At 43.3% G+C, this 71,719-nt stretch overlaps 2 protein-coding genes across 2 annotated transcripts; both read left to right on the forward strand.

Annotated features, from left to right (window-relative positions):
* Nucleotides 1-826: 826 nt before the first annotated feature.
* Nucleotides 827-30,983, forward strand: LOC120029988 (exportin-5-like). Its single transcript, XM_038975305.1, has 33 exons — nt 827-1,002; nt 1,652-1,773; nt 2,084-2,156; nt 2,386-2,523; nt 2,743-2,925; nt 3,033-3,059; nt 3,244-3,429; nt 5,453-5,529; nt 5,623-5,667; nt 5,835-5,919; nt 6,037-6,120; nt 6,728-6,853; nt 7,096-7,186; nt 7,338-7,466; nt 8,006-8,121; nt 8,412-8,567; nt 8,653-8,694; nt 9,019-9,108; nt 9,300-9,499; nt 9,995-10,091; nt 10,272-10,453; nt 19,192-19,292; nt 19,559-19,655; nt 20,133-20,269; nt 20,562-20,659; nt 20,974-21,020; nt 23,257-23,363; nt 25,262-25,321; nt 25,449-25,549; nt 25,912-26,019; nt 28,118-28,255; nt 28,342-28,509; nt 28,791-30,983. Exons 1-33 carry the CDS (start codon nt 901-903, stop codon nt 28,941-28,943), a joined length of 3,666 nt encoding a protein of 1,221 aa, XP_038831233.1. The 5' UTR covers nt 827-900; the 3' UTR covers nt 28,944-30,983.
* Nucleotides 30,984-31,263: 280 nt separating this feature from the next.
* LOC120030057 (tripartite motif-containing protein 35-like) lies at nt 31,264-34,088 on the forward strand. The gene is given in 8 exon segments (XM_038975376.1): nt 31,264-31,362; nt 31,476-31,906; nt 32,562-32,657; nt 32,777-33,007; nt 33,103-33,125; nt 33,211-33,329; nt 33,471-33,915; nt 33,917-34,088. Coding segments are annotated over 7 exon segments (1,422 nt in total). The 5' UTR covers nt 31,264-31,362; nt 31,476-31,501; the 3' UTR covers nt 34,020-34,088.
* The last annotated feature ends 37,631 nt before the right edge of the window (nt 34,089-71,719 follow it).

Consider the following 71,719-nt stretch of genomic DNA (forward strand, 5'->3'; position numbering starts at 1 on the left):
AGCAATGATGATATTTTTTACACAGATGATCACACGCAATTATTGCCTGAGGACCTTTCGGATGCGTTTTGGTCACTTCAAACCACACTTCTTTCAGATTGAAATACTTTGAAAGTACTGTCAGACTGATTTGTAATAGACTGTCAGGAACCCAAATAAAAACTAAACATTGGCTGTTTTTTTACATGGTGGGGTTGTGAAACATTTTGGGGTCATGTATCAAAAAAGTTTGAGAACCCCTGGTTTAAATATAATACACATAGGCCTACTAAGAGCAGTTGTACATGGCGGTTTAAAACAATTGAATGGCTTAGGCCTATATAGCTTGACGTGGTGTGGAAGACCAAATCAAATGAAACAGTCAATTACTTTTTTAAACTTTTTTTTAAAAACTGTAGTTTATTTAGTAAATATTTTCTTAATTCTAGTTCTTGAACTGCATTGTTGGTTAAGAGCTTGTAAGTAAGCATTTCACGGTAAGGTTATATTCGGCACATGTGACAAATAAAATGTGATTTGATTTGATACCTGTGCCTCGGCCAGATAAAGGAAGGCTGGAGGGAATTGAGGCTGGCCTAAAAGTCACATTTCAAAAGACCAAATTAAGGCATTTTCTTTGTGCTGACACAATCATTTCATTGAAATTAAGTATTTGCATGTGTATTTTTTATCACAGACCGTGACATTTGTCACTTTGCTCTGGAATCCCACCTTCAGCCAAGAAAACTACAAGTCCCAAAGTTCCACACCTATTTTGTGGAACGTTCATGCGCAGCACGTTGTGCATGTGTACATGCTGTGAATTATCGAAGCGCGTGCAGTTTACCCATTCTGCAGGTGTTTTGCAAAGTGAAGTACCGTTAGCATTCATCTCACTTCCTGAAGACGCTACTCAAAGTCATGGGTGAACCAGTGTCTGAAATGTGTGATCACCTCATCAAAGCTGTTAACGTGATGATGGACGCGGAATCTAGCCAAATATATCGTCTGGAGGCCCTAAAGGTACCTTGATGGCTAGATGCTAGTTAGCTAACGTTAGCTGGTAAGGCGCCAGCTAGCTAGCTAGCTTTCCCAGTTGCGATGTGGTTACTTGACTGAGAATGGGCTGTGTTATACAAATGCATAGCTAGCTAGTTATAACTTAGCATTATAGACGTCGATCGTGGCATTTTACTATGTCTATTGCATGGATTAATCAATGGGCATAGCTTGCTAGCCATTTAGCTAACTAGCTAGCTAACGTCAGATGGCTAACATGCCATTCCCATCACGTTGCCAGCTGCAGATTTCATTCATTGCACACCGGTAGCAACCTAGATATCTGTGCAGAACCATTACCGATGCCTGATGCACTCAAACTGAATGCAAGATCACTTATGCCAAGAATTTAGCCTAGACATATTGATTGCTTTGAATAAACTTGAGTTATTCAGTGTTTTGAGAGCGTCTTGCTAGATTGCCAGCAGCTACTTACTAGCTACAGTAGCAATCTTTGACTTCTCCTAAGTCACTTCTTTGTAAATCTAAATTATATTGGTAACTATGACTGATATCATTGCAAGTTCCCTGTTTTGATGTTTCAAACGTCAAGGTAGCTAATTGAGTGAGTGCATATTATTAACTTGTCCATCGTGTCTCTTTTTCTCTTCAGTTTTGTGAAGAATTCAAAGAGAAGTGTCCATTCTGTGTTCCATGTGGGCTACAGTTAGCAGATAAAGCCCAAACACCAGTGGTGAGGCACTTTGGTCTACAGATACTGGAGCACGTCATCAAGTGAGTTCATGAGTATATTTGGCTTTATGATTCAGTTCTGTACATTTACATTTTAGTCATTTAGCAGACACTCTTATCCAGAGCGACTTGCTTAAGTTAAGTGCCTTGCTCAAGGGCACATAAACATATTTTTTTCTAGTTGGCTCAGGGATTCGAACCAGTGCCCTTTCGGTTACTGGCCCAATGCCCTTAACCGCTAGATTACCTGCCGCTCCATCATTGTCATCAAGATATTTCCCTACACATGTGGACTGGACGCGTGCTGCCAATGTGTTCCCCAAAACCTTGTTTTTCTTCATGTTGAGAATAGGTTCAGATGGAACAACATGCCACAGCAGGAGAAAGTCCAGCTGAAGAACTGTGCCATGGGGCTGTTGTCAACTGTAAGTCTGTCTGGGTGATAAACACCCTGTTTCTCTATTTTTCTAGAAAAGGTATGTGGCAGACAAGATGATGAAGGGAATTAATGGTCGTCTGTCCACCGAATAGCAAATATAGTAAAAAGTAGAAATAAACCAACAAATTCCGCATTGTTGCGTGATCTGTTAGGTGTATATTAATTAATATGCTGACACTAGTCCGTTCCCTGACTGGCACACTTCCTCTCTGCAGGGCACCTATCCGATCCTGGAGGAGGAGAGTCACATCAAGGACGTTCTCGCACGGATCATAGTGGAGATGATCAAGAGAGAATGGCCTCAGCACTGGCCTGACATGCTCAAGGAGATGGAGGCACTCACCAGCATAGGGGTGAGTCAGCACTTTCCATTTCAGTGTTTCCCCTAGGTTGTTATGTTGGCGGATGTCAACTGCCAAGGCCCCCCCCCCCCCCCCCCGGAGCATCTTTCAGGGCTCAAAACATCAATTGATTCAATTGGAGAGTACATTACAGTATACAAATAAAGTTGTTGCGATCAGATTGTCAACTCCCTCCTCCCTCTCCCTCCCTCATTCCCTCCCCGCCCCCAGGAGGCCCAGACAGAGCTGGTGATGATGATCCTGCTGCGGCTGGCGGAGGACGTGATCACCTTCCAGACCCTGCCCGCCCAGCGCCGCAGGGACATCCAGCAGACCCTCACCCAGAACATGGATAGCATCTTTAGCTTCCTGCTCACCATCCTGCAGCTCCACGTCGACGAGTACCGCAAACTGGTAAACAGACAATGGTTACACTTGTCTGTCTCATGGTGAATATTTTTTTGCGGCAGTATTTTTCACCTCTTTTATTGATATGCGCTACCTTTTTGTATCTCTTCCAGAAAAAAATACCAGGCCAAGAATTGCAGGTAGGAAGGAGTGTTTTAGATGTACTACAATATATATTCTAATGTATTATATTTACATTTAGACACCCAGCTAAAGAGACTTCTCTGTTCTGCCCCTACCCCCTTTTTCCCATCTCTCCCCTCCCTACTCCTTCCTTCCTCCTCTTCCCTCCCTCTGTTTCCTGGCCCCTCTCCCCCCGGTTAGGCCAAGGCCCACTGTCGTGTAGGTGTGGCTGCTCTGAACACCCTGGCAGGTTACATAGACTGGGTGGCCCTGGCCCACCTCACCAATGACAACTGTCGCCTGCTGGAGATGCTGTGTCTGCTGCTCAGTGAGACAGAGCTGCAGCTGGAGGCTGCCGAGTGCCTGCTCATCGCCATCAGCCGCAAGGTTAGTGCACAGTACTAGACACTCCCCTTACTGCAGACAGGCTCTGTAGGACCTGACAGGACCCTTTATGTCCAGACACTCCCCTTACTGCAGACAGGCTCTGTAGGACCTGACAGGCCCCTTTATGTCCAGTCACTCCCCTTACTGGAGACAGGCTCTGTAGGACCTGACAGGCCCCTTTATGTCCAGTCACTCCCCTTACTGCAGGCTCACCCCTTTCTAGGACAGGACGAGATATTTGTTTACGGCTCCCGAGTCTAAGACACTGCATCTCAGTGCTAGAGGCATCACTACAGTCCCTGGTTCAATTCCAGGCTGTATCACATCCGGCTGTGATTGGGAGTCCCATAGGGCGGGTCACAATTGGCCCAGCGTCGTCCGGGTTTAGCCGGGGTAGGCCGTCATTGTAAATAAGAATTTGTTCTTTAAATTTAAATTACTTGCCTAGTTAAATAAAGAAAAAATATATTTGTTGAAATGTGAAATGGAGGTCTACAGCTACTGAATGGCCAGTACTAGTCAGGTACGTCACAGGGCTGTGAAAACAGCTGTGTCACCTTAACGTCTTAAAGACAGTACTGTGCAGCTGTCTTCATCGACCTGGCCAAGGCTTTTGACTCTGTCAATCACCGCATTCTTATCGGCAGACTCAACAGCCTTGGTTTCTCAAATGACTGCCTCGCTTGGTTCACCAACTACTTTTCAGACAGACTTTAGTGTGTCAAATTGTAGGGCCTATTGTCCGGACCTGTGGCAGTCTCTATGGGGTTACCACAGGGTTCAATTCTCGGGCCAACTCTTTTCTCTGTATATATTAATGATGTCGCTCTAGTTGCGGGTGATTCCCTGATCCACCTCTACACAGACGACACCATTCTGTATACCTCTGGCCCTTCTTTGGACACTGTGTTAACTAATCTCCAGACGAGCTTCAATGCCATACAACACTCCTTCCGTGGCCTCCAACTGCTCGTAAATGCTAGTAAAACCAAATGCATGCTTTTCAACCGTTCGCTTCCCGCCCGACCAGCATCACTACTCTGGACAGTTCTGACTTAGAATATGTGGACAACTACAAATACCTAGGTGTCTGGCTGGAATGTAAACTCTCCTTCCAAATTCATATTAAACAATATTAAATCTAGAATCGGCTTCCTATTTCACAACAAAGCCTCCTTCACTCATGCTGCCAAACATACCCTCGTAAAACTGACTATCCTACCGATCCTCGACTTCGGTGATGTCATTTACAAAATAGCCTCCAACACTACTCAGCAAATTGGATGTAGTCTATCACAGTGCCATCCGTTTTGTCACCAAAGCCCCATACACCACCCACCACTGCGACCTGTATGCTCTCGTTGGCCCTCGCTTCATACTCATCGCCAGACCCACTGGCTCCAAGTCATCTATAAGTCTATGCTAGGTAAAGCTCCGCCTTATCTCAGCTCACTGGTCACCATAACAACACCCACCCGTAGCACGCGCTCCAGCAGGTATATCTCACTGATCATCCCCAAAGCCAACACCTCCTTTTGCCGCCTTTCCTTCCAGTTCTCTGCTGCCAATGACTGGAACGAATTACAAAAATCACTGAAGCTGGAGACTTATATTTCCCTCACTAACTTTAAACATCAGCTATCAGAGCAGCTAACCGATCGCTGCAGCTGTACATAGTCCATCTAATCTACCTACCTCATCCCCGTATTGTTTTTATTTACTTTTCTGCTCTTTTGCACACCAGTATTTATACTCGCACATCATCATCTGCTCATCTATCACTCCAGTGTTAATCTGCTAAATTGTAATTACTTCGCTACTATGGCCTATTTATTGCCTTACCTCCTCACGCCATTTGCACACACTGTATATGCTCTTTTTTTCCTATTGTGTTACTCTGTTGTGTTTGTGTCGCACTGCCTTGCTTTATCTTGTAATTGAGAATTTGTTCTCAACTGGCCTACCTGGTAAAATAAATGTGAAATATCTATACATTTTTAAAATGTGCCTGGTGTCTCCACAGGGGAAGCTGGAGGACAGGAAACCGCTGATGGTGCTGTTTGATGACGTCGCCATGCACTACATCTTGTCCGCAGCACAGTGAGTACCATTCCCCTCGTCACCCATAAGGCTTTACACAGAAGCATTTCTAGCTCGTTCTGGCTTCTCATTCTCATTGGTTTGTGGCTACAGGTCTGCAGATGGAGCAGCAACATGCAACAAATCCTCTCCGACACAGTGAGTAGCCTACACATGTTGGTGTTCAACGTCAGTGCCTGCCTAGCAGTCTTGTGTTGTTTTGCTCCAGAACAGGGTTAATATTCAGCATTAGCATTGGAGCTCATATGGCCTGTGTGCTGTGTTTAAATCAAGTTTGATTTGACCCCCCCCCCCCCCCCCCCCAGGCCAGTGGTGGAGAGACACTACATCTTCCTGAAGAGGCTTTGTCAGGTCCTGTGTTCCCTTGGCAGCCAACTCTGCTTCTTAGTGGTGAGTCTGTCTGCACTGTCTTTGATTACGATCATCTATTTACTATATTGTTTTATGTATGTATTTATTTATAGTACTTGATGATTCTGTCCTTTGTCTTATGTGTTTCTAATGCAGGGTTCAGATGTGGAGGTAGATGTACCTGCAAACCTCAGCAAGTACACAGAAGCATTCCTAGCCTTCACCACTCACCCAAGCCAGGTGAGTTACCAACTGTTACAGTAACGTACCAGCCAGGTGAGTTACCAACTGTTACAGTAACGTACCAGCCAGGTGAGTTACCAACTGTTACAGTAAAGTACCAGCCAGGTGAGTTACCAACTGTTACAGTAACGTACCAGCCAGGTGAGTTACCAACTGTTACAGTAACGTACCAGCCAGGTGAGTTACCAACTGTTACAGTAACGTACCAGCCAGGTGAGTTACCAACTGTTACAGTAACGTACCAGCCAGGTGAGTTACCAACTGTTACAGTAACGTACCAGCCAGGTGAGTTACCAACTGTTACAGTAACGTACCAGCCAGGTGAGTTACCAACTGTTACAGTAACGTACCAGCCAGGTGAGTTACCAACTGTTACAGTAACGTACCAGCCAGGTGAGTTACCAACTGTTACAGTAAAGTACCAGCCACAGGCTCATGATTCAAATCCCATACAGCTAGCTAACACTACTGTTTCTCCATATCTCCCTTTGTCAATTCTGGGTTTCGAGCACTGAACGTTGACAGGTTTATTCTTTCATTTTTTGATCTGTTCTGATAATCTATTCTACTCTGAACTGAAGTATTTATTTTCTTTCCCCACCAGTTCCTAAGATCTTCCACCCAGATCACATGGGGAACCCTATTCAGACATGAGATTCTCTCCAAGGATCCTGTCATCATCCAGATGATGATCAAGTACTTCAGAGCCACCATGACCAACCTAGTCAAGGTGAGACGGGCTACAACGTACGTGCATCCAAGACCTTGTGCAGGTGCACATTAAAGTATCAAAATGTTCATTCGAAAAATGAGCAAGTAAAGGACTCATTGAGTTACACACAAACTATGATAAATAATGACAACTACACCAAAAGGTTGAGCTTCTCCACTATTTATATTGTTTCTCTACATGCTTTGGGAAGGTGGGTTCTTTAATTCTATGACTTTGTGTTCTCGTGCTCCTCCTGTTAGACTGGTTTCCCTTCCAGGAACGACAGTCCCAGCTGTGAGTACTCCCGTCATGACTTCGACAGTGATGAAGACTTCAACTCCTTCTTCAACTGTAAGCAATGTGACTCCTATTTTATTTGAATAACTTGGATTTATGCAATCTTAATATGTAATATTATTTATTTATTTGCTATCAAAGAATGTTCTCTCCAGTTTGTTCCTACGGATCACGACCCTGATGCTTGTGTTCCGGTGTGTTCCAGCGTTCCGAGCGCAGCAGGGGGAGGCGGTCCGGAACGCGTGTCGTGTCGTCCCCTTGGAGGGCTTCCAGATTGCAGCAGAGTGGCTGCAGTATCAGATCAGTACACCCATTGACATCGGGACCACTGGGTGTACGTCCTGCTTCTTGACTGTGGCTCACTGAAGATCTGGGAAGGGGGGGGTCTTGTGTGTGATGATAAATGTGTCAGTATAAAACAGTGTCTTGGAGTCCCTGTGGGATTAACACGCTGTCAGCCACAGCAGTCAGACTACCACAAGAGTAGGTGGAGGGTTCATTACTGGAGAGGCTGTGGACTAGAGCCATTAGTACGTTTCTAGGTCATCTGAGCTGACTGCTCAAATCAAGAGTTAACCCGTATCAAGAGGAAGTAGAGAGTTGAGGTTCTTATAAAGGAAATGCTTCTTTATATGGATGATATGAATTCTCACTCTAGGTCACGCGTAACACACAAATTTAGATGAATTCTCGTAACAACTCTCTGAAAGGGATTGATACTGGTGGTGCCTGTTAATAATGCTAATTATCTAATTAGTTAACTATAGACTTTGTCTCTGTCTTCTCTCTCTCTTCCTCCTCCCTTCCTCCTCCTCCCTCCTGTCTCTCTCCCTTCCTCCTCCCTCCTGTCTTCTCTCTCTTCCTCGTTTCCAGCTAAGATGGCTGAGGGGCTGTGCTCTATCCTGTCTCCGTCAGCGGTCCAGTGGGATGCTATGACCTTCTTCACAGAGAGTGTTGTGGGACAGATCTTCAAGAACGTAGAGGTTGAGGTATGAGGAAGCAAAACAGAATGCTTTTGGATACACACAGCCGAGAGTTAGAGGGGTAGAGAGGGTGATACGCTATCCAAAGACGGTCAAAGTGTGAAAGCCACCAGTCGGGTTCCCTAGATGGCAACAATGCAACAGCTACTACTTGTAGGTATTGTTGAAAGACAAAACCATTGATTTACACTTTCTTCCCCATGGCTCAAGAACATAAACAAGTGTTATGAATGTAATGAAAGGAAATGATGATGACGAACCCCTAACTCTGTGGTGTTTCTCTGCCCTTTCTGTAGAAGTTGCCAGTAGATCAGGGCATTGAGCTGCTACAGGCAGTGTTGAACTACAACACCCAAGACCCTCTCATCCTGTCCTGTGTCCTCACCAACCTCTCCTCCCTCTTCCCCTTCGTTACACACCGACCTCACTTCCTGCCTCAGGTCCTCTACAAGGTGAACACCCAAACGTGTACACACCAATCTATAATCTCTCCGTCTTCATGTGGATGGTGTTAAACTGTTGTTTTTTCTTTCCCAGCTGTTTGCCTCCATCACATTTGAGGTGGTAGAGGAGAGCAAGGTGAGCCGTCTTAAATATTCTTAGGAGGGATGACAGATGTGTGTTCTTTGGGATTGTATAAAAATAATAGGTATCCGAGGCCAAGTATTCGGTCCAATCTGTTAAGTTCATGTTTTAAGTATCCCAATATTTCTGTTATTACGGGGCTATCACTCTGTCAAGAGTGCGTCTGCGCGGGAAGTCTTGTTGTTGATGGACCTAGCCTTGAGTGGAATGGCTACCTTGTAGTGTGTTCATACAGTAAACTTTGTTAAACTGTATCCTTGTCGTTGTGTCATTTCGAGTTAACACAATCATCAATCTGATCTGTGATGTCATTTTCAGGCGCCACGGACGCGTGCGGTGAAGAACGTCAGAAGACACGCCTGCTCCTCCATCATCAAGATGTCTCGAGATTACCCATGGTTCATTCTGGTATGTGTCCGCGGTCACGTTTCTCCCAGTCCTAGAGGACTGCTCATCCAGCACTGTGCAGCAGAAAGGAACCAATGCTTTAAACAGTCAACTGCGTTTCATCACTATCACTTAAATCTATTGCATCTTACAAGTGTGTATGGGGGGGATGTCTGTGTGTTTTCATCATGTACATCTCTCTCTCTCTGCAGCCATGTTTTGACATACTGTATAATCAGGTGAAGAAGCTGTTCTCCAACGAGGCCCTGTTGACTCAGATGGAGAAGTGTGCTCTGATAGAGGCTCTGGTCCTCATCAGTAACCAGTTCAAAGACTACACCAAGCAGAAGGCCTTCCTGGAGGAGCTCATGGCCACCGTGGCCGCTCGCTGGACCTCCGACGAGATGAGGCAGTATGTACACACACTATACACACTGAACTGTGTATACACACACTCACTGCAGGCACACTTTTATTTATTTTTATTTAACCATTGTTTAACTAGGGAAGTCAGTTAAGAACAAATTCTTATTTACAACAGCCTAGGAACAGAGGTAGAACGACAGATTTTTACCTTGTCAGCTTGTGGATTCGATCTAACAACCTTTCGGTGACTGGCCCACGCTCTAACCACTAGGCTACCTATCTCCCACATGCGTGTGTACTAGAGTTAAGAACGTAAGCTCACTCCAAAGCTGGCTTGAAATGTCACGGATGGAGTCATCCAATTGGTAACCTTTGGAACGTTGTCAAGGAGTGTTGTCACGTGTGTTAGGAAGTGGTTTTCAATAAGCAAGCAACTTGATTTTCGTAACACGCGCAAACAACATGTGTACATACACATACACACGCTATACACGCACACACAATGTATAATATAAATGGTTGTCCTCTCTGTGTGTGTCAGGGTACTGTTGGAACCTGCTCTGTTCCTGGCTTTCGTTGGTGCTGATCAGCTGATGGCTGAAGGCACAGACCACACAACAGGCATCAACAGGTCACGGGTAGGTAGGTGTGTGTGTGTGTGTGTTCGCGTGTGTGTTCGCGTGCGTGTGTTCATGGCTAAGTGCTAAAACTTTCTATGTGATGTCAGGCTTGCCAGTCCTGCCAAAACATCAACTACTGTATATTGAAAGTGTCCTATTCCCTGTTTCTCTCCCCCACCCTGCCCTCTTTCCCTCCAGTTGAGTTTCTGTGTATACACCATCCTGGGGGTGGTGAAGAGGGCCCGCTGGCCGGCTGACCTGGAGGAGGCTAAGGCGGGGGGCTTCGTGGCGGGCTACACCCCTTCTGGAGCCCCAATCTACAGAAACCCCTGCACCCCCCAGGTCCTGGCCCTGCTGCCCAACCTGCTCGCCCTCATCAGGTAAGGGGATGTGTAGAGGGGGTGGGGGTGTTGGAGATAAAGACAGCGTGTGCATGTGTTTGGAATGATGATAATGTTTGATGATAGTTTTTGTGATGGTAATCAATCAACTGTAATTATAAAGCCCCTTTTACATTAGCAATGTCACAATGTGCTTATACAGAAACCCAGCCTAAAACACCAAACAGCAAGCAATGTAGATGTAGAAGCACAGTGGCTAGGAAAAACTCCCTAGAAACGCACGAATTTAGGAAGAAACCTATAGAGGAATCAGGCTCTGAGGGGTGGCCATTCCTTTTCTGGCTCTGTCGGTTGGCGATTTAAGGCCAGATTGTTCTTCAAGATGTTCAAACGTTCATAGATGACCAGCAGGGTCAAACAATAATCAGTGGTTGTAGAGGGTTAGCTTTTTATAGCAGAGCATTGAGGTTGAGACAGCAAGTGGGATGGAGGGAGCGCGAGAGGATGGAAAACAGTAAGTCTGGGACAAGGTAACATGTCCAGTGAAAATGCAGAGCTCCAAATTCAAATAAATTACTATAAAAATTAAACTTTCATGAAATCACACATGCAATACACCAAATTAAAGCCAAATTAAAGCTGTTGTGAATCCAGCCAATGTGTCAGATTTCAAAAAGGCTTTACGACGAAAGCACCCCAAACGATTATGTTAGGTCAGTACATAGCCACAGAAAAACACAGCCATTTTTCCAGCCAAAGAGAGGAGTCACAAAAAGCATAAATAGAGATAAGAATAATCACTAACCTTTGATCTTCATCAGATGACACTCATAGGATTTCATGTTATACAATACATGTATGTTTTGTTCGATAAAGTTCATATTTATATCCAAAAATCTCAGTTTACATTGGTGCGTTACTTTCAGTAATGTTTTGCTTCCAAAACATCCGGTGATTTTGCAGAGAGCCACATCAATTTACAGAAATACTCATTATAAATGTTGATGCAAATACATGTGTTATGCATGGAACTTTAGATAAACTTCTCCTTAATGCAACCGCTGTGTCAGATTTCAAAAAAGCTTTACCGGTAAAATCACAATAATCTGAGTACAGCGCTCAGAGCCCAGCAAGCCAAAGAGATATCCGCCATGTTGTGGAGTCAACAAAGTCAGAAATAGCATTATAAATATTCACTTACCTTTGATGATCTTCATCAGAATGCACTACCAGGTATCCCAGTTCCACAATAAATGTTTGATTTGTTCGATAAAGTCCATCATTTATGTCCAAACACCTCCTTTTGTTTGTGCGTCCAAACTGACGACGTGCTGGCAGGTCCAGGCGAAAGTTCAGACGAAAAGTCATATTACAGTTCGTAAAAACATGTCAAACTAAGTATAGAATCAATCTTTAGGATGTTTTTATCATAAATCTTCAATAATGTTCCAACCGGAGAATTCCTTTGTCTTCAGAAATGCAATGGAACGCAATCTACCTCATGTAAATGCGCGTGACCAGCCCGTGGCACTCTGCCAGACCTCTGACTCAATCCCCTCTCATTCCCCCCTCCTTTATAGTAGAAGCATCAAACAAGGTTCTAAAGACTGTTGACATCTAGTGGAAGCCTTTTGAAGTGCAATATGACCCCATTTCCACTGTATCTTGGATAGGCAAAGAGTTGAAACACTACAAACCTCAGATTTCCCACTTCCTGGTTGGATTTTTTCTCAGGTTTTTGCCTGCCATATGAGTTCTGTTATACTCACAGACATCATTCAAACAGTTTTAGAAACTTCAGAGTGTTTTCTATCCAAATCTACTAATTACATGCGTATTCTAGCTTTTAGGACAGAGTAGCAGGCAGTTTACTCTGGGCACCTTTTTATCCAAGCTACTCAATACTGCCACCCTGTCCCAAAGAAGTTAAGTCACACAGGACACCAGATAAGACAGGAGAATTTCACCAGATAGGACAGACTGATCCTAGCCCGCCGGCACGTAGACTGTTGCAGCATACAGTTGTCGGAGGTTTACATACACCTTAGCCAAATACATTTAAACTCAATTTTCCACAATTCCTGACATTTAATCCTAGTAAAAAATGCTGTCTTAGGTCAAGTAGGATCACCACTTCATTTTAGAATGTGAAATGTCAGAATAATAGTAGAGAGAATTATTTATTTCAGCTTTTATTTCTTTCATCACATTCCTAGTGGGTCAGAAGTTTACATACACTCAATTAGTATTTGGTAGCATTGTCTTTCAATTGCTTAACTTGGGTCAACTGTTTTTGGTAGCCTTCTGCAAGCTTCCCACAATAAGTTGGGTGAATTTTGGCCTGTTCCTCCTGACAGAGCTGGTGTAACTGAGTCAGGTTTGTAGGCCTCCTTGCTCGCACATGCTTTTTCAGTTCTGCCCACAAATTTTCTAATGGATTGAGGTTATGGCTTTGTGATGGCCACTCCAATACCTTGACTTTGTTGTCCTTAAGCCATTTTGCCCCAACTTTGGAAGTATGCTTGGGATCATTGTCCGTTTGGAAGACCAATTTGCGACCAAGCTTTAACTTCCTGACTGATGTCTTGAAATGTTGCTACAATATATCCGCATAATTTTCCTACCTCATGATGCCAACTATTTTGTGAAGTGCACCAGTCCCTCCTGCAGCAAAAGACCCAACAACATGATGCTGCCACCCCTGTGCTTAACGGTTGGGATGGTGTTCTTCGGCTTGCAAGCATCCCCCTTTTTCCTCCAAAGATAACGATGGTCATTATGGCCAAACAGTTCTATTTTTGTTTCATCAGACCAGAGGACATTTTTTCAAAAAGTACGATCTTTTGTCCCCATGTGCAGTTGCAAACCGTAGTCCGGCTTTTTTATGGTGACTTTGGAGCTGTGGTTTCTTCCTTGCTGAGCGGCCTTTCAGGCTATGTCGATATAGGACTTGTTTTACTGTGGATATAGATACTTTTGTACCCGTTTCCTCCAGCATCTTCACAAGGTCCTTTTCTGTTGTTCTGGGATTGATTAGCACTTTTCGCACCAAAGTACGTTCATCTCTAGGAGACAGGAGCAAGGAACTTAAACGTTAGCTTTTTTACATGGCACATATTGCACTTTTACTTTCTTCAACACTGTGGTTTTTGCATTACTTAAACCAAATTGAACATATTTCATTATTTATTTGAGACTAAATAGATTTTATTTATGTATTATATAAAGTTAAAATAAGTGTTCATTGTTCATTCAGTATTGTTATAAAAATGGTCCGATTAATCGGCATCGGCTTTTTCTGGTCCTTCAATAATCGGTATCGGCGTTGAAAAATCATAATCGGCTGACCTCTAATACCAGGGAGCTAACTTGTGAAAAAAAAAATGTTTTTAGAGGTGCAACTGCATCTAGGGTATTACGCAAAGTTAAATTTAGGTCCTCCGTCTGGTGGTTAACCTGATGAGGACAGAGGGCGCTGTTTTCACTTTGGGGGAAAATCGTACCCAATTTAAACGGCCTCGTACTCAATTCTTGCTCGTACAATATGCATATTATTATTACTATTGGATAGAAAACACTCTCTAGTTTCTAAAACCGTTTGAATTTTGTCTGTGGGTAAAACAGAACTCATTTGGCAGCACACTTTCTGACCAGGAAGTGGAAAGTCTGAAATCGATGCTGTGTTCAAGGGCCTGCCTATAAATGGGCATGATACGTATGACTATACGTGCACGTCATACACCTTCCCCTAGATTTATTTTTTTATTTTTTTTTATTTCACCTTTATTTAACCAGGTAGGCTAGTTGAGAACAAGTTCTCATTTGCAACTGCGACCTGGCCAAGATAAAGCATAGCAGTGTGAACAGACAACACAGAGTTACACATGGAGTAAACAATAAACAAGTCAATAACATGGTAGAAAAAAAAGAGAATCTATATACAATGTGTGCAAAAGGCATGAGGTAGGCAATAAATCGAATAATTACAATTTAGCAGATTAACACTGGAGTGATAAATCATCAGATGATCATGTGCAAGAAGAGATACTGGTGTGCAAAAGAGCAGAAAAGTAAATAAATAAAAGCAGTATGGGGGGTGAGGTAGGTAAATTGGGTGGGTAGTTTACAGATGGACTATGTACAGCTGCAGCGATCGGTTAGCTGCTCGGATAGCAGATTTTTAAAGTTGTTGAGGGAGATAAAAGTCTCCAACTTCAGAGATTTTTGCAATTCGTTCCAGTCGCAGGCAGCAGAGAACTGGAAGGAAAGGCGTCCAAATGAGGTTTTGGCTTTAGGGATGATCAGTGAGATACACCTGCTGGAGCGCGTGCTGCGGGTGGGTGTAGCCATCGTGACCAGTGAACTGAGATAAGGCGGCACTTTACCTAGCATAGCCTTGTAGATGACCTGGAGCCAGTGGGTCTGACGACGAACATGTAGCGAGGGCCAGCCGACTAGGGCATACAGGTCGCAGTGGTGGGTCGTATAAGGTGCTTTAGTAACAAAACGAATGGCACTGTGATAAACTGCATCCAGTTTGCTGAGTAGAGTATTGGAAGCTATTTTGTAGATGACATCGCCGAAGTCGAGGATCGGTAGGATAGTCAGTTTTACTAGGGTAAGTTTGGCGGCGTGAGTGAAGGAGGCTTTGTTGCGGAATAGAAAGCCGATTCTTGATTTGATTTTGGATTGGAGATGTTTGATATGAGTCTGGAAGGAGAGTTTGCAGTCTAGCCAGACACCTAGGTACTTATAGATGTCCACATATTCTAGGTCGGAACCGTCCAGGGTGGTGATGCTAGTCGGGCGTGCGGGTGCAGGCAGCGAACGGTTGAAAAGCATGCATTTGGTTTTACTAGCGTTTAAGAGCAGTTGGAGGCCACGGAAGGAGTGTTGTATGGCATTGAAGCTCGTTTGGAGGTTAGATAGCACAGTGTCCAAGGAAGGGCCGGAAGTATATAGAATGGTGTCGTCTGCGTAGAGGTGGATCAGGGAATCGCCCGCAGCAAGAGCAACATCATTGATGTATACAGAGAAAAGAGTCGGCCCGAGAATTGAACCCTGTGGTACCCCCATAGAGACTGCCAGAGGACCGGACAACATGCCCTCCGATTTGACACACTGAACTCTGTCTGCAAAGTAGTTGGTGAACCAGGCAAGGCAGTCATTAGAAAAACCGAGGCTACTGAGTCTGCCGATAAGAATATGGTGATTGACAGAGTCGAAAGCCTTGGCCAGGTCGATGAAGACGGCTGCACAGTAATGTCTTTTATCGATGGCGGTTATGATATCGTTTAGTACCTTGAGCGTGGCTGAGGTGCACCCGTGACCGGCTCGGAAACCGGATTGCACAGCGGAGAAGGTACGGTGGGATTCGAGATGGTCAGTGATCTGTTTGTTGACTTGGCTTTCGAAGACCTTAGATAGGCAGGGCAGGATGGATATAGGTCTGTAACAGTTTGGGTCCAGGGTGTCTCCCCCTTTGAAGAGGGGGATGACCGCGGCAGCTTTCCAATCCTTGGGGATCTCAGATGATACGAAGGAGAGGTTGAACAGGCTGGTAATAGGGGGTGCGACAATGGCGGCGGATGTCAAGAGGAAGTGAGAGAAGAGTTGATTATCTCGGTCTGAGGTGGAATAAACCCTCTTGGAACGACGTGTACGCCATTTCCTGTTTTCTGGAGGGACCTGTTATTGCCTACTGGAAAGCTGTCGTTATAGGCGAATACTATCTCCGGCTTTGATTTTATTTGATACATGTCACAATATCATCGTAAAGTATGTTTTTTCAATATAGTTTTATTAGATTATTGAAATTTTTTCGGGACGTTAGGCGTGTTGCGTTGTCTGCGTTTGTTCACGAAGGAGAGCTTAGCACCACTTGGCCAGTGTGCTTGCTAATTCAAGAGGGAAAAAGAACGTTCTAATACCAAACAAAGACGGTTCTGGACAAAGGACCCCTTGTACAACATTCTGATGGAAGATCAGCAAAAGTAGGAACCATTTTGTGATGCTATTACATATATCTGTCGAACTGTGTACTAGTAGCTTTGCGCTCAGGTTTTGGTTATTCCCTTACCATAACTAAGTCTTATGTCGTAATGAAGATATTTTTAGAATTTTAACACTGCGATTGCATTAAGAACTAATGGATCTATCGTTTCCTATACAACATGTATTTTTTTGTAATGTTTATGAATAGCTATTTGGTCAGAATAGGTGAGAGTCTAATAGAAATATCCGCACATTCTGGGAAAAATATGCTACGTTACCACATTGTATAACCACGGATTTCAGCTCTAAATATGCACATTTTCGAACAAAACATAAGTGTATGTATAACCTGATGTTATAGGACTGTCATCTGAGGAAGGTTTATGAAGATTAGTGAAATTTAATATCTTTTGCTGGTTTATTCGCTAACGTGCCTATTGCTATCGCTAATGTGCCTTGATGAATGAATGCGGTAGTGTGGTAGGCTATTGTAGTAAGCTAATATAATGCTATATTGTGTTTTCGCTGTAAAACACTTAAAAAATCGGAAATATTGGCTGGATTCACAAGATGTTTGTCTTTAATTTGCTGTACACCATCGATTTTTCAGAAAAGTTTTATGATGAGTATTTAGGTAATTCACGTTGGTCTCTATAATTACTCTGGCTGCTTCAGAGCTATTTTTGACGGTAGCTGTGATGGTAGCTGCAATGTAAAACTGATTTATACCTCAAATATGCAAATTTTTCGAACAAAACATCGATTTATTGTGTAACATGTTATAGGACTGTCATCTGATGAAGTTGTTTCTAGGTTAGTTCGGTTGGATCTTGGTTAGTTATGTTGGTTTTGTGCATGCTACCTGTGCTGTGAAAAATGTCTGTCTTTTTTTGTATTTGGTGGTGAGCTAACATAAATATACGTGGTGTTTTCGCTGTAAAACATTTAAAAAATCGGACATGTTGGCTGGATTCACAAGATGTGTATCTTTCATTTGCTGTATTGGACTTGTTAATGTGTGAAAGTTTAATATTTCTAAAAAATATTTTTTGAATTTCGCGCTCTGCCTTTTCAGTGGAATGTGGGCGGAGTTCCGCTAGCGGAACGCTGGGGCCAGACAGGTTAACTTTTTTGGGCTGCAATCCCGCAATCCCGAATTTGGCAGGGCGCCAAATTCAAAACAACAGAAATCTCATAATTAAAATTCCTTAGACATACATGTGTTTTATACCATTTTAAAGGTAATCTTGTTGTTAATCCCACCGTGTCCAATTTCAAATATGCTTTTCAGCGAAAGCACCACAAACGATTGTTAGGTCACACCAAACCACAATAAGCACAGCCATTTTTCCAGCCAAAGATAGGAGTCACAAAAAGCACAAAGAGATAAAATGAATCACTAACCTTTGATGATCTACATCAGATGACACTCATAGGACTTCATGTTACACAATACATGTATGTTTTGTTTGATAAAGTTCATATTTATATAAAAAAATCTGAGTTTACATTGGCGCATTACATTCACTAGTTCCAAAAACATCCAGTGATTTTGCATAGCCACATCGATTCAACAGAAATACTCATCATAAATGTAGATGATAATACAAGTTATACACATGGAATTATAGATATACCTCTCCTTAATGCAACCGCTGTGTTGCATTAAGTTTACGGAAAAAGCAAACAATGCAATAATCTGAGACGGCTCTCAGAACAATAGTCAAATTAGCCGCCATGTTGGAGTCAACAGAAATTACATGATAAATGTTCTCTTTGATGATCTTCATCAGAATTCACTCCCAGGAATCCCAGGTCCACAATAAATGTTTGTGTTGTTCGATAATGTCCGTTATTTATGTCCAAATACCTCCTTTTGTTAGGCGTTTGGTATACATATCCAAACGCTCGTTCTGGTTGAGCGTTACTTCGGACAAAAAAGTTATTACAGGTCGAAGAAACATTTCAAACTAAGTACAGAATCAATCATTAGGATGTTTTTATCAAACATCTTCAATTAAGTTCCAACCTGAGAATTCCTTTGTGTCTTGAGGAGGAACGGAACGCAAGTGGATATCATGTGGAATGCGCATGACCAGAAAATGGCTGACTGCCAGACACCTGTTCATTCTGTTCTTATTCAGTCCCACAACACAGTAGACGCCTCATTCAAATTTCTATAGACGGTTGACATCTAGTGGAAGCACTAGGAAGTGCAACTTCATTCATATCTCAAAGGGATTTCAACGGGAACTGTGTTGAAAACCTACCAACCTCAGATTTCTCACTTCCTGTTTGGATTTCTCCTCAGGTTTTTGCCTGCCATATGAGTTCTGTTATACTCACAGACATCATTCAAACAGTTTTAGAAACTTCAGAGTGTTTTCTATCCAATACTACTAATAATATGCATATATTAGTAACTGGGACTGAGGTGCAGGCCGTTTACTCTGGGCACCTTTCATCCAAGCTACTCAATACTGCCCCTGCAGCCATAAGAAGTTAACTGATTTTTGTATTCCGACGTCCTTGGGTAGATGGAGTCTGGAAGGGCATCTAGGAATCTTTGGGTTGTCTGAGAATTTATAGCACGGCTTTTGATCATCTTTGTTTGGGGTCTAAACAGATTATTTGTTGCGATTTCAAACCTAATAACATTTAGATGCACAATATTTATTCCACGTGAGAACTAGATCCAGGGTATGACTGGCAATGCGTAGGTCCAGAGACATGATGATTGTGTGTGTGATGATGATTAAGAGGATGATAATGTCTCTTTGTAGAACCCACAACAATCTGTTCCTGCCGGAGAACATGTGTCGTCTGAGTGAGACGTTCTCCAGGGCCTACGAGGTGATCGAGGTGGAGAGGAAGGTGGTTCTAGGTAAGAGGAACCACACTGATTCACTGGTTCTGCACAGTACTGGTTTAGAAACTCTATACCACAAGGTGTTAACCTGATATAATTTCACCCCTGAGGGATATACTACATAGCAGGATCAATGAGTTAGCCAGCTAACTTGCCTGAATGTTCGAATTAAAAATAAATAAATATATATATTAGCTTGAGATGGGCATTGCTAACTCATTGATTCTGCTTTTAGTATACACTGATAAACCTCCATGATTATTGTGTGTCTTGACCTGTAGGCCTTACACAGCCAGTCCTGGACATCTATGACTCTCCAGTGTATAAGACTCATCTAGAGCGCATGCAGGGTTTCTTCTGTACCCTCTATGACAACTGGTGAGTTCCTCACTGTGGATAGTCTTCTGCTTCCTCTCCTTCTCCACACATGCACACTACTCCTACACAATCTCGCTGTCTCTTGCTTACCAACCCTCTCTCTCTTTCTCAGTTTTGACCAGATGGTTTACAGCTTATGTCGAAATTGAATTTTCGTATCAGGTTAGGAGAATTAACGTATCGGGTTAGGAAAAGGGTTAGGATTAGCTAAAATGTCCCCAAAAAATCTACTTTTAACGTCAAATTTGCCATAAGCTGTATGCTCTCTAGACATGACCCCAGAGACGGAAGAGGAAGTGATACATCCCACTTTTTTCTGGTTCAATGGAAGTCAATGAACTAAGCTGCTATTGTATTGGTGTCTATGGGAGAGCCACCCCGTTAAGCAGACCGGAACTGATTATTTTTTCAATGGTAATCAACCTAAGTGAACCATCTTCATTTATCCACCATCTTCGATAACCCTCCTCTCTCTAGTTACCATATCCTGGGGAATGCAGGCCTATCATTGCATCAAGACTTCTACACCATCGATGGATTGGCTGAACAGATCGTTGGTTCCGCCTTAATCTCCCTCGACAACGTGCCTGACCACAGACTCCGCCCCATGCTCCATATCCTTCTGTACTATTGGCCCATCAGGGCTACCAATCACATAGAAGCTCTTGACTAATCCAATCTAAATTTTCTTCAGCCAAAAAAATAATCTGTCATTGTGAACCAAGTATCCCTCTTGCAGGTTTTTTGGGTGATCAATTACAACCACATTTTCCCCCTATTGAACATAGAGAATGGAGTAAAACAAATGAAATCAAGCACACACTGCAGCATAGTCATGGCCACTGATATTACATGTCCACTATCTATTCAATCAATCTGTGCTCCTTAATGTGTGTGTGTGTGTACGGGTGTTCCTGAAGCAGCTGGTGCTGTCGTGTCCTCAGGAGTACTACGACAGTCTGCTCTGCCCCCTACTGGGCCCCCTGTTCGCCTACATGCTTCAGGTCAGAGCTAACACTTCTCTCCTTGCTCCTGTGAAGCAATACACCAAAAAGGAAAGCTTCTTTGCGTATATAAAAATTTAAATAATCAAGTAAAGTACTCGCGTAACATTAAAGGTTAGCTGTGGTACAACTTCCAAATAAATAAACCGATCTCTGAGGCTGATCAAGAACTCAGAGCATGCTTATTTTGGATTATCAGTCTTTTTGATCACTGCTGTCATAGTCACGAGAAAACAGTTACCATTGAGATGATGATAATAATAAGTAATAACAGGACGTATCACATGACATTGTCTCTTTGTTTATTTGTACAGAGACTCAACCTCAGGTGGCAGATCATCAACCAGCGGAGTACTGTCAGGTAAGATGCGTCCGTCTGTGCGTTAGAGCCCTGCACAGCCATTAATTATAAGCCTGAGTCTTAGCCATTCCCGTGACGTTCAGGCCTTAACCTACCCAAGCCCTTTTGCTTCTGCAAAATTAAAGGCCCTTCCTTCGTTGGTATCCATTAGCTGCTGGTGTCTGTTTTAATGACGCCAACCTAAGTGTATGTAAACTTCCGACTTCAACTATACGTACGGTCACTGTGGGGACGACGTCATCGATGAACTTATTGATGAAGTCAATGACTGATGTGGTGTACTCCTCAATGCCATCGGAGGAATCCCAGAACATATTCCAGTCTGTGCTAGCAAAACAGTCCTGTAGTTTAGCATCTGCTTCATCTGACCACTTTTTTATTGATCTAGTCACTGGTGCTTCCTGCTTTAATTTTTGCTTGTAAGCCGGAATCAGGAGAATAGAATTATGGTCAAATTTGCCAAATGGAGGGCGAGGGAGAGCATTGTATGCATCTCTGTGTGTGGAGTAAAGGTGGTCCAGAGTTTTTCTTTCCCCCTCTGGTTCCAAATTTAACATGCTGATAGAAATTTTGTAAAACGGATTTGTTTCCCTGCGTTAAAGTCCCCAGCTACTAGGAGCGCCGCCTCTGGGTGAGCGTTTTCTTGTTTGCAAATGGCGGAATACAGCTCATTCAATGCTGTCTTTGCGCCAGCCTCTGACTGTGTTGGTATGTAAACAGCTACGAAAAATACAGAAACTCTCTTGGTAGATAGTGTGGTCTAGGGCTTATCATTAGACACTCTACCTCAGGCGAGAAATAGCTCAAGACTTCCTTAGATATCGTGCCCCAGCTGTTATTTACAAAATTACGTAGTCCGCCGCCCCTTGTCTTACCAGACGCCGCTGTTCTATCCTGCCGGTACATCGTATAACCAGCCAGCTGTATGTTGATAGTGTCGTCGTTCAGCCACGACTCTGTGAAGCATAAGATATTATAGTTTTTAATGTCCCGTTGGTAGTTTAATCTTCCACGTAGCTCGTCGATTTTATTCTCCAAAGATTGCACGTTTGCTAGCAGAATGGAAGGAAGTGGGGGTTTATTCAATCGCCTACAAACTCTCATAAGGCAGCCCGCCCTTTGGCACCTTTTTCTCCGCCTCCTCTTCACGCAAATCGCGGAGATCTGGGCCGGTTCCCAAGAAAGCAGTATATCCTTCGCGTCGGACTCGTCAGAGTCGTGAAAGGAAAAAAAGGATTCTGCTAGTCCGTGGTGAGTAATCACAGTCCTGATGTCTAGAAGTTATTTTTGGTCATAAGAGACGGTAGCGGCAACATTATGTACAAAATAAGTAAAACAATAAGTTGCAAATTAAACAAACCAAAAAACACAATCGAATGGGGACACGTAAAACGTCTGCCTTCCTCTCCGGCTCCATCTTACATCTTATATTCATGGTCCACACACATCAACACAGTCCCGAAGAGGGCACGACAATGCCTCTTCCCCCTCAAAAACTTCAACAGCTGCACCGTTGAGAGCATCTTGACTGGCTGCATCACCGCTTGGTATGGCAACTGCTTGTCATCCGACCGCAATGCGCTACAGAGGGTAGTGCGTATGGCCCAGTACATCACTGGAACCGAGCTCCCTGCCATCCAGGACCTCTATACCAGGTAGTGTCATAGGATGGCCCTAAACATTTTCAATGACTCCAGCCACCCAAGTCGTAGACTGTTCTCTCTGCTACCGCACGGCAAGTGGTACCGATGCATCAAGTCTGGAACCAACAGGACCTGAACAGCTTCTACCCCCAAGCCATAAGACTACTAAATAGTTAGTCCGGGTAGCTATTGGATAACTATTTAACTATCTGCCTCATCACATACACTGCTGTTACTGTTTATTATGTATCCCGTTGCCTAGTCACTTTGTCCCTAACTATATGTACATATCTACCTCAATTACCTCGTACCTCTGCACACCAACTTAGTACTTGTACCTCGTGTATATAGCCAAGTTATCTTTACTCATTGTGTATTTATTCCTTGTTATTATTTTTCTATAATTTTTCTTTCTCTGCATTGCTGAGAATAGCCTGTAAGTAAGCATTTCACTTCGTAAACAACACCTGGTTTTTACAAAGCATGTGACTAATAAAGTTACATTTGATGTGCTCACTTTGAATGCATGGGTTTTCTATTTCTGTGCTGGTGGCATGTTGACAATCTCCCTCCCTCTCCCTCTGTTTGTGTAGTATGGAGGATGAGGAGGACGAGGCGTGTGAGGAGAACCAAGTGACCCAGGAGATGCTGGAGGAACAGCTGGTTCGTCTGGTCACCAGAGAGGTTCTGGACCTGCTCAGTAAGTCCAGACTCTGGGAGAAATGACAGGTTAATGGGATGTAGGGAGCGACTAAGTAGCACTTTATATGGAGTTTCTATATTGAGCATGTTTTTTTGACCAGAAGAAACAATCTGGTCCCTTGAAACTGTTCATAGGAATTTAGTTCTGCTGCACATCCAGATTTAATAGGTTTGGGGTATTTGTGGTGGATTAGGTTTGAGGTATGTGGGGTGGATTAGGTTTGGGGTATTTGGGGTGGGTTGGGGTATTTGTGGTGGATTAGGTTTGAGGTCTGTGTGGGGTGGATTAGGTTTGGGGTATGTGGGGTGGATTAGGTTTGATGTATGTGGGGTGGATTAGGTTTGATGTATGTGGGGTGGATTAGGTTTGATGTATGTGGGGTGGATTAGGTTTGATGTATGTGGGGTGGATTAGGTTTGATGTATGTGGGGTGGATTAGGTTTGTGGTATGTGGGGTGGATTAGGTTTGAGGTATGTGGGGTGGATTAGGTTTGGGGTATGTGGGGTGGATTAGGTTTGGGGTATGTGGGGTGGATTAGGTTTGGGGTATGTGGTGTGGATTAGGTTTGGGGTATGTGGGGTGGATTAGGTTTGGGGTATGTGGGGTGGATTAGGTTTGGGGTATGTGGGGTGGATTAGGTTTGGGGTATGTGGGGTGGATTAGGTTTGGGGTATGTGGGGTGGATTAGGTTTGATGTATGTGGGGTGGATTAGGTTTGATGTATGTGGGGTGGATTAGGTTTGATGTATGTGGGGTGGATTAGGTTTGATGTATGTGGGGTGGATTAGGTTTGTGGTATGTGGGGTGGATTAGGTTTGAGGTATGTGGGGTGGATTAGGTTTGGGGTATGTGGGGTGGATTAGGTTTGGGGTATGTGGGGTGGATTAGGTTTGGGGTATGTGGTGTGGATTAGGTTTGGGGTATGTGGGGTGGATTAGGTTTGGGGTATGTGGGGTGGATTAGGTTTGGGGTATGTGGGGTGGATTAGGTTTGGGGTATGTGGGGTGGATTAGGTTTGGGGTATGTGGGGTGGATTAGGTTTGATGTATGTGGGGTGGATTAGGTTTGATGTATGTGGGGTGGATTAGGTTTGATGTATGTGGGGTGGATTAGGTTTGATGTATGTGGGGTGGATTAGGTTTGATGTATGTGGGGTGGATTAGGTTTGATGTATGTGGGGTGGATTAGGTTTGTGGTATGTGGGGTGGATTAGGTTTGTGGTATGTGGGGTGGATTAGGTTTGTGGTATGTGGGGTGGATTAGGTTTGGGGTATGTGGGGTGGATTAGGTTTGGGGTATGTGGGGTGGATTAGGTTTGGGGTATGTGGGGTGGATTAGGTTTGGGGTATGTGGGGTGGATTAGGTTTGGGGTATGTGGGGTGGATTAGGTTTGGGGTATGTGGGGTGGATTAGGTTTGGGGTATGTTAGGTTTGGGGTATGCGGGGTGGATTAGGTTTGGGGTATGCGGGGTGGATTAGGTTTGGGGTATGCGGGGTGGATTAGGTTTGAGGTATGCGGGGTGGATTAGGTTTGAGGTATGCGGGGTGGATTAGGTTTGAGGTATGCGGGGTGGATTAGGTTTGGGGTATGCGGGGTGGATTAGGTTTGGGGTATGCGGGGTGGATTAGGTTTGGGGTATGCGGGGTGGATTAGGTTTGGGGTATGCGGGGTGGATTAGGTTTGGGGTATGCGGGGTGGATTAGGTTTGGGGTATGCGGGGTGGATTAGGTTTGGGGTATGCGGGGTGGATTAGGTTTGGGGTATGCGGGGTGGATTAGGTTTGCGGTATGCGGGGTGGATTAGGTTTGCGGTATGCGGGGTGGATTAGGTTTGCGGTATGCGGGGTGGATTTCAGTGTGGCCATATTTCCTAACATTGATCCTTTCCCCTCAGCTCACGCCTGCATACTGAAAAAAGTTCCTGAGCCAGCAGGGAATAAGGAGGATGTGGATGGTAAGTGTTCCCTGATCCCTACTTGTTCCCTATTCCCTACTTATCTCCATGTTTTCAAGGGAAGAAAAAGCATCACTCAGGGTCCACCCCCTCATTCGTTCTACCTTTTGTGTCCTATTGTTTGTAGAGGATGAGATGATGTCCACTGAGTCCCAGGCAGTCACAGCCTCTCCAGCCCAGCCAACAGGCGAGATGACTGAGCTGGGGAAGTGTCTACTCAAACACGAGGTCGGCACCACACACACACACACACACACACACACACACACACACACACACACACACACACACACACACACACACACACACACACACACACACACACACACACCTCTACCTACCTATAGCAGGGGTGTTCAACTAATTCCATGTAGGACCTAGTTTCTGCTGGTTTTCGCTCCTCCCTTGTACTTGATGAATGAGTAAAGGTCACTAATTAGTAAGGAACTACCTTCACATGTTTGTCTAGGTCTTAACTGAAATGAAAATCCAAAAACCCACAGACACTAGGCCCTGTGTGGAATGCGTTTGACACCCCTGATCTACAGCATCGACCCCTGGCAGTGTGACAGAACTCTCTTCCTCTGCAGGACATCTATATGACCTTGTTGACAATCTCGTTCACCTCTCTGTCCTGGAAGGACACAAGCAACTGTCACCGCACCGCCTCCATGGTGTGCTGGACCCTGCTGCGACAGGTAGGCTGTTACCCTGCTGCGACAGGTAGGCTGTTACCCTGCTGCGACAGGTAGGCTGTTACCCTGCTGCGGCAGGTAGGCTGTTACCCGGCTGAGGCAGGTAGGCTGTTACCCGGCTGAGGCAGGTAGGCTGTTACCCGGCTGAGGCAGGTAGGCTGTTACCCGGCTGAGGCAGGTAGGCTGTTACCCGGCTGAGGCAGGTAGGCTGTTACCCGGCTGAGGCAGGTAGGCTGTTACCCCGGCTGAGGCAGGTAGGCTGTTACCCGGCTGAGGCAGGTAGGCTGTTACCCGGCTGAGGCAGGTAGGCTGTTACCCGGCTGAGGCAGGTAGGCTGTTACCCGGCTGAGGCAGGTAGGCTGTTACCCGGCTGAGGCAGGTAGGCTGTTACCCGGCTGAGGCAGGTAGGCTGTTACCCGGCTGAGGCAGGTAGGCTGTTACCCGGCTGAGGCAGGTAGGCTGTTACCCGGCTGAGGCAGGTAGGCTGTTACCCGGCTGAGGCAGGTAGGCTGTTACCCGGCTGAGGCAGGTAGGCTGTTACCCGGCTGAGGCAGGTAGGCTGTTACCCGGCTGAGGCAGGTAGGCTGTTACCCGGCTGAGGCAGGTAGGCTGTTACCCGGCTGAGGCAGGTAGGCTGTTACCCGGCTGAGGCAGGTAGGCTGTTACCCGGCTGAGGCAGGTAGGCTGTTACCCGGCTGAGGCAGGTAGGCTGTTACCCGGCTGAGGCAGGTAGGCTGTTACCCGGCTGAGGCAGGTAGGCTGTTACCCGGCTGAGGCAGGTAGGCTGTTACCCGGCTGAGGCAGGTAGGCTGTTACCCGGCTGAGGCAGGTAGGCTGTTACCCGGCTGAGGCAGGTAGGCTGTTACCCGGCTGAGGCAGGTAGGCTGTTACCCGGCTGAGGCAGGTAGGCTGTTACCCGGCTGAGGCAGGTAGGCTGTTACCCGGCTGAGGCAGGTAGGCTGTTACCCGGCTGAGGCAGGTAGGCTGTTACCCGGCTGAGGCAGGTAGGCTGTTACCCGGCTGAGGCAGGTAGGCTGTTACCCGGCTGAGGCAGGTAGGCTGTTACCCGGCTGAGGCAGGTAGGCTGTTACCCGGCTGAGGCAGGTAGGCTGTTACCCGGCTGAGGCAGGTAGGCTGTTACCCGGCTGAGGCAGGTAGGCTGTTACCCGGCTGAGGCAGGTAGGCTGTTACCCGGCTGAGGCAGGTAGGCTGTTACCCGGCTGAGGCAGGTAGGCTGTTACCCGGCTGAGGCAGGTAGGCTGTTACCCGGCTGAGGCAGGTAGGCTGTTACCCGGCTGAGGCAGGTAGGCTGTTACCCGGCTGAGGCAGGTAGGTGAGACAGGTAGGCTGTTACCCGGCTGAGGCAGGTAGGCTGTTACCCGGCTGAGGCAGGTAGGCTGTTACCCGGCTGAGGCAGGTAGGTGAGACAGGTAGGCTGTTACCCGGCTGAGGCAGGTAGGTGAGACAGGTAGGCTGTTACCCGGCTGAGACAGGTAGGCTGTTACCCGGCTGAGACAGGTAGGCTGTTACCCGGCTGAGACAGGTAGGCTGTTACCCGGCTGAGACAGGTAGGCTGTTACCCGGCTGAGACAGGTAGGCTGTTACCCGGCTGAGACAGGTAGGCTGTTACCCGGCTGAGACAGGTAGGCTGTTACCCTGCTGAGACAGGTAGGCTGTTACCCGGCTGAGACAGGTAGGCTGTTACCCGGCTGAGACAGGTAGGCTGTTACCCTGCTGAGACAGGTAGGCTGTTACCCTGCTGAGACAGGTAGGCTGTTACCCGGCTGAGACAGGTAGGCTGTTACCCGGCTGAGACAGGTAGGCTGTTACCCTGCTGAGACAGGTAGGCTGTTACCCTGCTGAGACAGGTAGGCTGTTACCCTGCTGCGGCAGTTAGGCTGTTACCCTGCTGCGGCAGGTAGGCTGTTACCCTGCTGCGGCAGGTAGGCTGTTACCCTGCTGCGGCAGGTAGGCTGTTACCCTGCTGCGGCAGGTAGGCTGTTACCCTGCTGAGACAGGTAGGCTGTTACCCGGCTGAGACAGGTAGGCTGTTACCCTGCTGCGACATCCCCTCTCTCTCTGACTCTGTTCTTCTGTTTAGGTCGTAGGGGGGAACCTTCTGCCAGAGGCGGTCACATGGTTCTATGCCAGTGTTCTGAAGGGACTGCAGATGCACGGACAGCACGAGGTCTGTAACTCAGCCCTCACACAACTGGCCCTGATTATATATGACAACCTGGTGAGTAACACACTCACTCGCTCACACTCCCTCCCTTCATCTTTCTTCTTCCTCCTAACTCTACCTTTCCTCCCTCTCTGGGTCAGCGGCCACGGTACATTGAGCTAAGGAGTGTGATGACTCAGATCCCCAGCATCAATCTGGAGGCTCTGGACCAGTACGACCAGCGGCTGCTGGAGCCCAGCTCCACCCAGAAGGTGGGAGAGAAGAAGAGGAAGGACCAGTTCAAGAAGCTCATTGCCGGCACCGTGGGGGTAATACCACCTCCCACAGCTAGATGGGGGTGTTACTCCTCTTTTATGTTTTTCTGCTGAGAAGACCTAGAATTATTTAAAAACAAAATAATGTCCGAAATGCGTCCATTGTGGCTGTTGAAATGGATATAATTTATAGGAAATAAGTTATACTTTGTTGGAGAGTGCTGGCAGTATTTTTCATATAAGTTTAATTAAATAGGTCCTGTACACTCTGATATAATAAGACAACCATTCAATCCAGACAGATTGTAACTGTATTTGATCTGTCCTCCCCACAGAAAGCTCTGGGCCAGCAGTTTAAAAAGGAGGTACATATCAGAAATCTCCCATCTCTCTTTAAGAAGCCCAAGCTGGAGAAAAGGGACATTGTGGAGCCCAGTGAGACTGGATCTCTAGCAGCTCTCTTCTCCCCAACACAGAACGACATCTAGGAGAACATAACAGCACAGAGAGGCTCTCAGACTGGACTAACACACACACACACACTTTCTACCCTCCCCAGTGGAATTTTACTCCTGAAGGATTGGCTCATCAAGGGTACGACGTCTCTATCCTATTGGTCAACAGTAGGATGAATGGACTCTACAATCTGTGGACAAAGAGAATCAGAATATTCTGTCATGGACTGAACTCTGCTAACTGGTCATACATATGTATCCAAATAATGTGTCTGTCTGCCTTGATCAGGAATATGGAACAATATGTATGAAGATGATGATGGTTATTGTCCTTCAAGAGGACATGGCTGTTGCCATAAACCCTGCAGGTTGTAAATGGTAACAACACATTGCATTTATACAGCTCATATCCTCACTAGCACAACACATTTAGCTTACATTGTGTTTTGTTATTTCCGCTAACATGGACCATCCACCTGGCTGCTAAACATAGAGATAGATAGAGGACTCATCTTTATATCTGTGTCATTATAGCGTCTGACAGCATGGGCAGCACCATTGAGGCTACAACCCATAGTCAAGCAGTCAACTGGGTGGGGATTCCTATTTTAAAATGGTGGATGATGGCAATGCCCAAGCTAAAATGGGTTATACCCATGATGAGGCCTCTATCTATCTCTATGGTGCTAAATGACAGCAGCCATTTTGTGCCAGAAGAACCTGAATGGGATCCAGTGAGGTTCTGAGGTGGGAGACTTCAGAGTATTCTGCTGTATAAGGAGAACTGTCATCAAGCCAAGGTTTTGTACAGGATCATTCCTCTGTTGATGGGTGAGGTTGTCAAGTAGAACCATCATTGGTGACTTTATGTTTTGCGCTGGTGTTTCTCCCAGCTATGAACGAATGAGAAACCAGCACTACATTCCTCTTAGGTTAAAGGGATAGTTTGCGGCATCAAGTTTTTGTCAGGCGTTATTGTTTGTAAAAACTGACTAGTGGATAGCTCATATTTTATTGGTCTGTTTTGTAGGCAACATTGGATACATTTGGAAAATATCTACAGGAAAGGAAAGGGGGGATACCTAGTCAGTTGTACATCTGAATGCATTCAACCGAAATGTGTCTTCCACATTTAACCCCTCTGAATCAGACCTCAATCCCAGAGGAATGAGAATAGAAACTAGGCACCAACTACTGTAACTCAAGTTTATATGGTGTCTGTCAGTTTCCCATTCATTTGGTATTGAGGCCTACAGAATGATTTACACTAAAGACGCCATAATATGGACTCCTCTGTAATATAGACTCCTCTATAATATAGACTATAATATAGACTATAATATGGACTCCTCTATAATATGGACTATAGTATAGACTCCTCTGTAATATAGACTCCTCTGTAATATGGACTCCTCTATAATATAGACTATAATATGGACTCCTCTATAATATGGACTCCTCTATAATATAGACTCCTCTGTAATATGGACTCCTCTATAATATAGACTATAATATGGACTCCTCTATAATATAGACTCCTCTGTAATATAGACTCCTCTATAATATGGACTATAATATGGACTCCTCTATAATATAGACTATAATATGGACTCCTCTATAATATGGACTCCTCTATAGTATAGACTCCTCTATAATATGGACTCCTCTATAATATGGACTCCTCTGTAATATGGACTCCTCTATAGTATAGACTCCTCTATAGTATAGACTCCTCTGTAATATGGACTCCTCTATAGTATAGACTCCTCTATAATATGGACTCCTCTATAGTATAGACTCCTCTATAATATGGACTCCTCTATAGTATAGACTCCTCTATAATATAGACGACTCTGTTACATCAGTGATCAGTTCTGACAAACATTGATTGTTGTTGTGAACTACCCTTATAAATCTCCTCACCCTGTCAATTATTGTTTTGTTCACACGTGTCCTTTTTTCCTACTCAACACTAAGGACACAATGATCTGTACTTGTACAGGGGACAGAATATAAAACATTTTAGTGCTGTTTACTTTTTTCTGTTTTTAAATAAAATAGACTTTAAAGTCATTTTAAATGTTTGATGTTATCAATTTCTATGTTATGCCATGGTCTACAAATATAAATATAGTTTTGCAGCTTGTAAAGCTGTGCTGTACTGGTCAATAATAATGGTTTACAGAGAGAATAAAACATACAGGCCAAAAGTGTTCAGTGTGTAAATCCACTGTCATTGGCCCTGTTTGAATACATGGGTGCATGTTAACTATTCTAACAGGACCAGAGACTATTGAAACTCCTCCCCCGAGTCACATGATGACTAAAGTTCACCTCAGTGCTGTAACTTTAATATCTCTCCAGGACTCATGTCTGTCTGACACACAACACAACACTGGGATTTTATTTAGATTGTTCTGCAGTATCAGGCTGTTAAACCAACCAATACAAGGTCATATCATCAAAACTGTGAACTTCATGTGCAGCTTTACTTGTTTTGAATAATGTGTCCCTTTAAGAGAGAAAGTTGTTAAAAGTGAAAGTAACTTTCAGATCTCATTCCAGGACAGGGAGTGACACCGTGTGAGAAAATGGCTTCTAGTTCGTCTCTCCCAGAGGAGGATTTCTCCTGTTCGGTGTGCCTTGACATCTTTAAGGATCCTGTCATCTTATCATGCAGCCACAGCTTCTGCCAAGCCTGTCTAAAGGAATGCTGGAAAGACAAGGAATCTCGGGAATGTCCAGTTTGCAGGAGAAGATCCTCAATGGAGAATCCCCTTACAAACCTGTCTCTAAAGAACCTGTGTGAGGCCTTACGGGAAAGGAGACAGACAGATCCAACCACAGGGTCCAAGGTGCTCTGCAGTCTACACAGTGAGAAACTCAGTCTGTTCTGTCTGGAGGATGAAGAGCCCATCTGTTTGGTGTGTCAGGTCTCAAGGAAACATAAAGATCATGACTGTATCCCTGTAGATGAGGCTGTACAGGATCACAAGGTAGGAGAAAGATTCTGATAGAAAATATGTGATACATCAATACTCAAACTATGGAACATGAAGTCATCAATGTTTTATTAATGAGTCAGACTCATTTACATAATAGATAGATGTTCTACACATTGTGTTGACTGAATAATTGTGAATTTCAGATTCTGATACATTATAAATCACTGTTTGGTATGAAATTGAAGTGTTTGAGATCCTGAGTGAAAACATATAGTGTATCTCTGACCCTGAAACTGAAAACAAATGTCTCTGCAGTGATAGAGAAGTAGTGTACAGTTACAGGTTTACTTTTATTGTCAGGAATGAAAGATTCATCTTTCCCTGGAGGCAGAACTGAGTGATTTCCACTAGATGGGCCAGCTGCAATGGCAAAATTGGCAATGTTTAAAAAATGTATTAAAACAAACATTTGCTTTTTGGTCTTAGTTTGAGGTTAAGGTTAGTCATTATAGTTAGCAGTGTGGTTAGGGTTAGGTTTAAAATCAGATTTTATGACGTTTTGGCTGTGCCAGCTAGTGACCACTCTGCAGATCTGCCTCCAGAACAAGATTCATGACAAAAAATGTTAAGTTGCTGTGAAGTCATGTTCTCTGCTATAAAGAAAGTCCAGAGGTTGTCTCCTCAGTGAGGTTCTGTCTCATTCCAGGAAGAACTCCAGACTGACCTGAAGCCTTTACAGGAGAAGCTGAAGGTCTTTAATAAAGTTAAACAAACCTGTGATCAAACAGCAGTGCACATTAAGGTTAGTATAAATTATGCAAAGTTACAATAGTACAGCATGTATTGTTTCAATTGTACCCTACATGTCGGATTTATTCTGATAATAATTGTAGAATGATATATTCTTCTCACTGTCTCCAGAGCCAGGCCCAACACACGGAGAAGCAGATTAAGGAGGAGTTTGAGAAGCTTCACCAGTTTCTACGAGAGGAAGAGGAGGCCAGGATAGCTGCTCTGAAAGAGGAAGAGAAGCAGAAGAGTCAGAAGATGAAGGAGAAGATAGAGCAGATGAACAGAGAGATATCATCACTTTCAGACACAATCGGAGCCATAGAGAGGGAGCTGAAAGATGAAGACATATCATTCCTGCAGGTAAGAACTGCTCTCTCTCAGACATACATTATAAATTAACTCAAAGATGTATAGATTAATCAATGATATTGATGACTATATACTCTACTTTCCAGAACTTCAGGACCATGAAGGAAAGGTAAGTGATCTGCTTCTCATCTCTCTCTTCTCTGTGGTTGTGAACCCAACCCCACAGAAGTTCTGACTCCTGAATGTTATTCCAGAGCCCAGTGCACAATGCCAGATCCACAGCTGGTGTCAGGGGGGCTGATAGACGTGGCCAAACACCTGGGCAACCTGAAGTTCAGAGTCTGGGAGAAGATGCAGGGGATCATCAAACACAGTGAGTACTGGATAGGAGAGGATATGACGGAGAATAATGTAAGATAGATTTGAATTAAGTAGTCTATTTTAAGTTGTATTCTTAGTGTATATGAAAAGAGACTACATGGTATAACGTGTGGAATATCTCTTTGTTCTGAAGCTCCTGTGATTCTGGACCCCAACACTGCATCCTCATGTCTCTCTCTGTCTGATGATCTGACCAGTGTGAGTCGGACTGGCCCAGAGCAGCAGCTCCCTGACAACCCTGAGAGATTCATGAAGTATCCAATTATTCTGGGCTCTAAGGGGTTCAACTCAGGTAAACACAGCTGGAAGGTGGAGGTGGGGGACCATCCTCTCTGGAACCTGGGCGTGGCTAAAGAGTCAACTGACAGGAAGGGGGAGCGGTATGCATCACCAAAGTCTGGAGTCTGGGCTATACGGCTGGTTAGTGGTAAGTATGGTAATGGAATGGGAAAGACCCTCCTCCTGAAGAAGATACCCCAGAGGATCAGAGTGCAGCTGGACTACGACCAGGGGGAGGTGTCCTTCTACGACTCCAAAGACATGACACTCATCTCCACTCATAAAGACACATTCACTGAGACTCTACCCATACTTCTCTATTGGACCAGCTGGTGATGTAAAAAGCACTGGTGTACAGATCTGCCAATCAGAGGTGTCTCTGACAGTGATGTCATCCCAATGAGGGCGTGTGTGTGTGTGTGTGTGTGTGTGTGTGTGTGTGTGTGTGTGTGTGTGTGTGTGTGTGTGTGTGTGTGTGTGTGTGTGTGTGTGTGTGTGTGTGTGTGTGTGTGTGTGTGTGTGTGTGTGTGTGTGTGTGTGTGTGTGCGCATGCGTACGTGCATGCGTATGAGAGAGAAAGAAACATGAGTCAACTATACTCATACTTTTCTTCTAAATGTGTCTCATCAGCAACTTGCAGCCTTTTTCCACAAATTCCCTCCCCAGGCTCACCATCTAGTCAGTGATGAACTAATATGGGCAGGGCAGTAACTATGTATGAGGACACCTACAGTAGGTCCAGACCTCTGTCATGTTTTCTAATGAAAACACTGTCAGGGTCTCAACTTACTGTTGAGAGTTAGAAAAGCAGAACACACAAGGTGACATTTAATAACTTACTGTAGTTGTAAATTAGCACTTTCCCTCTTGTTATATTTCACTCACTGACAGTCATTCAATCAGCCCATGTCAGTTAAAAATGTTTTGATTGGTAAATTAGTCTAGTTAATCTAGCCATCTAAACTTGTTGACATCATGGACGAATTACTGACCAGGCAGTGCACGTGCCCAGAGGTCCTGACCTCCAGGGGTCCCTGACCTCCAGGGGTCCCTGACCTCCAGGGGTCCCTGAACTCCAGGGGTCCCTGAACTCCAGGGGTCCCTGACCTCCAGAGGCTCTGACCTCCAGGGGGCTCTGACCTCCAGGGGCTCTGACCTCCAGGGGGCCCTGACCTCCAGGGGTCCCTGACCTCCAGGGGCTCTGACCTCCAGGGGCCCTGACCTCCAGGGGCTCTGACCTCCAGGGACTCTGACCTCCAGGGACTCTGACCTCCAGGGACCCTGACCTCCAGGGACCCTGACCTCCAGGGACCCTGACCTCCAGGGACTCTGACCTCCAGGGGCTCTGACCTCCAGGGGCTCTGACCTCCAGGGGTCCCTGACCAGAATTGCATCGAAATAGTTGCAAAGTTACAAAATAATTAATGTGTTTATATATGTTTAATAAAATACTTGTTCTGCTAACAGATCCCTCTGTATGTATTAAATTATAGTTTTTAATCACGGAGCTGAGTTAATGTGAATTAAAGTGTTGCAGCTAATTAGCTTGTATAGCTTATAGTGACGCAGCGGTCTAAGACACTGAATCTCAGTGCAAGAGGTGTCACAACAGACCCTGGTTTGAATCCAGACTGAATTACTTCTAGCTGTAATTGGGAGTCCCATAGGACATTGCACAATTTGCCCAGCATCATCTGGGTTTGGCCGGGGTAGGCTGTCATTGTAAATAAGAATTTGTTCTTTACTATATTGCCTGGTTAAATAAAGGTTAAATAAAACATTTAAAATAAATAGATGACAGGCTGTGTGTTTGCAGATGGACTGAGGTAATTGAAGCTACAGCAGCCAATGTGATAATGGCTGACGTCTTTTGAACTTGTTTTTTCTGGTCTCCAAATAGAATTTTGTAATTTTGAAAATTGTATAGAAATGTGGTAAATGAGCAAAAACAAATCAATGAGCTCCTCCCCCTTCCCTCCCTCCCTCCCCGACCTCCAGGAGACGCCATTGATTCTGTTAGTCACTCTCACTCAGATATCATTATTAACGTGGCATAAGTCATGGAAAGATGTCTAGAATTATAGGCAATTTGCTTTAAAACTGCTCAAACAACATGTGTACATACACTGATATGCCAGCAGTAGACTAGGCACTCCAGGACCCAGACACACACTGGACAGAGAAGAGAAAGAGAATATCAGCTTAGATGGCTAAGTACTATACACCACTACACCTCTCCATAGATAACCCTGTGTGTAGAGGGGTCAGTATTATACACCACTACACCTCTCCATAGATAACCCTGTGTGTAGAGGGGTCGGTATTATACACCACTACACCTCTCCATAGATAACCCTGTGTGTAGAGGGGTCAGTATTATACACCACTACACCTCTCCATAGATAACCCTGTGTGTAGAGGGGTCAGTACTATACACCACTACACCTCTCCATAGATAACCCTGTGTGTAGAGGGGTCAGTATTATACACCACTACACCTCTCCATAGATAACCCTGTGTGTAGAGGGGTCAGTACTATACACCACTACACCTCTCCATAGATAACCCTGTGTGTAGAGGGGTCAGTACTATACACCACTACACCTCTCCATAGATAACCCTGTGTGTAGAGGGGTCAGTACTATACACCACTACACCTCTCCATAGATAACCCTGTGTGTAGAGGGGTCAGTACTATACACCACTACACCTCTCCATAGATAACCCTGTGTGTAGAGGGGTCAGTACTATACACCACTACACCTCTCCATAGATAACCCTGTGTGTAGAGGGGTCAGTACTATACACCACTACACCTCTCCATAGATAACCCTGTGTGTAGAGGGGTCAGTACTATACACCACTACACCTCTCCATAGATAACCCTGTGTGTAGAGGGGTCAGTACTATACACCACTACACCTCTCCATAGATAACCCTGTGTGTAGAGGGTCAGTACTATACACCACTACACCTCTCCATAGATAACCCTGTGTGTAGAAGGGTCAGTACTATACACCACTACACCTCTCCATAGATAACCCTGTGTGTAGAGGGGTCAGTACTATACACCACTACACCTCTCCATAGATAACCCTGTGTGTAGAAGGGTCAGTACTATACACCACTACACCTCTCTATAGATAACCCTGTGTGTAGAGGGGTCAGTACTATACACCACTACACCTCTCCATAGATAACCCTGTGTGTAGAAGGGTCAGTACTATACACCACTACACCTCTCTATAGATAACCCTGTGTGTAGAGGGGTCAGCACTATACACCACTACACCTCTCCATAGATAACCCTGTGTGTAGAAGGGTCAGTACTATACACCACTACACCTCTCCATAGATAACCCTGTGTGTAGAAGGGTCAGTATTATACACCACTACACCTCTCCATAGATAACCCTGTGTGTAGAAGGGTCAGTATTATACACCACTACACCTCTCCATAGATAACCCTGTGTGTAGAGGGGTCAGTATTATACACCACTACACCTCTCCATAGATAACCCTGTGTGTAGAGGGGTCAGTATTATACACCACTACACCTCTCCATAGATAACCCTGTGTGTAGAAGGGTCAGTACTATACACCACTACACCTCTCCATAGATAACCCTGTGTGTAGAAGGGTCAGTACTATACACCACTACACCTCTCCATAGATAACCCTGTGTGTAGAAGGGTCAGTACTATACACCACTACACCTCTCCATAGATAACCCTGTGTGTAGAAGGGTCAGTACTATACACCACTACACCTCTCCATAGATAACCCTGTGTGTAGAAGGGTCAGTACTATACACCACTACACCTCTCCATAGATAACCCTGTGTGTAGAAGGGTCAGTACTATACACCACTACACCTCTCCATAGATAACCCTGTGTGTAGAGGGGTCAGTACTATACACCACTACACCTCTCCATAGATAACCCTGTGTGTAGAAGGGTCAGTACTATACACCACTACACCTCTCCATAGATAACCCTGTGTGTAGAAGGGTCAGTACTATACACCACTACACCTCTCCATAGATAACCCTGTGTGTAGAAGGGTCAGTACTATACACCACTACACCTCTCCATAGATAACCCTGTGTGTAGAGGGGTCAGTACTATACACCACTACACCTCTCCATAGATAACCCTGTGTGTAGAAGGGTCAGTACTATACACCACTACACCTCTCCATAGATAACCCTGTGTGTAGAGGGGTCAGTATTATACACCACTACACCTCTCCATAGATAACCCTGTGTGTAGAGGGGTCAGTATTATACACCACTACACCTCTCCATAGATAACCCTGTGTGTATAAGGGTCAGTACTATACACCACTACACCTCTCCATAGATAACCCTGTGTGTAGAAGGGTCAGTACTATACACCACTACACCTCTCCATAGATAACCCTGTGTGTAGAGGGGTCAGTACTATACACCACTACACCTCTCCATAGATAACCCTGTGTGTAGAGGGGTCAGTACTATACACCACTACACCTCTCCATAGATAACCCTGTGTGTAGAGGGGTCAGGACCATACACCTCTCCAAAGATAACCCTGTGTGTAGAGGGGTCAGTACTATACACCACTACACCTCTCCATAGATAACCCTGTGTGTAGAGGGGTCAGTACTATACACCACTACACCTCTCCATAGATAACCCTGTGTGTAGAGGGGTCAGTATTATACACCACTACATAGATAACCCTGTGTGTAGAGGGGTCAGTACTCTACACCTCTCCATAGATAACCCTGTGTGTAGAGGGGTCAGTATTATACACCACTACACCTCTCCATTGATAACCCTGTGTGTAGAGGGGTCAGTATTATACACCTCTCCATAGATAACCCTGTGTGTAGAGGGGTCAGTACTCTACACCTCTCCATAGATAACCCTGTGTGTATAGGGGTCAGTATTATACACCACTACATAGATAACCCTGTGTGTAGAGGGGTCAGTATTATACACCTCTCCATAGATAACCCTGTGTGTAGAGGGGTCAGTACTCTACACCTCTCCATAGATAACCCTGTGTGTAGAGGGTTCAGTACTATACACCTCTCCATAGATAACCCTGTGTATAGAGGGGTCAGTACTCTACACCTCTCCATAGATAACCCTGTGTGTAGAGGGGTCAGTATTATACACCACTACATAGATAACCCTGTGTGTAGAGGGGTGAGTATTATACACCTCTCCATAGATAACCCTGTGTGTAGAGGGGTCAGTACTATACACCTCTCCATAGATAACCCTGTGTGTAGAGGGGTCAGTATTATACACCACTACATAGATAACCCTGTGTGTAGAGGGGTCAGTACTATACACCACTACTGAGATAACCCTGTGTGTAGAGGGGTCAGTACTATACACCACAACACCTCTCCATAGATAACCCTGTGTGTAGAGGGGTCAGTACTATACACCACTACTGAGATAACCCTGTGTGTAGAGGGGTCAGTACTATACACCACTACTGAGATAACCCTGTGTGTAGAGGGGTCAGTACTATACACCACTACTGAGATAACCCTGTGTGTAGAGGGGTCAGTACTATACACCACAACACCTCTCCATAGATAACCCTGTGTGTAGAGGGGTCAGTACTATACACCTCTCCATAGATAACCCTGTGTGTACAGGGGTCAGTACTATACACCTCTCCATACATAACCCTGTGTGTAGAGGGGTCAGTACTACACACCTCTACACCTCTCCATAGATAACCCTGTGTGTAGTGGGGTCAGTACTATACACCACTACACCTCTCCATAGATAACCCTGTGTGTAGAGGGGTCAGTACTATACACCTCTACACCTCTCCATAGATAACCCTGTGTGTAGTGGGGTCAGTACTATACACCACTACACCTCTCCATAGATAACCCTGTGTGTAGTGGGGTCAGTACTATACACCACTACACCTCTCCATAGATAACCCTGTGTGTAGTGGGGTCAGTACTATACACCACTACACCTCTCCATAGATAACACTGTGTGTAGAGGGGTCAGTACTATACACCTCTACACCTCTCCATAGATAACCCTGTGTGTAGTGGGGTCAGTACTATACACCACTACACCTCTCCATAGATAACACTGTGTGTAGAGGGGTCAGTACTATACACCTCTACACCTCTCCATAGATAACCCTGTGTGTAGAGGGGTCAGTACTATACACCTCTCCATAGATAACCCTGTGTGTAGAAGGGTCAGTATTATACACCTCTCCATAGATAACCCTGTGTGTAGAGGGGTCAGTATTATACACCTCTCCATAGATAACCCTGTGTGTAGAGGGGTCAGTATTATACACGACTACACCTCTCCATAGATAACCCTGTGTGTAGAGGGGTCAGTACTATACACCACTACACCTCTCCATAGATAACCCTGTGTGTAGAGGGGTCAGTATTATACACCACTACACCTCTCCATAGATAACCCTGTGTGTAGAGGGGTCAGGACCATACACCTCTCCAGAGATAACCCTGTGTGTAGAGGGGTCAGTACTATACACCACTACACCTCTCCATAGATAACCCTGTGTGTAGAGGGGTCAGTACTATACACCACTACACCTCTCCATAGATAACCCTGTGTGTAGAGGGGTCAGTACTATACACCACTACACCTCTCCATAAATAACCCTGTGTGTAGAGGGGTCAGTACTATACACCACTACACCTCTCCATAGATAACCCTGTGTGTAGAGGGGTCAGTACTATACACCTCTCCATAGATAACCCTGTGTGTAGAGGGGTCAGTACTGTACACCTCTCCATAGATAACTCTGTGTGTAGAGGGGTCAGTACTATACACCACTACACCTCTCCATAGATAACCCTGTGTGTAGAGGGGTCAGTATTATACACCTCTCCATAGATAACCCTGTGTGTAGAGGGGGCAGTACTATGCACCTCTACACCTCTCCATAGATAACCCTGTGTGTAGAGGGGTCAGTACTATACACCTCTCCATAGATAACCCTGTGTGTAGAGGGGTCAGTACTATACACCTCTCCATTAAAGCCCTGTGTGTAGAGGGGTCAGTACTATACACCTCTCCATAGATAACCCTGTGTGTAGAGGGGTCAGTACTATACACCTCTCCATAGATAACCTTGTGTGTAGAGGGGTCAGTATTATACACCTCTCCATAGATAACCCTGTGTGTTAAGGGGCCAGTACTATACACCTCTCCATAGATAACCCTGTGTGTAGAGGGATCAGTATTATACACCTCTCCATAGATAACCCTGTGTGTAGAGGGGTCAGTACTATACACCTCTCCATAGATAACCCTGTGTGTAGAGGGGTCAGTATTATACACCTCTCCATAGATAACCCTGTGTGTAGAGGGGTCAGTACTATACACCTCTCCATAGATAACCCTGTGTGTAGAGGGGTCAGTATTATACACCACTACACCTCTCCATAGATAACCCTGTGTGTAGAGGAGTCAGTACTATACACCACTACATAGATAACCCTGTGTGTAGAGGGGTCAGTACTATACACCTCTACACCTCTCCATAGATAACCCTGTGTGTAGAGGGGTCAGTACTAAACATCTCTCCATAGATAACCCTGTGTGTAGAGGGGTCTGTATTACACACCTCTCCATAGATAACCCTGTGTGTAGAGGGGTCAGTACTATACACCTCTCCATAGATAACCCTGTGTGTAGAGGGGTCAGTACTATACACCTCTACATAGATAACCCTGTGTGTAGAGGGGTCAGTACTATACATCTCTCCATAGATAACCCTGTGTGTAGAGGGGTCAGTACTATACACCTCTCCATAGATAACCCTGTGTGTAGAGGGGTCAGTATTATACACCACTACACCTCTCCATAGATAACCCTGTGTGTAGAGGGGTCAGTACTAAACACCTCTACACCTCTCCATAGATAACCCTGTGTGTAGAGGGGTCAGTACTATACACCTCTCCATAGATAACCCTGTGTGTAGAGGGGTCAGTACTATACACCACTACATAGATAACCCTGTGTGTAGAGGGGTCAGTACTATACACCTCTACACCTCTCCATAGATAACCCTGTGTGTAGAGGGGTCAGTACTATACACCTCTCCATAGATAACCCTGTGTGTAGAGGGGTCAGTACTATACACCTCTCCATAGATAACCCTGTGTGTAGAGGGGTCAGTACTATACACCTCTCCATAGATAACCCTGTGTGTAGAGGGGTCAGTATTATACACCACTACACCTCTCCATAGATAACCCTGTGTGTAGAGGGGTCAGTACTAAACACCTCTACACCTCTCCATAGATAACCCTGTGTGTAGAGGGGTCAGTACTATACACCTCTCCATAGATAACCCTGTGTGTAGAGGGGTCAGTACTGTACACCACTACACCTCTCCATAAATAACCCTGTGTGTAGAGGGGTCAGTACTATACACCACTACACCTCTCCATAGATAACCCTGTGTGTAGAGGGGTCAGTACTATACACCTCTCCATAGATAACCCTGTGTGTAGAGGGGTCAGTACTGTACACCTCTCCATAGATAACTCTGTGTGTAGAGGGGTCAGTACTATACACCACTACACCTCTCCATAGATAACCCTGTGTGTAGAGGGGTCAGTATTATACACCTCTCCATAGATAACCCTGTGTGTAGAGGGGGCAGTACTATGCACCTCTACACCTCTCCATAGATAACCCTGTGTGTAGAGGGGTCAGTACTATACACCTCTCCATAGATAACCCTGTGTGTAGAGGGGTCAGTACTATACACCTCTCCATTAAAGCCCTGTGTGTAGAGGGGTCAGTACTATACACCTCTCCATAGATAACCCTGTGTGTAGAGGGGTCAGTACTATACACCGCTCCATAGATAACCTTGTGTGTAGAGGGGTCAGTATTATACACCTCTCCATAGATAACCCTGTGTGTAGAGGGGCCAGTACTATACACCTCTCCATAGATAACCCTGTGTGTAGAGGGATCAGTATTATACACCTCTCCATAGATAACCCTGTGTGTAGAGGGGTCAGTACTATACACCTCTCCATAGATAACCCTGTGTGTAGAGGGGTCAGTATTATACACCTCTCCATAGATAACCCTGTGTGTAGAGGGGTCAGTACTATATACCTCTCCATAGATAACCCTGTGTGTAGAGGGGTCAGTATTATACACCACTACACCTCTCCATAGATAACCCTGTGTGTAGAGGAGTCAGTACTATACACCACTACATAGATAACCCTGTGTGTAGAGGGGTCAGTACTATACACCTCTACACCTCTCCATAGATAACCCTGTGTGTAGAGGGGTCAGTACTAAACATCTCTCCATAGATAACCCTGTGTGTAGAGGGGTCTGTATTACACACCTCTCCATAGATAACCCTGTGTGTAGAGGGGTCAGTACTATACACCTCTCCATAGATAACCCTGTGTGTAGAGGGGTCAGTACTATACACCTCTACATAGATAACCCTGTGTGTAGAGGGGTCAGTACTATACATCTCTCCATAGATAACCCTGTGTGTAGAGGGGTCAGTACTATACACCTCTCCATAGATAACCCTGTGTGTAGAGGGGTCAGTATTATACACCACTACACCTCTCCATAGATAACCCTGTGTGTAGAGGGGTCAGTACTAAACACCTCTACACCTCTCCATAGATAACCCTGTGTGTAGAGGGGTCAGTACTATACACCTCTCCATAGATAACCCTGTGTGTAGAGGGGTCAGTACTATACACCACTACATAGATAACCCTGTGTGTAGAGGGGTCAGTACTATACACCTCTACACCTCTCCATAGATAACCCTGTGTGTAGAGGGGTCAGTACTATACACCTCTCCATAGATAACCCTGTGTGTAGAGGGGTCAGTACTATACACCTCTCCATAGATAACCCTGTGTGTAGAGGGGTCAGTACTATACACCTCTCCATAGATAACCCTGTGTGTAGAGGGGTCAGTATTATACACCACTACACCTCTCCATAGATAACCCTGTGTGTAGAGGGGTCAGTACTATACACCACTACACCTCTCCATAGATAACCCTGTGTGTAAAGGGGTCAGAGTTATACACCTCTCCATAGATAACCCTGTGTGTAGAGGGGTCAGTATTATACACCACTACACCTCTCCATAGATAACCCTGTGTGTAGAGGGGTCAGTACTATACACCACTACACCTCTCCATAGATAACCCTGTGTGTAGAGGGGTCAGTACTATACATCTCTCCATAGATAACCCTGTGTGTACAGGGGTCAGTACTATAAACCACTACACCTCTCCATAGATAACCCTGTGTGTAAAGGGGTCAGAGTTATACACCTCTCCATAGATAACCCTGTGTGTAGAGGGGTCAGTACTATACACCTCTCCATAGATAACCCTGTGTGTAGAGGGGTCAGTACTATACACCACTACACCTCTCCATAGATCCTAGGTCCTGGCAGAGTTGTGCAGACTCAGGACAACTGAGCTTAGGAGGAATACGCAGATTTAAAGAGGAGTCCGTAATTTGCTTTCTAATGATCATAATCTTTTCCTCAAAGAAGTTTATGAATTTATTACTGTTTAAATGAAACCCATCCTCTCTTGGGGAATGTTGCTTTTTAGTTAGCTTTGCGACAGCATCAAAAATAAATTTCGGATTGTTCTTATTTTCCTCAATTAAGTTGGAAAAATAGGATGATCGACCAGCAGTGAGGGCTCTTCGATACTGCCCGGTACTGTCTTTCCAAGCTAGTCGGAAGACTTCCAGTTTGGTGTGGCGCCATTTCCGTTCCAATTTTCTGGAAGCTTGCTTCAGAGCTAGGGTATTTTCTGTATACCAGGGAGCTAGTTTCTTATCACAAATGTTTTTAGTTTTTAGGGGTGCAACTGCATCTAGGGTATTGTGCAAGGTTAAATTGAGTTCCTCAGTTAGGTGGTTAACTGATTTTTGTCCTCTGACGTCCTTGGGTAGGCAGAGGGAGTCTGGAAGGGCATCAAGGAATCTTTGGGTTGTCTCATTCTGTCTTCTAGTCCCTCATTTTCCCTTTTATTCTCACAACTCTCTCTCCGTCCTTTATTCTGTTTCATTCTCTCCCTCCTGTCTATTCTCTCTCTCCCAGGCTTGCCTCCATGCAGCCCCTACAGAGCAGAGAGCATTAACCTCAACTTCTGTCCCCAGCATCACAAAGGACTGTGTGTGTGTGTGTGTGTGTGTGTGTGTGTGTGTGTGTGTGTGTGTGTGTGTGTGTGTGTGTGTGTGTGTGTGTGTGTGTGTGTGTGTGTGTGTGTGTTAGTAATAGGGGTGGTATAGTGAAGTGTTACATTGTCTCAGGTTAAAACCAAACACATGAAACTTTCCAATAGACCGATGGGCAGCATGATTCACATCTATAAACCAGCATGATTCACAGCTATAAACCAGCATGATTCACAGCTATAAACCAGCATGATTCACATCTATAAACCAGCATCATTCACAGCTATAAACCAGCATGATTCACATCTATAAACCAGCATGATTCACATCTATAAACCAGCATGATTCACAGCTATAAACCAGCATGATTCACAGCTATAAACCAGCATGATTCACAGCTATAAACCAGCATGATTCACAGCTATAAACCAGCATGATTCACAGCTATAAACCAGCATGATTCACAGTGTGTGACAGTGTCTTTCTCCTCATTACTAATATGGTAATACTGATAGAATATGTTACTAATATGGTAATTTATCAGACACTTTATCCATCCAGAGTGACATATGCAGGGCTCCAACCCACAGCCGATGGATGGAGTGACAGACTGTTAGCTCAGCAACCAGTAACTAACCACAGGACAGAACTCCCTGCCTCAGCTCTCCCCAATGGGGTTATTTGACTGATGAAGTCAGGTGGGATTAACTCAAAGGTTAAGTAGAATCGACAAAACTCTAAAATACACAGTCTCTCTCTCTCTTACTCTCTCTCAACTTTTAAATCAATGTGCTTCTCACCAACGCAGCAGATGTCTGTCTATCAGTCAGCTCAGCTCAACAACAGAACATTCTCTCTAACATTGGTTTTCTAATTAATATATTAACAAACAGTGAGACACGAGAGATAGTTGAATTGTCCAAAGTAATTTACAAGCCAAATAATGTGTCAGGTGTCTTAAAAGCATTATAGTCATTCTTAGCCAGTGTGCTTATCATTAAAACAGTAATCTACAAGGTTTTAATACATTCTAAATGTAATACAGTTTAATTAGTTTAATCTGTTTGGAAACAGACGACACATCTCATTTACACCTGGTCATTCAGTTCAAGTAAAAGTTATGGAGACTGTCACGATCGTCTTCTGGTGAAAGAGAGGAGGACCAAGGCGCAGCGTGATAACAATACATCTTCCTTTTTAATGAAGACGAAACGAACACTTTTACAAACTAACAAAACAATAAACCGACGAACGTGACGCTAAAGCTAAACAGTGCAGACACAGGCAACTGACATAGACATAGACAATCACCCACAGACTACCTAATGACTATGGTTGCCTAAATATGGCTCTCAGAGACAACGATCGACAGCTGTCTCTAATTGAGAACCAATCCAGGCAACCATAGACTTACATAAACACCTACACTGAACACAACCCCATGAACTCCCTAGACAATACTAAACCCCCTAGACAATACAAACACCCTAGACAAGACAAAAACACTGTAACGACCGTCGTAATCCTCCTCCTCGGACGAGGAGGAGAGGCGAGAAGGATCAGACCAATATGCAGAGTGGTTAGTGTCCATGATTATTTAATGAAAACAGACTGAACACTTAACATACAAAAACAACAAACGTGACAAACCGCAAACAGTCCCGTGTGGTGCGACATACACAGACACGCGATACAACCACCCACAAAACACACGTGAAACCCCGGCTGCCTTAGTATGATTCTCAATCAGGGACAAACGATCTACAGCTGCCTCTGATTGAGAATCATACCAGGCCGAACACAAAACCCCAACATAGAAAAACACACATAGACAACCCACCCCAACTCACGCCCTGACCAATTAAATAAAAAGAAAAAGGAACAATAGGTCAGGAACGTAACAAACACACAAACATCCCCCATGTCACACCCTGACCTAACTAAAATAATAAAGAAAACAAAGATAACTAAGGCCAGGGTGTGACAAAGACAGACTAGAACAACCAATGACAACTAAACTACAACCCATATAGTGTGTTTTACTTGTCTTAAACTTTTACATGTATTTTGACTTAATGTTACTGCTGTATAAATCATGCAATGTGGAAAAATAGTGTTTTTATTGGTATTAAGTTTTGGTATTATTTGTCTGTAGGCAGTATTCTCTGTTAGGTAGGAATATGCTGGATCTTTAAGGAGTTTAATCTGCATTGTAGTAAATTACAAAGGACGGTTCAATTCAGATTGACTAGACGTGGTAATTGTAGCAAAGTGTTTTGAGTACCTTAAAGTTCTATTAGTAAAGTAGTAAAGTTGATGTGTGAGTCATGATATTTTATAATCTTTATTTTAGCCTGTAGATCCATTGAGATAGTCTAATGTATTCCAGTTGGTGTATCTGTGGAGACAGTAGCATCATCAATGTTGCTGTTCTAATGTGTTGAGACTGAGGAGAGAGACTGAGATGAGTGTGAAAGAAAGATGGAGGGAGAGATGAGTGAGGTCTTGGAACATGGTATGTAGGTATTTGATTAGTGTTGTTCCTGGTCAGGTCCAATCTTAAGGAAAACCTCTGGGCCCAAGGTGTGGTTGGGTCACGTGTTAAGGATAACCTCTGGGCCCTAGATGTGGTTGGGTTAAGGAAAACCTCTGGGCCCAAGGTGTGGTTGGGTTAAGGATAACCTCTGGGCCCTAGATGTGGTTGGGTTAAGGAAAACCTCTGGGCCCAAGGTGTGGTTGGGTTAAGGATAACCTCTGGGCCCAAGGTGTGGTTGGGTCACGTGTTAAGGATAACCTCTGGGCCCTAGATGTGGTTGGGTTAAGGAAAACCTCTGGGCCCTAGATGTGAGTGAGAGGTCAAAGGTCTAGGAGGAGCTGAAGGTATAGTGTTATTACTACTGGTGAACTCACAGTTTATTTATTAGGAGTGAGTTTCTTCAGACAAAGTCTTTATTTACAACACTGTGATTTTCTCTCTATTTAAACTACCTTACATTTGAAGACTTTTCTTTGTGTGTTTTACTTTATCAGAGTACAACCACTGTGTCTTAATGATCACATGGTTTAATTCTGTTATTTGATCCACTTATGTTTTATGTAATATGTTATGGAATTTCAATTTTTTATGTTCTTTGCTTTGATACTGTTGCAAATGTTTTGTGTTACGATATTAATGTAATTTCTTCTAAAGTTGTGTTACATGTACAGGCCTATCTGCATTAGTACTCTGTTTCTACATATTTTAACATTCAAAGATATTGAGAGCTGAATCCTCACTATATTTAACAATATCTTCACACACATTTCCTATCGTTGTTATTGGTTGTGTGAAATATTGATCATCAACAGAGGTCATGTATTAAACTGAGATAATGTCATGCTGAAGGTTGACCATGATTGAAGATTTTACAACATGGACTGGTAATATTTAATGTACATGTTTCAGTATTTCATTATTTATAGGTATTTAGTGAATTTAGTTTTGTCTGCTGAACTGCATGCTGGAACTAGTGACTGGTCTGTAGTGACTGGTCTGTAGTGACTGGTCTGTAGTGACTGGTCTGTAGTGACTGGTCTGTAGTGACTGGTCTGTAGTGACTGGTCTGTAGTGACTGGTCTGTAGTGACTGAGTGCAGCTGAATTGTTAACCACTCTTACAGGTGGGGTCACATTAGTTTGTTGCCTAAACGGTTCGGACGCTACATGCAGAAGTTACCATATCCACGGTTCAGACTTCAGACGAGTCCCCTGACAAAACGGAGACCACCATCGTGTTTGTGAGAGTCTCCCCTTTCCATAGTTTGTAGATCAAACCATTCAGACGCTACAGACGTTTTCAGGAGAAGACTGAAGTGCGACATCAGCAGATTCGGTGGATTGAGATTCATCCAATGAAAAACCCTGATATCTCTAGTTTAAACTGACACATTCTGATGTTTTCTTTTTATATGATTCTTAGATTGACTCACTGGTGCTTCAACCGACTCTACGGGGTTAAATCAATAAATAGATATTAAAGTCAATACAGGATTCAGAGTGTGTGTTTCACGTGGTTTGTGTGGTCTATTGGAGAGTGAGAATATGTATTTTTCCATGTCAGTACTGAGTGCCCTGAGGCCTGACCAGACAGACTGAGACTGTAAATAATGTTATGGTGGTTAAACTCCACGCACGACAGACCTTCACCTCGTCCCTCACCAAGAGAGAAGGAAAGCAGCGTTTTTAGGAAAGAGGTAGAGAGAGGGGAAGAAACATGACTTCTGTCTGTAGATTGATGCATTCCAGCCTGGTTCCTATGTGAATCTCCCCCCCTCTCTCTCTCTCTCTCTACTTCTCTCTCTCTCTCTCTCTCTCTGTATATTGCTCGTCTCTCTATGGGACAGCTTTCTCTCTTCATACATCCTCTCTGTCACTCTCTGTATCCCTACGACTCTCTGTCCTCTACATCCCTCTCTTCTCTCATGCTCCTCTCCCTCTCTCCTGGCCTGTGACTCTCACGGCTGTCACTTCCATGTGCTGTGGAATCTGGTCATGATGACACTCAACTAGACCTCTAGCTACCTGCCTGTTATACTTTGGGGTGGCAGGTAGCCTAGTGGTAGGAGCGTTGGATTAGTAAACGGAAGGGTGTAAGATCGAATCCCTGAGTTGACAAGGTAAACATCTGTATTTCTGGCCCTGAAAAAGGCAGTTAATCCACTGTTCCTAGGACATAATTGAAAATAAGAATTTATTCTTAACTGACTTGCTAGTTAAATTAAGGTAAAATTAAATAAATAAAATACTGTGCCTGGTGGAATTTACAGGGACATTTAACCAACAGAGTTAACAGCATGATCAACCCATTAAACTGTGTTTATTTGTGTTTTGTGACAGACAGGCTGACAGACTGACAGGCAGATGGACAAACGTGAGATAATACTGGTTTTAAGGTTGAAGGTTGGGGGTCTGCTCTGTTAGTGGTTCATTTGTTTCTAATGAGGATCGGTGTTCATTGAGGAAAACAGGTGTTGTTACTGAAATGAGCAGCTTGTCCCCACAGTGAGGATCTCTGATCTCTACTTCCATCACTGTGTCCTCTCCTCTGTCCTGCAGCCCAAACAGGTCCACAACAAATGGCTCTGCAGCTATAATCACTGCTTCTCTGGCTCTCTACCCGACACAATACATAGGAGTGTGTGTGTTTCTTTATATGCACCATGTGTGTTAGCATGTGGATTTATGTGCACATTTGTGTAGCTACTTATATGCACTGTATATGTACACATGAACACGTGTGTTTTCATGTGTTCTTGTGTGAGCATCAGGCGAGTGTGTTTCATTTTTCTCCCTCCCAATCTCAGATTCCATTTTAGGTAATAATAATAACAATAATAATAATAGTAAGACTAACAATAATAACAACAATAAAAATAATAACAATAATAATAAGACTAACAATAATTATATTAATTTTAATTATATTAATAATAATAATAATTATGCTCAATTCAAACCAGGTCTTTCAACATACAATCTGCTTTCCTTCCCTCCTCAGCTCTGTCTAGTCCAGGGAACTCAACAGATGCAGGAAGAAATAGAATGACTTTTTCACTGTTTATTCTTCTCTGCTGCTGAGTTATAGAGTCGTGGACCGGTGCTGTGTGTGTGCACGTTGTATGTGTGTGTGTGAGACCGGTGGTGTGTATGAAATGGGCTCCCCAGAGGTATACTGAACCAGGAATTATTTACAGGCGGCCGCTGGGCCTGGATGAGATAAGGAAAGATTAGTCAATGATGTCATCAGTCTTCAAGATTCTCCAGGAAGTGTGTTGGAACTAGGAACCAATCTTTAATGGAACTAAATGCAACCCTCACTCCCATTCTCAGTGCTGGAGCCCAGCTCCGCCCACAAGGTGGGAGAGAAGAAGAGGAAGTTCCAGTTCAAGAAGCTCATCACCGGCACCGTGGGGGTAATACCACCTCCCACAGCTAGATGGGGTTGTTCTTCCAATTTTATGTTTTCTCCAGAGAAGACCTAGAATTAATTAATAACAAAACAATGTCTGAAATGTGTCCATTGTGACTGTTGAAATGGATATTACTTATATGATATAAGTTATACTTTATTGGCGAGTGCTGGCAGTATTTTTCATATGAGTTGAATTAAATAAGTCCTGTACACTACGATATAATAAGACAACAATTCAATCCAGACAGATTGTAACTGTATTTGATCTCTCCTCCCCACAGAAAGCTCTGGTCCAGCAGTTTAAAAAGGAGGTACATATCAGACATCTCCCATCTCTCTTTAAGAAGCCCAAGCTGGAGAAAAGGGACATTGTGGAGCCCAGTGAGACTGGATCTCTAGCAGCTCTCTTCTCCCCAACACAGAACGACATCTAGGAGAACATAACAGCACAGAGAGGCTCTCAGACTGGACTAACACACACACACACTTTCTACCCTCCCCAGTGGAATTTTACTCCTGAAGGATTGTCTCATCAAGGGTACGACGTCTCTATCCTATTGGTCAACAGTAGGATGAATGGACTCTACAATCTGTGGACAAAGAGAATCAGAATATTCTGTCATGGACTGAACCCTGCTAACTGGTCATACATATGTATCCAAATAATGTGTCTGTCTGCCTTGATCAGAAATATGGAACAATATGTATGAAGATGATGATGGTTATTGTCCTTCAAGAGGACATGGCTGTTGCCATAAACCCTGCAGGTTGTAAATGGTAACAACACATTGCATTTATACTGCTCATATCCTCACTAGCACAACACATTTAGTTAACATTGTGTTTTGTTATTTCCGCTAACATGGACCATCCACCTGGCTGCTAAACATAGAGATAGATAGAGGACTCGTCTTTGTATCTGTGTCATTATAGCGTCTGACAGCATGGGCAGCACCATTGAGGCTACAACCCATAGTCAAGCAGTCAACTGGTTGGGGATTCCTATTTTAAAATGGTGGATGATGGCAATGCCCAAGCTAAAATGGGTTATACCCATGATGAGTCCTCTAACTATATCTATGGTGCTAAATGACAGCAGCCATTTTGTGCCAGAAGAATGTTGAATGGGATCCAGTGAGGTTCTGAGGTGGGATAATTCAGAGTATTCTGCTGTATAAGGAGAACTCATCAAGTCAAGGTTTTGTACAGGATCATTCCTCCGTTGATGGATGAGGTTGTCAAGTAGAACCATCATTGGTGACTTTATGTTTTGCGCTGGTGTTTCTCCCAGCTATGAACGAATGAGAAACCAGCACTACATTCCTCTTAGGTTAAATGGATAGTTTGCGGCATCAAGTTTTTGTCAGGCGTTATTGTTTGTAAAAACTGACTAGTGGATAGCTCATATTTTATTGGTCTGTTTTGTGGGCAACATTGGATATATTTGGAAAAGATCTACAGGAAATTAAAGGGGATACCTAGTCAGTTGTACATCTGAATGCATTCAACCGAAATGTGTCTTCCACATTTAACCCCTCTGAATCAGACCTCAATCCCAGATGAATGAGAATAGAAACTAGGCACCAACTACTGTAACTCAAGTTTATATGGTGTCTGTCAGTTTCCCATTCATTTGGTATTGAGGCCTACAGAATGATTTACACTAAAGACGCCATAATATGGACTCCTCTGTAATATAGACTCCTCTGTAATATAGACTCCTCTATAATATAGACTCCTCTATAATATAGACGACTCTGTTACATCAGTGATCAGTTCTGACAACCATTGATTGTTGTTGTGAACTACCCTTATAAATCTCCTCACCCTGTCAATTATTGTTTTGTTCACACGTGTCCTTTTTTCCTACTCAACACTAAGGACACAATGATCTGTACTTGTACAGGGGACAGAATATAAAACATTTTAGTGCTGTTTACTTTTTTCTGTTTTTAAATAAAATAGACTTTAAAGTCATTTTAAATGTTTGATGTTATCAATTTCTATGTTATGCCATGGTCTACAAATATAAATATAGTTTTGTACCCGGTAAAGCTGTGCTGTGCTGGTCAATAATAATGGTTTAGAGAGAATAAAACATACAGGCCAAAAGTGTTCAGTGTGTAAATCCACTGTCATTGGCCCTGTTTGAATACATAGGTGCATGTTAACTATTCTAACAGGACCAGAGACTATTGAAACTCCTCCCCTGAGTCACATGATGACTAAAGTTCATCTCAGTGCTGTAACTTTAATATCTCTCCAGGACTCATGTCTGTCTGACACACAACACAACACTGGGATTTTATTTAGATTGTTCTGAAGTATCAGGCTGTTAAACCAACCAATACAAGGTCATATCATCAACACTTACCTTTATGTTCAGCTTCACAAACTTCTTAGTGTTAGGCCCCCTTTTCTCCACTTCCTGTCTGAATGACATGCCCAAAGTAAACTGCCTGTTACTCAGTCCCTAAAGCCAAGATATGCATATAATTGGTACCATTGGAAAGAAAACACTTTGAAGTTTGTAGAAATGTTAAAATAATGTAGGAGAGTGTAACAATAGATATGGTAGGAGAAAATCCAAAGAAAAACCAACCGGAAATTATTTTGAGAGACCATTCTCTTAGAAATTCAAGAGAAAGGTCATATTGAAAATTAGCTCCCTGGATGCAATTCCTATGGCTTCCACAGGGTGTCTGCAGTCTATGTTCAAGGTTTCAGGCTTGTAACTTCAAAAACGAATAAGAAATATCAGTTTTAGTAGAAGGACACAGTCTTGGAAATTCGTGTTTGTGCGCGCCATGAAGACATTGCACACCTGCTAAAATCGGTTTCCTATTGAACATACTTCTTTCCATAAGAAACATTATAGTTTGATTACATTTTAGGATATCTGAGGAGTAAATAGAAACTTATTTTGACTTGTTGAAACAAAGTTTAGGGGTAGATTTTCGGATTCCTTTCTCTGCAAGTTTCTCTGCAAGTTGAGTAGATTACTCAAATCGATGGCGCCAACTAAACTGACTTTTTGGGATATAAAGAAGGATTGTATCTAACAAATCGACACTACATGTTATAGCTGGGACCCTTTAGATGACAAATCAGAGGAAGATTTTCAAAGAGTAAGTGAATATTTAATCGTGGCATGGCATGTTTTCGCTGTAAAAGCTACTGTAAATCGGACAGTGCAGTTAGATTAACGAGAATTTAAGCTTTCAGCCGATACCTAAATGTTTAATATCAAAAATATTGATGATTATTTATTTGAATTACGCGCCCTCCAGTTTCACCGGAAGTTGTCCGCTAGCGGAACACCGATCCTTAAGAAGTTTTAATGAGTAACTCATTTAGAAAATCGATTTTCTGCATATTGTATTGACTCAAATTAATGATTCTGAATTTCAGTTTCTGATACATTCTAAATCACTGTTTGATATGAAATGAAGTCTTAGAGATCCTGAGTGAAAACATAGGTATCTCTGACATTGACACTTAAAACAAGGATAAAAAGTCTCTGCAGTGATAGAGATGTGTTGTACAGACATGCTCTCCCCGATAAAGTGAGTCCAGAGGTTGCCTCCTCAGTGAGGTTCTGTCTCATGTCATGGAAAATTGAAAGATTATGTTATAATGTTTGTATTGCATTGTAATGGTTGTTTTATTCGACAGAATAGAGTATTGTGTGTGTGTTCCACTGAGGATGGGCCTCTATGAGATAGCACTGACAGGAGATTTACGATGTCTTTGGGTGATAAAACCTAAAGAGCATTCCAGATTGGATGAGGTAATGGTTTTGTACTATGAAGTACCATGAACGAGATTAGAACCTCGTCTGAGGGACCAAACTCAACGATAATTAATAGCGAATGTTATCTGGCTAAAGGATACTCCTTTCTCACGAAAACTATTTCTTTGTGAACAGTTCCTAATATCTGTGGTTCGTCATGTAGGTTGAGAGGGGTGTATCTTGGCTATAAAAGATCTTTGTAATTTTCTGTAGTCACTTTTCAATGGTTCATTCGAGATAGCGCATCATTGAAAGTCAAAAAGGGCTATTGCAAAGCTCATATTATTAAATATGTTGTTTAAGTATAACTCTGACTGGTGTGTAGTTTTTAACTTTCCTCATTTGGTAAAGCAGAAAAATGCCACCACATTTGGCGACGGGGATGGGATGTGAATCTTCACTCGGTGACCGCTCCTGAAGATCTGGGCAAATCGTGCACGAGGGATCCCTCAAACTTGGGATCTCAGGGAAACCACACTTCGGGAACGAAGCAGATGGACCCACCTTTGATCTGAGAGGCAGCGAGCCGAGTGGATACCACATCTTGAACTTAGTTTTTTTTAAGAAAGAGGTGAGCGAACCACACTTGAAGTCGAGTTTTTAGAAAAGCCTCTGTTACATAGGCTCTGAGTGTTTATTCCTTTGTGAGGGGGGCACCCTGGAGGCGTAAGCAGGGCCGAGTCAGTGGAGGATGACCTGAGAGTCAGTCGACTCAAAGACACTTATCATTGGTCGGTTGCGGGCGACCTAGAGCCGTCCTGACACTGAATTGATCACAGTGGGGATTGGTGCGGTCTGTGGGGTTGAGGGGCCAGGGTGACTGTGTGTTCTGTGTGAAACACTGTACTTGGTGAAGCCCTATTGGAAGAAGGACCTCGTTCTGAAAGTGTCTGTGTGACTGTCTAAGTGACCCTCAGAGGTGGTGAATTCCAATTATTTTAAATGTGCTAGCCAGGTATGCCCTGGGTTACTCTGTGTGAGTATTTTGTTATGGGATCACTAGGTAATCTTTGTAGGAGCGTTCTGTGTGAGCGCGGTAGGTTGACTCTGTGTGGATAACCTTTTAAAAATGGCTGTGATTATTGTGGTTTTGTGGTGACCTAACATAATCGTTTGTAGTGCTTTCGCTGAAAAGCCTATTTGAAATCGGACACTTTGGTGGGATTAACAACACGATTACCTTTAAAATGATATAAGACACATGAATGTCTGAGGAATTTTAATTATGAGATTTCTGTTTTTTGAATTTGGCACCCTGCACTTCGACTGGCTGTTGTCATATCGATCCCGTTAACGGGACTTCAGCCATAAGAAGTTAATTATGTTCTGATGTTCTGTGTGGACATCTGACCAGTTCTGTGTGAACATCTGACCAATCCTGTGTGGGTGATCCTTAAAGTTCTGTGTGAGTACCTAAGAATTTCTTACGTTTTATATGGATTCTGTGAATATGTGAAAACATGATAAATTATATGTGTGTTTAACTTCTCTGCGCTACGGATACCGGTACCGGGTTTAAATTCAACAACATACGGTGATCGCCACATAAATAGTCATATTAAACATTCCTGAAAATACAAGTGTCTCACATGCTTCAAAAGCCTAGAATCTTGCTAATCCAACTGCGTTGTCAGATTTAAAAAAGGATTTACTGCAAAACAATACGATGCGATTATCTGAGCACAGAGCCCCATACCAAAATACTATTTCAACCAGCACAGGCGTAACAAAATCACAGATTGCAATGAAATAAATCGTTTACCTTTGAAGATATTGCTCTGTTTGCAATCCCAAGGCTCATTGTTACACAATGAATGGTCTTTTGTTCGGGTACATCCATTTTTATAGCCTAACACGAAACATTTTGTGAATTTGTTGAGTTCCGTGTCATTCAATTTTCGATGAAACATCAACGTAAATACACACACTAAACGTGACTTTATCCAGTCATGTTTGGTTTCATTGCAATCAACTGTTTGTTTGTAACACAACCAAACTTGATGGATCATTTCGCGGGACGTATTGACTGAAAAAAAAACGATTGGAAGACAACAAGTAATGACCTCATTGTGCACCACTTATATGACTGCTGTTTCGTTGATTGACTGTATTTTAACCCAATGACCACTGATCGTCTTGAAATCTAGCTGGGTAGATAGCCAATGAGCAGAGGTAAACGGCAATATGTAATGTTTCTGTGTTGGAAGACCAACCCATGTAGTAAACTCCGGCGTAAAGACGGCCATTCGCCATTGAAGATTCATACTGGAAGGAGCCAAGCTCGTTACGCACAGCACTATTCCGGTAACACGCATCTTCAGCTGTTTATATATCGAACATCATGGCGAATATGTCAGGGAAAGCTAAATCTAAGACTAGATATACGAATGTAGACAAAATTATAGAGGAAATTGATCGTGAAAGTGAAACATATGCTTTTGGAAGACGACTCAGTTAGCGACCATGACACAAATGGAAGCATATTTTTTGAACGGAGAGGACATTGTTTTGGACTGGTAAGTTCTTCTCATGCTAATGCCGTTGTTTGAAATTAATAATATAAAATATTATTTGTGATTGTTTTTACATTTTATGCAATATATAAAAATGTAATGAAATGTGTAAAGTACACATTGGCTATACTTCCTCCAGCGGCATGCTTCCTCCACTCAGTCTACATATTATGGATTAGAGGGAGCATGGTCGAGATGCGTGTGTCTGCCGCTCCACCCCACCCCCATATGAAATAGCCTATTTGAGGCAGGCCCACAACAATGGCCAAAGTGAAATGGAACAGCACTTTATGTTCCCTGTACTCTATATATCTGTTTATTATACCTGTTGATACAGGGCTCATATGTGAAACTATTCTAACTGAACATTTTCTTTCACAGTGACACTGACTCCGAATGGGAGCCCCCAGTGCCAACGTGTCCATCCCCCTCTGAAGCTGGTTCATCCAGCTGGACCCCTGCTGTCTCTGGCTCCACACCTCCCAAGCCATCTAGAGGTAAACTGCTCATATTTACTCTTGAGGTGGTGTCCTGTTGCACCCTCTACAACCACTGTGATTATTAGTGTCTGACCCTGCTGGTCATCTATGAACGTTTGAAAATCTGTTCTGTTATAATCTCCACCCGGCACAGCCAGAAGAGGACTGGCCACCCCTCATAGCCTGGTTCCTCTGTCGGTTTCTTCCTAGGTTTTGGCATTTCTAGGGAGTTTTTCCTAGCCACCGTGCTTCTACACCTGCATTGCTTGCTGTTTGGGGTTTTATGCTGGGTTTCTGTACAGCACTTTGAGATATTAGCTTATGTACGAAGGGCTATATAAATAGATTTGATTTGATTGAGGACTGAGGGTCTTCCAAATATTGAAAGTGTGTAAATAGTTACCCATGTTATTTTGTAAATGTATATATATTTTTTATTTTCCAAAATTTTTTCCCCCAATTTTTTTCTCCATTTTTTGGGGGGGTGTGTTAGAGTACCATTTTGGTATTTTGTATATAGTTATTTGTTTCAAAATGTATACCTTCACCAATTTGGCCACTTGGGTAAATTTGGGCTACTTGTGTGGGACACCTGGGTGGCTTCATGATAAATGTCATGTAGCACACTCATTTTGGAAGTTATCATTCTGAAACTTTGCACAAGTACTGTTGCCCTCTTATGTTTTTCACTGAAATTGTCCCCATATTCATATCTGAATGTTTGTTTTATCTTGTTCATTTTAAAGATGATGATACAACAATTAAAAAGAAAAAACGTATGGTTTTTTCATTGTATTATCTAAACCAGATCTATTGTGTTATATTCTCCTACATTCAATTCACATTTACACAAACTTCGGAGTGTTTTCTTTCAAATGGTACCAAGAATATGCAAATCCTTGCTTCTGGGCCTGAGCTACAGGCAGTTAGATTTGGGTATGTCTTCAGGCGGAAATTGAAAGAAGGGCGGGGGTAGCTGTAAGGACATGATCATTCAATTTTGATGACTCAACTTCTATTTCTAATGTTACAACAAAAACCATAGTATATATTGAACTTTACACATGCGTGTTTAAAGTAAATTATTACTAATCCAAAAAATGCCTTAGTATTATCATTAACATTTTCTGTCTTTGATTATATATGCAAATTAAAGACTGAAATTACATTATAGAAAGCCTTAATTGTCATCTAAAATACAGGTAACACCAGTGACAAGGCAGCACAAGCATATTTTTAAGTAATGTAGTGAAAATATAAAATTATATTGAGCTGTAGTTGCTGTTGATTTATAATGTTAAGCGGTCAACTATTTGACTAAGTTTTGATTAAAAAAATAATAATAAAAATTAGTCAAAGTTGGCTGTTCAAAAAGCCACCATTTTCATAGAATGGCCCGAGTGCATTCCATTCACAGCTCTGTGAGAGAGCGGAGGGAGCAGAGAGAGCGTCAGAGAGAGACACCCTCATTACTCCCTCAACACCACCCTCTACCGTGTAATCAGGACCCCACTGACACTTTAGCTGGGCCAGATGGAGTCTCTCTACGATGTGTGGTGTCTGACTGGCTGGGACTGGGAAGGATGGAGCACACACTCCCTCTCTTCTTTTCCACAGTACCCCTCTCTCAACTCCCTCCATCTCTCACTCTCTCTCCTTTTCTCCCCTCTCTCTCTGTCAGACAGAGATTAGGGTTCCAGGGACCTTCAGGTTCTGTTGTAGTGTTGGTGTTGGGATGATTTCACCACAGAGCAGGAAGAGATGAAGTGGAGGGTTAGACACAGTGAGCTGTGCAGAGACAGGATAAATTGAGCCAAGCCGGTGGTGTATTTAAACCAGAAGTGTTATCTTCTTGTCAATATAGGGGGTGCTGTTTCAACTTTGTAAAATATCGTTCCCAAATTAAACTGCCTCGTACTCAATTCTTGCTCATACAATATGCATATTATTATTACTATTGGATAGAAAACACTCTCTAGTTTCTAAAACCGTTTGAATTATTTCTCTGAGTGAAACAGAACTCATTCTGCAGCACACTTCCTGTCAAGAAGTGAGATTTCTGAAATCGAGGTCTCTGTTCCAGGGTCAGTTTATAAATTCCCTTGTAAGCTATGGGGCTACATGCACTGCATACGCCTTCCCCTAGATGTCAGTAAGCGGTGAGACTTTGAATGGAGTGGATAGCACCATCTGGGGCAGTATAAAGCCTCTTGGAACGGAAGTACCGACCTTTTCAACGCGGGGCCTGACGCAGGAGGGACACCAGCATGGCGTCCTGAAAAGCTTTCGTTTTAGCAGTTCTATATCTCCGGCTCTGATTTAATTTGATTTTTGTCTTAAAAACTTCATAAGGTAGTTAATTTAAACCGACTTATAGCAGTTTATATCAGTTTATTGCGATTTTCTGGAATTTCTTTGTCAGGCGTTATCGCGAGTTGGACACCTCTCCGGTACATCGCTAGCGTTAGCTGCTAATTCTACAGGAGAAGAGGACATCTTTCAACCGAAAGACGATTGTTCTGGACAAAGGACCACTTGCCCAAGATTCTGATGGAAGCTCATCAAAAAGTAAGAGCTATTTATGATGTTAATTCGTATTTCTGTGGAAAAATGTAAAATTAATAGTCCGCCATTCATTTCGGTGCTGTCGCGCTGTAACGCACGCTGTATGTCGAAGTAACGTTAATTTTAAAAATCTAACACAGCGGTTGCATTAAGAACTAATGTATCTTTCATTTGCTGTCCAACCTGTATTTTTTAGTCAAGTTTACGATTAGTTATCGATTAGATTAGGTGCCTCTCCAAGATGGCGCCGGACAGATTGCTTGAAGTTTGGCTACAATTCACATTGTATAACCACGATTTGTGCCGCTACATATGCACATTTTCGAACAAACCCTATATGCATTGTGTAATATGATGTTACAGGACTGTCATCTGATGAAGTATATGAAGGTTAGTCAAAAATTATATATCTTTTGCTGGTTTGTTAGGGTCGCTAACCTTTGCTGCTGGTAAATGGCTTGTGTTTCTGGCTATTGTGGTAAGCTAATATAATGCTATATTGTGTTTTCGCTGTAAAACACTTAAAAAATCTGAAATATTGGCTGGATTCACAAGATGTTGGTCTTTCATTTGCTGTACGCTGTGTATTTTTCAGAAATGTTTTATGATGAGTATTTAGGTATTTGACGTTGGTCTCTGTAATTATTCTGGCTGCTTCGGCGCTATTTCAGATTGCAGCTGCAATGTAGAACTGTGATTTATACCTGAAATATGCACATTTTTCTAACAAAACATAGGCTATACAATAAATATGTTATCAGACTGTCATCTGATGAAGTTGTTTCTTGGTTAGTGACTATTTATATCTTTATTTGGTCGAAATTGTGATAGCTACCTATGCAGGAAAAAAATGGTGGAGAAAAAAAAGTTGTGTCTTTTGCTATGGTGGTTAGCTAATAGAAATACATATTGTGTCTTCCCTGTAAAACATTTTAAAAATCAGAAATGATGGCTGGATTCACAAGATCTGTATCTTTCATTTGGTGTCTTGGACTTGTGATTTCATGAACATTTTATTATATGATATCCCTGTGGCTTTAGGCTAGGCTAGGCTATGCTAGTCAGCTTTTTTGATGGGGGGGATACCGGATCCGGGATGGGTAGCAATGAAAGGTTAATTTCATTGTGTGGAGAGAAGTTGGAGACTAACCTCCTCCTTGCCACCACTAAGGACTTCAACAATCCACTAATGTCCAAGTTGTTGTTAGGTGATGTCATAAATGTAAATTCTGTATGTATTTACACACACACACACACACACACACACACACACACACACACACACACACACACACACACACACACACACACACACACACACACACACACACACACACACACACACACACACACACACACACACACACACACACACAGGTATGGTATAACACAGAAGTAGACACTCACATTCTCTCTGTGTTGCGGGGTATATTCCGGGGCATGGTTTTGATACCCAGCACATGGCAGTCAACTGTGGTGCCACTGCAGGTACACAGGGCAGGGCATGCGCTGGCATAGCATGTCACCAGGGCACAGAGAACCAGCACACACACCCAGTACCCAGGTAACCTCCCCACGCCTGCCCCAGAACAAGCTCCTCTCCCGGGCATGATCTCCAACACTGCAGCCTTCTGCTCCTCAAAACGTTCTTCTCTTTCTTTCTCCCACTTTCTCCTTCTCTCTTCAAGAAGTCCTACTACACAGTGCAAGTCTTCTACAATCAGTGTGTAGGCTCTTGTAGAATGAGAAAGAAATGTAACTGTTCCAACATAAAATGGGGCTAGAAATAAGTCCTCAGTTGGTGAGTAAAGCAGATTAGAGGTTTTAAATGTGCTGCAGTCTCATATTTCTTCTCCTGTTGGTGTTTCTGAAAGGCTTGATTTTCTTCTCTCCTTCTTTCCTGGCAAAGGGAACTATCCACCTCTCTCTTGTCTTAGTGGAGTTGTTCTGTTCTGCACTCGTTGGCTCACGTCTCTCTCCGTCCCGCTCTACTCTGCTTGTCTGATGATGGGGGGAATGAGGAAAGAGCAGAATGAAAAATAGTCTCTCTCTCTCTCTATCTCTCTCTCTCCTACACACACAGCAGTCATCCATCACTAGGATCTACTAATAGCAGACCCCTGACTCCCCCCCTCCCCCTCCTCTCCTCCCTCCCTCCCTCCTCACACAACACCTCCCTTCAGAACCCTGCCTGAACTCTCTCATTCTGTCTTCTAGTCCCTCAATTTCTCTTTTATTCTCACAACTCTCTCTCCGTCCTTTATTCTGTTTCATTTTCTCCCTCCTGTCTATTCTCTCTCTCCCAGGCTTGCCTCCATGCAGCCCCTATAGAGCAGAGAGCATTAACCAACTTCTGTCCCCAGCATCACAAAGGACTGTGTGTGTGTGTGTGTGTGTGTGTGTGTGTGTGTGTGTGTGTGTGTGTGTGTGTGTGTGTGTGTGTGTGTGTGTGGTGTCGGCGCACATGACATTGCTGAGACAGAGAGAGAACAATAGCCCTGTTTGTCGAGTGGAGTGTGTGTGTGTGTGTGCGTGTGCATGTGTGCATGTTTGTGTGTGTGTGTGTGCAGTGACATTCCAGTCTGGTATAAATAGTTATTAGGGACTGGAAAGAGCAGGAGCAGATGCATGCTGTTCACATGTGTCCATCATTTACATACCTACCACCGGTACTGTGTGTGTGTGTCTATACATACTGACAGTAAAACGTGGACTAGAGCATTAACGAAATTCATAAAATGCTCAAGTGGTTAAGTTCAGGTCAATACAATGAATTACAATAACAGTTGATCTTATGAGTGTATGTCCTGTCTAATATGATTACATTTTACAGTGAGATGATTCAATCAGTAAATGTCTACTTGATGTGGTGGTATTGATTTTCTGTATTCAAGCTGAATTTCACTGCATACTTGCATCTTCTGGATTGCAAAATAATCAGTAAATAATTCAACTCCCTCTAGACGTGAGATAAAGATGTCACGCCCTGACCATAGTTTGCTTTGAATGTTTCTATGTTTTGTTTGGTCAGGGTGTGATCTGAGTGGGCATTCTATGCTGTATGTCTAGTTTGTCTGTTTCTATGTGTTTGGCCTGATACGGTTCTCAATCAGAGGCAGGTGTTAGTCGTTGTCTCTGATTGGGAACCATATTTAGGTAGCCTGTTTTGTATTGTGGGTTGTGGGTGATTGTTCCTGTTACTGTGTTCCTTTGTTTGTGTTGTCACTTTACGGGACTGTTTCGTCTTCGTTCGTTTATTCCTTATTTTGTTTGTTTTAGTATTCATATTAAAATGGATACTCACCACGCTGCATCTTGGTCCGACATTTCTTACTCCTCGTCAGAGGAGGATGAAGAATTCCGTTACAAAGGAAATGTTAGCCTACATTCTGATGGTTTGGGGACACAGGTTATTTTGTAGACCGGTACAGCTCTCTCTCTCTCTCTCTCTGTGTTTCTCTGTCTCTCTCTCTGTCTCTCTCTCTGTTTCTCTGTCTCTCTCTCTGTCTCTCTCTCTCTGTCTCTCTCTCTCTCCTGCACTGGCCCTCCCTCACTCTTACAGACCCTCACTCCTTAAATTGTTAAATCAAGTAGACAATTAAGTGAATCTGCTCCTGACGTGTGTCCTGCCTTTCAGATATTCTGCTAGACGTCTTGTAAGAGGAAGGAGAGCTTGGAGGGAGGAGAGAGAGTTTTCTCCCTTTTGGGCGTCCTTTTAAAATATTAATCTGTAAATCAGCGGTGAGGAACGGTGTGGAGGAGAGGAGAGGAGTGGAGGAGAAAGATTGTTCTGTCTCAGATTCTAGAACAGCTCAGATTAATGAAAGATGTTGTGGAAATGGAGGAGAGCAGAGGAGAGAAACACTTGTGTCTGAACTGACTGTATATTTATTACATTCTATATTTAATTTATTTCTAAGAACACATTTTGTACCAGAAGTTAATGTCAAGGCTGATTGTATGTTCACATACGTGATGATTTTATGGTTGTCTTTTACATGAGTGGCCCTTCAACTGAAGTGGGGTTTATGTGTTCCACTTAGTTAATGCATGTGTAGGTCAGGTTTACTAGCTGTTCTACCTGGGATTTGTAATGTGATTTCATGCCTCAAACATTCTTGCAGAGTAGGAAGGATTTCTGTTCATCTCTAAATACTTCTGTTCGATGTATCAAGTAGACGTTACCTCTTTGGCGGTTAGACGTGTGAGCTGTCTGTCTGTGCCTGTGTCTTGTAGATTTTATTATTTGATAGTCAACGGTTTAAAGTTTCATGTGTGTGTGTGTGTGTGTGGGGGGGGTCATGTAGAAGGTTATTGGTCTCCATGGAGATGTTAGTTAACAATAGAAACTCTCCATACTCCAGGACCGTTATAAAGGGGGATTCATCAAGGTGATTGAACAAGTACCGCTAACGCTGATATTAGTGTAGTATTGGCGTAGACAGCTACTGGGGCAGAGTACAGGCCTTTACATTGACTTGAAGAGGGGAGGAGAAAAGGAGGACAGGTGGATAAGAGAGGAGAGGAGATTGAAGGAGGTTAGGGGGGGGGGCAGCCTGTCTGGACAAGGTTTATTGGACAATCCTGGACTGCATGGGTGATTTGGGGGAAGTGTGTATGTGGGTGTGTCGGTGGCTGGAAGGCGTGTGTGAGGGTTGACAGTGTGTGGGTGTGTGATTTGGGGGAGGTGTTGAGACTGACTGCAGTATCCCAGTTGCACTTGTCACTGTGGCTTTAGATCAGCCCTGACCTCTGAACTGTAATGAGCCTCAACAGCTCAGCTCCAAGTGTTAAAATCACACCATGCTACACACACCTTCTCCTGCCCTGGTTAGGATGTCTTCAGCCTGCCGTCCATTATTAGTCCCACTCACAGACAACACTCATACTTAAACTATACCATTGGTGTGATTAGGCCTGAGGCAAGTCAACAAGTATTGAGACTTTACATATTTGTTATTGTTATACATGCACACTTACATGCACATATACACACACTACACACACACTACACATACACACACTACACATACACACACACACACAGTACACACACCCCACAAGTTTCAGAAATGGCCTTCCCTATCTCTGCTTCTCTAATAGCTTGTCTCTCTGTAATGTGTGTTGTATCTCTAATGGGTGTGTAGATGCAGCCCTGGCTGCTGGACAGCTCTGATAACACTATAGACCATCTAGTGGCAATGAGCTGATGATGGATATGAATGACTGGACTGACCTCTTTCAGCCTCTCTACAGCACAATACAGCTCTCCAGTCAAAACACACATCAGCTCAGACTCAACACTTAAACTAACTGTGTTTTTGCCTGGTGTGTGTGTGTGTGTGTGTGTGTGTGTGTGTGTGCGTGCGTGCGTGCGTGTTTGTGTACGTGCGTGCCTGCGTATATATGTATACATGTATATATATATATAAAAAGGCCAGATGAGATTCTCATGACAGATGTTTGGCCTAGAATTCTATCTTTTGCTGATGAAGTCAATTTGAGTTGTGCTGGGACCTTGGCTTCATTCTCAGCTGTCAGATGGAATTATTTTAAGATGGTCAAACTAAGGATCATTTAACTATTTGATTTAGAATTTTAAGACCACTTTAGGTATACCATTTTTTATTTGTTTTAATACAATATTAAATTTGTCCTAAAACTACTATAGCACAGAGTAAACACATTCATAAATGGAAAAACAGAAACAAGGTTTTGAAGTGTTTGTCATATATCTAGGAGATATAAGAAAGCTCAGGAAATGTATTTATTTCATTTTATTTTGTATACATTTTTTTACACATATTTAACCCATCTTTTGGGTAGGCACATAACTACATTCATACTTCCATTCATTTTTTTATTACATTTTAAAAATATTTATCTTACCGGTGGGGTCACGTTAGTTTGTTGCCTAAACGGTTCGGACGCTACATGCAGAAGTTGACATATCCACGGTTCAGACTTCAGACGAGTCCCCTGACAAAACGGAGACCACCATCGTGTTTGTGAGAGTCTCCCCTTTCCATAGTTTGTAGATCAAACCATTCAGACGCTACAGACGTTTTCAGGAGAAGACCGAAGTGCGACATCAGCGCATTCGGTGGATTGAGATTCGTCCAATGAAAAAACCCTGATATCTCTAGTTTCAACTGACACATTCTGATGTTTTCTTTTTATATGATTCTTAGATTGACTCACTGGTGCTTCAACCGACCCTATGGGGTTAAATTAGATATTAAAGTCAATACAGGATTCAGAGTGTGTGTTTCACATGGTATGTGTGGTCTGTGGGAGAGTGAGAATATGTATTTTTCCTTATCAGTACTGAGTGCCCTGAGGCCTGACGAGACAGACAGAACTGTAAATAATGTTATGGGGTTAACCTCCACGCACGCACACATGCACAATAGACCTTCCCCTCGTCCCTTGCCAAGAGAGACAATGAAGCAGCATTTGAGGGAAAGCGGGTGAGAGAGGGGAAGAAACATGACTTCTGTCTGTAGATTGAAGTATTCCAGCCTGGTTCCTATGTGAATCCCCCCTCTCTCTCTCTAATCTCTCTCTCTCTGCATATTACTCCTCTCTCTATGGGACAGCTTTCTCTCTTCATATATCCTCTCTGTATCCCTACGACTCTCTGTCCTCTACATCCCTCTCTTCTCTCCTGCTCCTCTCCCTCTCCTGGCCTGTGACTCTCTCGGCTGTCACTTCCATGTGCTGTGGAATCTGGTTATGCTGACACTCAACTAGACCTCTAGCTACCTGCCTGTTATACTCTGGGGCGGCAGGTAGCCTAGTGGTTAGAGCGTTGGACTAGTAACTGAAAGGTTGTAAGATCGAATCCCTGAGCAAGGCAGTTAACCCACTGTTCCTAGGCCGTCATTGAAAATAAGAATTTGTTCTTACCTGACTTGCCAAGATAAATAAAGGTATAAATAAAAATACTGTGCCTGGTGGAATTTACAGGGACATGTAACCAACAGAGTTAACAGCATGATCAACCCATTAAACTGTGTTTATTTGTGTTTTGTGACAGACAGACAGACAGACTGACAGGGAGATGGACAGACGTGACACAGTACTGGTTTTAAGGTTGAAGGTTGGGGGTCTGCTCTGTTAGTGTTTCATGTGTTTCTAATGAGGATCAGTGTTCATTGAGGAAAACAGGTGTTGTTACTGAAATGAGCAGCTTGTCCCCACAGTGAGGATCTCTGATCTCTACCTCCACCACTGTGTCCTCTCCTCTGTCCTGCAGCCCAAACAGGTCCACAACAAATGGCTCTGCAGCTACAATCACTGCTTCTCTGGCTCTCTACCCAACACAACACATAGGAGTGTGTTTGTTTCTTTATATGCACCATGTGTGTTAGCATGTGGATTTATGTGCACATTTGTGTAGCTATTTATATGCACTGTATATGTACATATGAATACGTGTTAATGTGTGAGCATCAGGCGAGTGTGTTTGATTTTTCTCCCTCCCAATCTCAGATTCCATTTCAGGTAATAATAATAATACTACTAATAATAATATTAATAATAATAATACAAAAATAATAATAATAATAATAATAATACTATTACTAATAATAAAACATAATAGTCATAATAATAAGTCTAACACTAATAATCAATTTTATTTTATATAGCCCTTCGTACATCAGCTAATATCTCGAAGTGCTGTACAGACACCCAGCCTAAAACCCCAAACAGCTAGTAATGCAGGTGTAGAAGCACGGTGGCTAGGAAAAACTCCCTAGAAAGGCCAAAACCTAGGAAGAAACCTAGAGAGGAACCAGGCTATGAGGGGTGGCCAGTCCTCTTCTGGCTGTGCCGGATATAACAATAATATAACAATAATTTCAATCATATCAATAATGGCAATAATAACAATGATAATAATAATACGATTAATAATAATAATAATACAAATAATAATAAGACTAATAATAATAATAATAACGATAATAATAATACGACTAACAATAATTACAATAACAAGAATAATAATAATAATACTACTAATACGACTAATAATAATAATAATAATAACACCAAAAATAATTATATTATATGAATAATAATAATTATGCTCAATTCAAACCAGGTCTTTCAACATACAATCTGCTTTCCTTCCCTCCTCAGCTCTGTCTAGTCCAGGGAACTCAACAGATGCAGGAAGAAATATAATGACTTTTTCACTGTTGATTCTTCTCCGCTGCTGAGTTATAGAGTCATAGAACGGTGCTGTGTGTGTGCACGTTGTATGTGTGTGTGTGTGAGACCGGTGGTGTGTATGAAATGGTCTCCCCCAAAGGTATACTGAACCAGGAAGTATTTACAGGCGGCCGCTGGGCCTGGATGAGATAAGGAAAGATTAGTCAATGATGTCATCAGTCTTAAAGATTCTCCAGGAAGTGTGTTGGAACTAGGAACCAAACTTTAATGGAACTAAATGCAACCCTCACTCCCATTCTCAGTGCTGGAGCCCAGCTCCGCCCACAAGGTGGGAGAGAAGAAGAGGAAGTTCAAGTTCAAGAAGTTCGTCACCGGCACCGTGGGGGTAATACCATCTCCCACAGCTAGATGGGGGTGTTCTTCCACTTTTATGTTTTCTCCAGAGAAGACCAAGAATTATTTAATAACAAAATAATGTCCGAAATGTGTCCATTGTGACTGTTGAAATGGATACTACTCATAGGATTTAAGTTATACTTTATTGGAAAATGCTGGCAGTATTTTTCATTTAAGTTGAATTAAATCGGTCCTTTACACTCTGATATAATAAGACAACCATTCTATCCAGACAGATTGTAACTGTATTTGATTTCTCCTCCCCACAGAAAGCTCTGGGCCAGCAGTTTAAAAAGGAGGTACATATCAGAAATCTCCCATCTCTCTTTAAGAAGCCCAAACTGGAGAAAAGGGACATTGTGGAGCCCAGTGAGACTGGATCTCTAGCAGCTCTCTTCTCCCCAACACAGAACGACATCTAGGAGAACATAACAGCACAGAGAGGCTCTCAGACTGGACTAACACACACACACACTTTCTACCCTCCCCAGTGGAATTTTACTCCTGAAGGATTGGCTCATCAAGGGTACGACGTCTATCCTATTGGTCAACAGTAGGATGAATGGACTCTACAATCTGTGGACAAAGAGAATCAGAATATTCTGTCATGGACTGAACCCTGCTAACTGGTCATACATATTTATCCAAATAATGTGTCTGTCTGCCTTGATCGAGAAAACGGAACAATGTGTCTGAAGATAATGAATGATGGTTATTTACACAGCTCATATCCTCACTAGCACATCACATTTAACTTACATTGTGTTTTGGTATCTACTCTAACATGGACCATCCACCTGGCTGCTAAACATAGAGATAGATAGAGGACTCGTCTTTATATCTGTGTCATTATAGTGTCTGACAGCATGGGCAGCACCATTGAGGCTACAACCCATAGTCAAGCATTCAACTGGGTGGGGATTCCTATTTTAAAATGGTGGATGATGGCAATGCCCATGCTAAAATGGGTTATACCCATGATGAGTCCTCTAACTATATCTATGGTGCTAAATGACAGCAGCCATTTTGTGCCAGAAGAACCTGAATGGGATCCAGTGAGGTTCTGAGGTGGGATAATTCAGAGTATTCTGCTGTATACGGAGAACTGTCATCAAGTCAAGGTTTTGTAGAGGATCATGACTCTGTTGATGGATGAAGTAGAAGTGTCATTAATGTGACATTATGTTTGTTTGTTCTAGTTCTCCCAGCTATGAACACATGAGAAACCAGCACCACATTCCTCTTATGTTAAAGGGATAGTTTGCTTCAACAGGTTGTGTCAGACATTATTGTTAAAAACTGACTGACTAGTGGAGAGCTCAAATTTTATTAATCTGTTTTGAAGGTGACATTGTATACATGTGGAAAATATCCAGAGGCCTCAATCAGGGGACAAAGTATTTAAAATTGTAGTGCTTTTTCTATTTAGCTGTTTTTAGATAAAAGTAGACTAGAAAGTCAATTTAAATGGTTGATTTGTGTCACGACTTCCGCCGAAGGTGGCTCCCCTGCCTGTTCGGGCGGTGCTCGGCGGTCGTCGTCACCGGCCTACTAGCCGCCACCGATCCCTTTTTCGTTTTCTGTTGGTTGTGTCTTATTAGTTTCACCTGTGTCCTGTTGTATGTGTTTGATGAGCGTCCTTATTTATAGTATGTGTCCACGCCCTTGTTTTGTGCGGGATTGTTTTGTGTTACGTGTGTTGTTAACCTCTCTGGGGCAGGTGGGAAGCAATCGTCCCACCGGCCAATAGCCAGGGAAAATACAGCGCGTCATATTCAAATAAAATGATATAAAAATCAAACTTTCATTAAATCACACATGTAAGAGACCAAATTAAAGCTACACTCGTTGTGAATCCAGCCAACATGTCAGATTTCAAAAAGGCTTTTCGGCGAAAGCATAAGATGCTATTATCTGATGATAGTACAACAGTAAACAAAGAGAGTAGCATATTTCAACACTGCAAGCACGACACAAAACGCAGAAATAAAATATAAATCATGCCTTACCTTTGACGAAATTCTTTTGTTGGCACTCCAAAATGTCCCATAAACATCACAAATGGTCCTTTTGTTCGATTAATTCCGTCGATATATATCCAAAATGTCAATTTATTTGGACCGTTTCATCCAGAAAAACACAGCTTCCAACTTTCGCCACGTCACGACAAAATATATCAATAGTTACATGTAAACTTTACCAAAACATTTCAAACTACTTTTGTAATACAACGTTAGGTATTTTTAAACGTTAATAATCGATCAATTTGAAGACGGGATGATCTGTGTTCAGTACAAAAAGAAAAAAAACTGACGCAACTTTTTTCATAACGTGCCTCTCTCAAAAAATGTACTTCATGTGACCCTCATTTACGATAGCCCTACTTCTTCATTACACAAAGGAATAACCTCAACCGATTTCCAAGGACTGGTGACATCCAGTGGAAGTGGTAGGAACAAGCAAGTCCCTTAGAAATCTGGTGTCTCTAAGAAAATCATTGAAAAGACAGTGACATCAAAAAAATAAAAATTCTGAATGGTTTTTCCTCAGGGTTTTGCCTGATACATAAGTCTGTTATTCTCACAGACATGATTCAAACAGTTTTAGAAACTTCAGAGTGTTTTCCATCCAAATCTACTTATAATATGCATATCTTATATTCTGGGGATGAGTAGCAGGCAGTTTAATTTTAGCATGCTATTTATCCAAAAGTGAAAATGCTGCCCCCTGCCCTCAAGAAGTTAAGGTAGAGGTGTTTATGTTCTGGACCTGCACCCTGTGTTTTGGGTGGTCCAATTTATTTAACCGTGCCCTGTGTTTGGGCTTGTGGTTTTTTGTGTGCCGTATTAAAGTGCACCTTTTTTCCCTGTGGAACTCTCTACGCCTGATTCCTTCCTCACCCGCCTAGTCCCGCGTGACAATTTGACCATTTGCTATGTTATGCAATGGTCTACAAATACAAAATATTATTTTTTAAATGTTCTAGCTGTGTTGTGTAGGTAAAAAAAATATA

The sequence above is a fragment of the Salvelinus namaycush genome, chromosome 35 (assembly GCF_016432855.1).
Source record: "Salvelinus namaycush isolate Seneca chromosome 35, SaNama_1.0, whole genome shotgun sequence".
In the NCBI taxonomy this organism is placed as follows: domain Eukaryota; kingdom Metazoa; phylum Chordata; class Actinopteri; order Salmoniformes; family Salmonidae; genus Salvelinus; species Salvelinus namaycush.

Bases quoted from the DNA above. Each gene is read 5' to 3' on its own strand.
- LOC120029988 (XM_038975305.1), top strand. From the start codon at position 901: ATGGGTGAACCAGTGTCTGAAATGTGTGATCACCTCATCAAAGCTGTT. The intron at 5,920-6,036 runs GTGAGTCTGTCT...TTTCTAATGCAG, and splicing joins GCCAACTCTGCTTCTTAGTG to GGTTCAGATGTGGAGGTAGA. The intron at 8,695-9,018 runs GTGAGCCGTCTT...TGTCATTTTCAG, and splicing joins AGGTGGTAGAGGAGAGCAAG to GCGCCACGGACGCGTGCGGT.